Raw genomic sequence first — 72,089 nt, forward strand, 5'->3', positions numbered from 1 at the left:
CAGTAACAAGAACACAATATAAATGGATAACTCATGATGACATACACAACTAGATTAGGATTTTTGTCTAATTGTGTCTCCCACTATTTTATCAAACTTCATAGCCCTCAAGTATGAAAATCGAGAAACATACTAACGTTTCTTAGTGGAGTTGAGATCCCTATTCCTTACAAATATCTTATAGATAGCACAACAAGTATTCATGAGTCAAGAGTAAGTAACTCTTTACCAATTATACTTATACAATTCTCAATATTTTTCTCTCTTGCCTCTAGATCACATATAGTCTTGTGGATAGCACAATAAACTATAGTGTTCTAGTTAAGTTAACACTTCAATCTCATATGGTTCATACTTAAATAATGCTATCTTTGTGGATAGGATAACAAGCAATACTATTTAAATATGCCATAAGCATCAATATGCACCTGATCAACATCATATCAATTTCTATAGTAAGCCTTGTAGATAGCACAACAAGCTCACTAAGATCTTGACATACTCTGTTGATCAAGTTTGAAGGAAGGCCTTTGTAATGTCTACATTACTAATCTTAAATTGGTCAGATCAGTAGGTGGGAGGCTCCCTGTAGCTTTTCTCAGACACCAATAAAGTTGGCCAGATTAGCATACGGACCTAATTAGAAAATCACCTTTCACACTTTTCTTGACACCAATTGATCTAATGAATTTGACATTTGAATTGAAAATGAATCTCGATATTACAACTTAATATAATTTTTAAAAAGGTCTTTGAACTGGTCTCAGCATATCCTAACTACAACTACATAAAATGTGCTAAATATATTACGTAATTTGATATACATCTACAAGTCATAATTGCATTCATATAATCATGCCAAAAAATTATATAAGGATGCAAAAGAAGACATAACATATGTCAAGCATACTGAAGTAATAAAGCAAATCCTAATCATATTAGGCATACATAACACCCTTAACTATAAATCGATCTAAGCATCAAGCTACTATGATAATATAAATTTTAAATTATCATAATTTTATAATTTTAATAATAAAAATTTAAGTTCATGATTCTTATAATGTCAAAAATAATTTTTGAATTTAAACATCGATGCTAAAAGTCGAAACAATATTCTTGGCAATATAGGAACAAGAACATTTCTACACTACTAGGTTGCACTTGTTTGATCAAATCTAACAGGGTGGCTCTGATACTACTATTGAGTTTTGATCACACAATAGAAAGTAATTTTTAAAAATTTTAAAATCAAATAAGTCAATAGCTTTAACGATTAAAACTATCGAGCCAAAATTCAAACCTAGAATCACCTACCACTGTCGATCAAACAAAACAAGCATGCAAAAGGGATAAAATTTTTTGTTGGGTTCCGATGGCACAGCGGAAGGGTTAGATGTTTAAAATTTTCATTCAAAACATCCAATCACCGGAAGCCCTATGCCAGAAACTCTTGACTATAATAATCAAAGCATAATAAATATAAATTAGGATAAGAAGAATATCCTGTAGTGCTATCCTAATTTTTATAAGACATCCAAGTATCACCCTCCAATGGTGATCCACATAGAAATTAAACCAAAGACAGCGCTCCTACTTCATCTTGCTTCAAGAGTTCTAGCCCTAGAACTCGACTAGCCTCGTACCGGTCAAGTTTCTTCAAAACCTGACTCATCCTCTTAGAACTCCTCTGAACTTTTGATTCTTTTTTTAGGACCCTTACAATCCTTGTTAGGATCAGATAAGGCTTTGTCTTAAATTCCAAAGCCTTATCCTAAACTAAGATAGGTTGTAAGAAAGAAAGGAGAGCAATAGGAGAAAAATTGAAAACCCCTTTAGATTCATCGGATACCCAGTGCCCAAGCCTATTTACAGCCATCAGAGGGATACCAAAAGAGAGGGACATGTTATATCCAAAGGTATATCTGATCTGTTATCAGAGATAAGAGTTCCTTCAAGTAGAAGGACACTTATCCATGATACGTCGATCAGCACCCTGATTTGCCCACGTGCAACTAAAGAAGGGATGTTTTTACATCCCTTCTCAAATCAAAAAATCTTCAAAAATCATGTAGATTGGGGATTCAATCTAATTCTAGAAAATCAAAAATAGTGATAAAACTCTCATGGAAGATGCTATCCTCACCTCTTCAGGAGTGCTGATCACCAACGTGCAGGCATCAGGACGATTATGGCATCCGTGTGGCATCTAGATAAGTTTGGAAAATTCCAAAAAAATTATCAAAATACTTTCAAATGTAGAATGTTATCACTAAAAATCATTTCAATCTAAAAGTATTTGATAGGGAGAAAGACTCTCCAAATCACGGAGAGATACGACGCTTCTGCGCCGTGCGTCAGAATCCTTCTTTTTTTAATTTTTTCTCTCCTCAAAAATTCTAGAAAAAATATATCTCATACTTTAAGATGTGTATCAAGGATGGAGGGTGATGTGAGCTACCACATATAATTTAATCCTACAAAAAAAAATATTTTTTCTTCTGCCCATGCCAACACTTGTACGCAGAACCTGTTTTGCACCAAGAGTCCACCACAACTTGGACTCTTCATAATTGGTGTTAACATGGGATGTGGTGCCCCAATTTGAGCTGCTTCCAGTGTATGACCTGACCCAAATATTACCAAATTGGGCTAGCTAATTAGCAAGGGATGGGACCAAATTGGTCTCCAAAGGAGCAAGGGTTTCTACACGTGCTAGCATGCTTATCGGAACCCTGATTGAATCCAAAATTTAATCAACCTTTTTCAAAAGGGTCCTTGACCAATTTTTATATGTGTGTGTCCCATTAGGTTTCACATCTAACTGGTAGTAGGTCCAGATATAAGTTGACTAAATTTGATTAGATTTCAATCTAATCAATTTTGGTCCAATCGAGCTAATCCGAGTTCAATAATTAGAATCATTTCTAATTGGCAAGCGAATTAAACTCTTTATTCGGTCAAAAATTTATAAGTCAAGATTGATGTCAGCAACGTATCATGACTATCCAGAAGATGTGAAATTTGATAGAAATACCAAATCTACCCTTTCGTAGCAAATTACGTGTAATTCAATCCTTCGATCATCCTTGTACCCTGGATATGTTCATGAGTATGGAATCATGTCAAACTCAAACACATATTTATATCGATTCTCAATTAACCAATAATGACTCCAATGAAGAAGCATTAGAAACTCTTTCTAATCTTCTTCCTACTTTTGGCCAAAAATTTTTTTGAGTCATCTAGGATTGAGAATACACAGGATGCGATCTCCTCTTACTAGGAGTGATCAATTCCATATTAACCTACTCACAACTTTCATACACACTCCACCATATCCAGAACACCCCGTACATGTCTTAATCCATGTCTGGGTATGAACCAAAATATGGGTTCATGTGCATAAGATTTCATGATGGTTTCAGGTCTAAGGATCACTTGCATAACTCCACTTAGAGAACCATCTTTGAGATACAAATAAAGCTTCCATTAGATGTTCTCTTTCATCGAGTCAATTCAGTGGACTCATTTCTCAAATGAGCACCCACATCCTTATATTAGTGTCTCACATAAGTGGCTAGTAAGATCTACCACCCTCTTCATTTAGCATACATAGGATGTACCAATCTATCCAGAATATTGATCTCCGACTCAATGCTCCTACGATCAGAAATATTTAATATTAGAATTTTAGGATTTTAGGTCTCACTAGCATGACCAATTCATGTCTCCTAAAATCATTATCCTAATCTTTGGGGTTTATCATAATCTTAGACATAATAAGATGCAGCTATGATAAATCAATGCCTCAAATAATAATAAATATTATTTCATGAGTTGAAAAATTATAAAGAAAGTCCCATCGCAACATAGTTGCGATTGACTTATAGGATACTTTTTTTTCAATCTTCCACTTGCACTAAAGCCAATCGCCTTTGTATCTCATACAATCAAGATGGTGATCATATAGCTGCTGTGGTATGACCTTAGTGAATGGGTCTGCTATATTGTTCTTTCTGTCTACTCGTTCAAAGATAACATCTTATCTTTAACAAGATAGAAACATCTAAGGATGTGCTTGGATTATAATGAGACCTTGATTCCTTATCTTGAATAACGGCCCTAGTGTTATGAAAATAGAGTGACACCGGTCTTTCAATCTTAGGAATGACTCTTAAATCCATGATGAGTTTCTTCATCCAGACAGCTTCCTTAATGGCTTCACTAGCAGCAATATACTCTGGCTCAGTAGTTGAGTCAGCTACTATCTGCTATTTGAAACTCTTCCAACTCACTATCCCATCATTTAAGATAAACACATACCCTGATATTGACTTACTATCATCTGCTTTCCAATGATCCTTCTTTGGATCAATCTGAAATCTACTAGCTATGCCCAAAGCATAAGCTACATCAGGCTTGGTACATAGCATGGCATACATAATTGATCCCACAGCTGGAGCATAAGAGATTTCATTCATCTTTTTCTCTCTTCTAGTGTCTTAGGACACATTCTCTTAGAGAGACGTATACTATGACTTGCAGGTAGGTGACCTCTTACTTGCCTCCATATTAAATCTCTTTAATATGAGGTCTATGTACCATGACTGGGATAAGCCTAACATCCTTTTAGATTTATCTCTATAGATCTTTATATCTAGTATATAGGATGCTTCACCCAAGTTTTTCATTATAAACTTATTCGATAGCTAAGTCTTGACTGATTGCATCATTGAGATATCATTCTCAATGAGCAGTATGTCACCAACATACAGAACAAAGAAGATAATAACACTCCCACTTGTCTTCTTGTATACACATGGTTCATCCGTATTTTTGATAAAGTCAAACTCTTTAACTGTCATATCAAATTGGATGTTCCAGCTCCTCGAAATCTGCTTCGATCTATAGATGGATCTCATTAGCTTGCATACTTGATTTGCTCTCCCACTTGAGATAAATCTCTCTGGCTGAGTTATATAGACCTCTTCCTCTAGATTACTATTAAAAATTGATCTTGACATCCATCTGCTAGATTTCATAATCGTAGTATGCTGCTATAGCAAGCAAAATCCGAACGGACTTGAGCATAGCCACTGGTGAGAAGGTTTCATCATAGTCAATTCTTTGTCTTTGACGAAAACCCTTCATCACTAACCTCGCTTTGTAGGTTTTTACTTGTCCATCTACTCTGATCTTCTTTTTGAAGACCCACTTGCACCCTATATTGGGGTCACACCCTCAGGTGCATCAACCAAGATCTACACTTAGTTGGTATTCATCAAGTCCATCTCAGATTTCATAGCTTTCAGCTATCTGTCTGAGTCCCTACTCATGACAGCTTTCGAATAGGTCAGTGGATCAACATCTTGAATGATATTGATAGAATTATTATTCTCAATGACAAAATTATATCTCAGAGATACTTGACATACTCTATCTGATTTTTGGAGAGAAAGTGTGTATAGTGGATGTACCTCATCCTTGGGTACTTTTGATTGAGGATCCTCTTGTGGTCCAACCACTGGTATTTCTGGATCGATTTGTAGATCATGAACTTTCATAAATTCAATATTCCTCCCACTGCCTCCTTCTTGGATAAATTCATATTTCAAGAAAGTGGCGTGCCTACTAATAAACACCTTTTGTTTAGTAGAATGGTTGAAATAATATCCATTAAGTTCATTAAGATACTCTACAAACCTATACTTATCTGATCTAGCATTAAGCTTATGTCTAAAAATATTTTTGACATAAGTAGGACAGCCCAAAGTCTTAAGATGTTTAAGATTAGGCTTCCTTCCATTTCATATCTCATATGGAGTGCTTGTAACAGACTTTGAAGTTATTCTATTTAATATATATGTGGCAGTCTCTAAGGCATTATCCCTAGAAAGATATTAGAAGATCGGTGAAGCATATCATAGATCACACCATATCCATTAAAGTGCAATTCCTTTTTTCTACTACGCCATTTAACTGAGGTATATAAGGAGGAGTCCGTTCAGAGAGAATACCTTTACTTTTAAGATGATCAAGAAATTTACTGGATAAGTACTCTCCTCTTCAATCAAATCAAAGAACTTTGATACTTTTTTCAGTTTGTTTCTCGACCATACCTTGGTACTCTTTGAACTTATCAAAAGCTTTGAATTTATGTTTCATAAGATACACATATCCGAACCTTAATAAATCATCTGTAAAGATCGGAGTATCTTCTTCTGGCCTGAGTTGTTATCGATCCAGATACATCTATATGTACTAGAGCTAACAACTCACTTGTCCTCTCTCCATATCCAGAAAATAGAGTCTTGATCATCTTACCCATGAGATAAGATTTATAAGTTCCTAATGATTCATAATCATTTGGGTCAAAGAATTCTTCTTTGTATAACTTATTTATCCTTGACTCACTAATATAACCAAGACGACAATGCCAGAGATATGTGATATTCATATTTTTTCTTTTTTTTATATTTTTTTTAATATATAAAAAATTTTTATTGAGTGTAAGAATTAAAAGATTGTTATCAATATAACCACTACCATAAAATTTATTAGAAAAAAATGGAGTATCCATTTTTCATTAGCTTTATTTCATAACCTTATTTTAATAACAAAGGTATATAAATAATATTTCTAATGACTTTTGGCATGAATAACAGTCTTTTAATTCTAAAATTTTGCTCGAAGATAAATCAAGCATATAGGTTCCCACAGCCTCTAGGCTAATAGACTCTCCACTTATGCTATAAAGCTCGAGGTCACCTCTTTTCAGACCTTTGATATTCTATAGTCGCTGTAAAAAATTACAAATATGCGATCCACAGATGGTATCCAATATCCAAATATCAGAGTCTGAATCACTCAATAAAAAATCGATCTGTATCATATACATATCTTTTGGTATTACACTTGCACCCTGCTTCAATCTTGCAAGATAATTCTTGCAATTATACTCTCAATATCTAAATTTTTTATAAATAATATCCATACGGACATCATTACTTTCTCATTATTACTGACCAATCTAGGGTCAGAAATATTCAGAATATTAGAGTTCTTTTTCGATATAAACCTAATTTGCAAGTTCCTCAACCAATCCATATAGTTGTATCGGTCAATATAGTTTTATTTATGGTATCATGGGGTGAAAAAAAAGAAGCCACAATGTAGATTTAAATCTACATAAAAATAATAGTATAAGCAGACCACTCATGTTTGACATGCATAACTAGATGAGGACTTTTAAACTAGTTATGTCTCTCACTATTTTATCAGATACCATAGCCCTCTCCTATGGTAAACGAGATATATTTTATATTTATCTTAGTGGGATTGAGACCCTAATTCTTCATAATAATCTTGTGTTAACATAATAAATCCTTATGAGTTCATAGGTAGGAAATTCTTTCCAATTATATCTCATGCAATTCTCAATATTTTATCTTAATCTCTAAAACATTATTAGCTTTGTGTTAACACAACAAGCTATAATATTTTAGTTAAGTAAGACCCTTCATTTTAATACAGTCAAAATCGAATATAACTGCCCTTATATTAGCACAACAAAGCAGTATATCCAAAATTACCGTAAGCATCTTTTATGCACTAGGATTATGTTATATCAATCCTTATGACAAGCCTTATGGTAACACAATAAACTAGCCATAATTCATGATGTAACATTAACCTAGCATGAAGGAAGAAGGCCCTTAGTAGTGTTTAAAATACCAAGCTACCTTCATTCAAGATTTGAACTAATCCAATTGGCCAGAAAAATATTAAGATTGGTGGGGGTTCCCTCATTACTTTTCTTAAACACCAATAAAATTAGCCAGATCAGCAACAGAACCAATTAAATAACCACCGCATTTGAAACACTCCTTAGACACCAATTGATTAATCGATTCAAAAAAATAGGTCAGCTTCTGTTTCACAACACTATGACTTAATATGATTTTTATGAGGGTTTTAATGGTCTTAAATACATCCTAATTCAATCAGTCACAATAATGCACTATAATAGTTGTATCTTAATAATCATAACAACTAATTATGGCATCTTATCATATCTCTAAGATATAAAAGCAGAATCATATAATATGATTATAACTAAATATCTTAAGCATATCATATATGTATGAAGTTCTAATAACATGCATGAATATAAAATATTCTTTTCACGGTTCTTCTTTTTGGAACATCACAGTAGCACCCCTACACGCTATAAGAGTATCCTATTGAATAGGAAGAGAGGATCTCTGAACCCTACTTGCTCTTATGACCGGATGGCCTGGTGACGAACTTCAATTAAAGTACTAAGCTACTAAGAAAATTTTACACATACATTATGCATTTTATATTTAAAACATATCTCTAAGACATGATAGGGTTTGGATGTTCAATGGGGTTCAACCCTTGACCCGACTTGAACCAAATCAAAAACTCATGCTTGATCACAATCAAGATAATAATTTAATCTTTGATTACATAATTCAAGATAGGCTCTAATACAACTGTTGGGTTTCGGTGGCACAGTGGAAGGGTTAGGTGTTTAAAATTTTCATTCAAAATACCTAATGCACCAGAAGCCCTAATGCCCAGTAACTCTTGACTATAATAATCAAAGCATAATAAATATAAATTAGGATAAGAAGAATACATGTAGCGCTAATCTTAATTTTCGTAAGGCATCCAAGTGTCCATCCTCCAATGGTGATCTACATGAAAATTGAACCAAAGACAGTGCTCCTTCTTCACCTTGCTTCAAGAGTTCTAGCCCCTAGAACTCGACTAGCCTCGTACCGATCAAGTTTCTTCAAGAACCTAGCCTCACCCTCTTAGAACCTCCTCTGAACTTTTGATTCTTCTTCTTTAGGATCTTTACAACCCTTGTTAGGACCAGATAAGGCTTTGTCTTAAATCCTAAAGCCTTATCCTAAAACGAAGATAGGTTATAAGAAAGAAAGGAGAGCAACAGAAGAGAAATTGAAAATCTCTCTTAGATTCATCAGATACCCAGTGCCCTGACCTATTTATAGCCACCAGAGAGATGCCAAAAGAGAGAGACATGCCTTATCCCAAAAGGCTTATCTGATCTGATTATCAGAGATAAGAGTTCCTTCAAGCAGAAGGACTCTTATCCATGATACTTTGATCAGCACCCTGGTCTGCGCGCGTGCAACCAAAGAAGGGATATTTTCACATCCCTTCTCAAATCAAAAAAATTTTCAAAAATTCACATGGATTGATGATTCAATTTAGATTCCAAAAAATCAAAAATAATGATAAAATTCTCATGGAAGGATGCTATATTCGCACCTCTTCATGCAAGTGCTGATCACCACACATGCAAGCATTAGGACTGACTTATGACATCCATGTGGCATGCAGATAAGTATGAAAAAATTTCAAAAAAATTATCAAAAATAGCTTATCAAATGTAGAATGTTATTACCAAAAATTGTTCTAATATGAAAGCATTTGATAGGGAGAAAGACTCTCCAAATCATAAAGAGATGCGATGCTTCTGCGCACGCGTGTGAGACATCCTTCTTTTTCCAATTTTTTCTCTTCCTCAAAAATTCTAAAAAAAATATATCTCATACTTTGAGATGTATACCAAAGGATGGAGGGTGATGTAAGCTACACACATAATTTTAATCCCATAAAAAATAATATTTTTTCTTCTGCCCACGCCAACACTTGTACGCAGAACCTGTTTTGCACCAAGAGTTTACTACAACTTGGACTCTTCATAATTGGTGTTAACATGGGATGTGGTGCCCCAATTTAGACTGCTTCCAAGTGATATGACCTAACCCAAATATCTATCAAATTGGACTAGCTAATTAGCAAGGGATGGGACCAAATTGGTCTCCAAAGGAGCAAGGGTTTCCACACATACTAGCATGCTTACCGGAACCCTGATTGAATCCAAAATTTCAATCAACCTTTTTCAAAAGGGTCCTTGGCCAATTTTTATATACATGTGACCCATTGGGTTCCACATCTAGTCGGTAGTAGGTTCGAATATAAGTTGATCAAATTTGATTAGATTTCAATCTAATCGATTTTGGTCCAATCGAGCTAACCCAAGTTCAATAATTAGAATCATTTCTAATTGGCAATCGAATTAAACTCTTTAATTTAGTCAAAAATTTACAAGTCAAGATTGATGTCTAGCAATATATCATGACTATCTAGAAGATGTAAAATTTGATAAAAATACCAAATCTATCCTTCAGTAGTAAATTACCATGCAATTCAATCCTTCGATCATCCTTGCACCCTGAATATATTCATGAGTATGGAATCATGTCAAACTCAAACACATATTTATATCAATTCTTAATTAACCAATAATGACTCCAATAAAGAAGCATTAGAAACTCTTTCTAATCTCCTTCCTACTTTTTGCCAAAATACTTTTCTGAGTCATCTAGGATTGAGAATACACAGGATGCGATCTTCTCTTACTAGAATTGATCGATTCCATATTAACCTACTCACAACCTTCATACACACTCCACCATATCCAGAACACCCTATACATATCTTAATGCCATGCCTAGGTATGAACCAAAATATGGGTTCATGTGCACAAGATTCCATGATGGTTTCAGGTCTAAAGATCACTTACACAACTCCCACTTAGAGAACCATATTTGACATGCAAATAAAGCTTCCATTAGATGTTCTCTTTCATCGAGTCAATTTAGTGGACTCATTTCTCAAATGAGCACTCACATCCTTGTATTAGTGTCTCACACAAATGGCTAGTGAGATCTGTCACCCTTTTCATTTAGCATACATAGGATGTACCAGTCTATCCAGAATATTGATCTCCAACTCAATATTCCTACGATCAGAAATATTTAATATTAAGATTTTAGGATTTTAGGTCTCACTAGCATGATCAATTCATGTCTCCTAAAATTATTATCCTAATCTTTGGGGTTCATTATAATCTTAGACATAATAAGATGCAGCTATGATGAATCAATACCTCAAATAATAATAAATGTCATTTCATGAGTTAGAAAATTGTAAAGAAAGTTCCATCGCAACACACTTGCGATTGGCTTATAGGGCACTTTTCTTTCATGTGGGACGTCCAAGGGAGAAGGAGAAGGGAGAGGAAGAGAGGGCGTGGGGGGTCTCCAAAGGTGGGTGTGGGCTACTGGTTGGATGCTCTAGGGATCTTAGAGAAGGTTTCTTTAAATAAGCATGAGGATTGAATCCTATTCAATCTCATAATAAAAATTCTACTTGCATTAGGTTTCCTAATAACTTAAGTTATTCAACTTACATTAGGAATCCTATTAGGTGCCAACTCTTAAAGCCCTTGCATCCATTATTTCACACCCTCTTTTACACCCAAAAGACATCCCACATGAAATTAAAAGGCCCTCTAATCATAGGACATGCCCAACTTGATCCAATCAAGGTGGCACCCTATAATAACTATTAAGAAAATTAATAAGGGACTTCACCCTTAATTCATATGATCCAAAACCTTACACACCCAATAATTAGAGTCTAATGAATTTTATTCATTTAGGTTATTAATAGGTAATTAAATTTAAATTATCTTATCAAATAAAAAATTCAAACGAAAAGAGAAATTGGGTTCAACCATGTGCTGCAAGGTTACCTTGAACCCAATCGGATTTCTCTAAACTCAACTGACACTTCATAAGCTCAATTGCTTATTCCAGATCTAATCCCTTTGTTGTGTGACTCCATAGATTTAATTCTATCTGGTAGTGAGATATACAATGATCTCCATCAAAGTATCATTGAAACTTTTTTTAATGGGTCGGAATAATTTCACTCTAACTCATCAAGGATTGTCGATCCAGAATAATCCTAGTGAGCTCTTACAAACCATCAGTGACACTAAGCAGTATGTAGTGGCAACTCAGTAGAACTGAAATGAACCTCTAGGTATAGTTAACATGTGATTCAGTCCCTCTATCGTGAGTCTCGACTAGATGGCAGGTCATAGATAAATCGTCAAATCTTAATCATTAGCCATATGATAGATTCGATTAGCTCAAGTTCAGTTGTGATTTTTATGAAAATTTTTTTCCATCAATCACACTACTGTGACCACAAATTCTCAAACTTAGCCTCTCAAATTTCATAAGACAACTCTTTTTCTATCAAGATCAATAGATTCCATCTTGACGCATATCCTACTCCTACAATGGACCAACTGTCGTCAATATCCATTACAAGGGCTCATTGAGATCTTTATTTATGTGTCAATCAAATTTCAGCAGCCTCACTGCAAGCAGCAGTGCAATCTCATATCAAAGTACCAGTCACACCACTATAGCATCGAGATGATCACTGACGATCGAGTAGAAATCTAAGTGATCTCTCGTATGGTTACGTTTAGTACTAATTATTCTCTAACAACTACCCACAGTCGTTGCCCAGTGTCCCTACACTGTAGATCAGAGACCATCTATCTCGAAAGATGTGATCTATGTGTCGGTCTATCTGGATCAATCACCATCCTCATGATGACACTATGTTCGAAAGTATTTTAGAAATTAAATACATATCTCTAATTCTCAACTCTTTGAGAATATGTATCGAAAATTAATTTCATAGATGATTCAATGACACATCACACTTGAACGAAATATAAACTTATCCTTTTATTGATCATATCAATATATTAAGTATAAAATTATGTCCTAGATTTATTACAATGTGTCAGCCATATTAGCTTCTAAGACCTACATCTAACAATCTTTCACTTGGACTATAGTCAATTAGCCATAAATCTAAGTCCCATCTTCTCAAGGTAGACTTTTATTTTCAATTGGCTTAATTGCTTTGTCAGCAGATCTGCCATGTTATCCACAGAGTCTATTCTTCGTACCTCGATATGAGGTAGTCGCGTACTCCAGTGCTCTATGTATTTAGACTTCTGGTGAGACCTTGACTCCTTAGCAAGAGATATGGTGCCATTGTCTTTACAGTACTGTGTCATGGCATCTAATGGCATAACATCTAGTTCCACAACTAACATTACAACTACAATTCATCCTACACATCTACAGCATACTCAGCTTTCATTGATCGATTACTCAAAATTCTTCTAATATATCGAACAAAAATACTTCCTGATGTAGATATTCTATCATCAGCATCGAACATGAAGTCTGAATTAATATACCCCTCTACTTGCAAATCAGAATTTTCTCCAAAAATTAGAAATAAATCTTTAGTCCTTCTTAAGTACTTAAGGATGTTCTTCACAGCTATCTAGTGCTTCTCATCTGGATTCGACTGATACCTGCTCGTGACACTCACAGCAAAGACAATATCAGGTCGAGTACATAGCATAGCATACATAAGGCTTCTTATGGCCGAGGTATAAGGAATCTTACTCATGCACTGCACTTCCTCAGATGTGGTCGGACACATCATCTTGGAAAGATTAATACCATGCTTAAGAGGTAAAAATCTTCTTTTGAAGTTTTCCATACTGAACCTTTTCAGTACCTTTTCTATGTACAGCTTTTGTGACAGGCCTAGTATCCGTTTAGGTCTATCCCTATAGATTTTTATTCTGAGAATATAGGATGCTTCCCCTAGATCTTTCATGGAGAATTTTTTGGACAACCATCTTTTGATCGTGGTCAACATGGAAATATCATTTTCAATAAGAAGGATATCATCCATGTATAATATAAAGAATGTTATCGCACTCCCACTGACCTTTTTATATACACAGTTCTTCTTTATTTTTGATGAAATCAAACGATTTGATTGCCTCATCAAAATGATGATTCCAAATTCGAGAAGCTTGCTTTAATCCGTATATGGACCATTGTAGCTTGCAGACTTCGTGATCACCATCACAAGATGTAAAACCCATAGGTTACTCTATATAGATATCTTCTCCAAGATATTTATTTAAGAAGGCAGTTTTTACATCCATCTATCAGATTTTATAATCATAGTAAGCTACAACAGCAAGCAGAGTACGGATGGATTTCAGCATAGCTACAGGCAAAAAGATTTTCTAATAGTCCTCGCACTGACTATAATCTTTAGCCACAAGCCTAGCTTTATAGGTCTCTACCTTAGTATTAGCACCTTTTTTTTTTGTACATCCATTTACACCCAATGGGTACAATACCCTCAGGTGGATCTACTAAGGTTCATACTTGGTTCGAGTGCATCGAGTCAATTTTTTGTTGGGTTCTGGTGATACAGTGAAATATAAATTTCAAAATTTTTGAACATGCATACAATATTGAAAATAAAGTTTAATATTTAAACACAACCACTAGAACTCAAAAACCCAAAGAACCCCTTGATGATAACAATTAAATCACAAAATCAAGCATATGAGGAGAAGACCAGAAGTCATATACCACAATGAAGACTATGAATCGATGATTTTGAGATCTCCACGAGACTTCAAAGTAGAAGCCCTCCAACAGTGATCCACACAGGATTGATCAGGACCCTTCCCAACTCGTCATGGTTCTGCAGCTTTCTTTCTAAGTGGGCTGTCGAAAGTCCTTCGCAAGAACTTGATACAGCATTGCTTGTATGCCTTCATAACCTCCACTAGGACCACTCTAGAAATCCTTTCTCAAAGTATCAAACCACACTCTAACCAGATTTTATGTTCAACACATGAACAATCTGATTTTAGGACAACTATCTCATACTTTTCTTTTTTCTTCCTCTCTTCCTTTCTATTTTTTCTTCCATTTTTATTTTTATTTTCACTTCAGTTTTTTTCTATCACTTCTTCATCTAATCCCATGTCCAAAATAAATTTTGGATTGATTTCATGCTATATGGGGCACCCCTCATATAAGGGATGAAGGGGCACCACACATGACACCAAGGGGCACCAACTCTTGGCGTCCCAACTATATTACACATATATATTGATTTTTAACATGTAAACCCAATGAATATGGTATAGAATAAGAAGAGTTTCATCTGCAAAAGAACTCCACCTCTACCAGAAAAAATCTGAACACCATAAAATGGCATGTGGAATAAAGGGAGAAATTAATTGGCGCAAACACATCCCATGTGCCTTCCCTTTGTTTTCATAAAGAATAAATTCTTTATATAAAAACTCTAGGTGTGGAATAGCCTTCAAGTAGAAGGACTCCTCCAGTTCTGTGCCAACAATATCCCAAGAGCCATCATATGGCTGGTGGAGGGAAGAAAACACATGGATTATAAGAGAAATTAAGAGTCCCAAGTGAAGTGGACTCTTCCACTTCAATGCCCAAAATAAAGGAGGCATCCAAAATAAATTGGCATGGAGTTCCTTCCTAATGAAGGACTCCCTCTCCTCTTCCATGTCTCACATCCCAAGGCACCATCTGATGGCACACAAAAAATAAGAGATGTGTGGAAGATGTAATAATTTTAAGAGGAGTAAGAAAGAAGGACTCTCCTTCTCAATTCTCAAAATAAATATGACACCACCAATATTTATACATGTGGTTTGATGTGGAGGAAGATGATTTCACATGGAACACTTCCACAAAATCAAATAAAACCAACTAATAAATTAGATGGTTCAAACCTAATCACATTAGGTCAAGGGAACAAGACTAGGTTAGCACAAACACCTTTGCGCTGAACCCAAATGGAAACTTGGGCTAATTCATGTGCTAGCAATTTAATTAACCCATTGAATTTATAATAAATTTAAATTGATTGGATCAAGATCAAATTTTTATTATGTGTGACCCATTGAATTTCAAATCTAACCAACAGTGGATCCAAACTCTCGACGTAACCTTAATCCGATTGGATTACATCAACTCGAGAGTCCCAATCAACTAGGACTCTTCTTAATTGATTCTAGAATTAAACTCTTTCAATTCTATCAAATTTATAAGTCAAGATTGATGTCTAGTAACGTGTCATGACTATCCAGAAGATTTAAAATTTGATAGAAATACCAAAATTATTTTTTGGTGGCGAGTTACCATGCAATTCAATCTTTTGATCACACATCTCGAAAGGCTATGGGTATGAAAATATGTCAAACCCAAATACCTAACCATATGTATCTTTATCCAATGATGATGATCCGATTGATAAACTAGTAGAAATTATTTTTACTGTTCATCCTTGTTTTGACCAGAGATTCTCAGTCACCATCCTATGAGATCACATGAGATGTTCTCTCCTCCTACAAGGAGTGACCGATTCCTTATTAACTACTTACAACCTTCATGCACACTTCACCATACCCAGAATATCCCACACAGCTCAAAGTAGTGTGTTAGAAAATAAATCAAAGTAAGGATCTATGCACATAAGGTACCATGGTGATCTCAGGTCAAAGGATTACGTGCACCACTCCCACTGAAGAACCATCTGTCGACATGCTATAAGGCTCCATCAGATGTTCTTTTATGGATCAGTTTAGTGAACTTATTCTCTAATGAGCACCAACATCCTTGTATTAGTGTCATGACACAAATAGTTGTGAGATCAACCACCCTCTCTATCGAGCATACATGGGATGTACCAATCTTATCGGAGTCATCGATCTCCGACTCGATGATCCAATGACTAAAAATATTTTGATTAAGACTATCAAAATTTTAGGTCTCACTAGTATGATCTCATCATGGTCCTAAAATTATTGTCCTAACCTATGGGTTTATCATAATCATATAAAAATGATGCAGCAAATGATAAAACATAATACCTTATATAAATATAAATAACTAATGTCATGCAAATAAGCAGAAAGATAATAAAGAAAAATCTTATCGCATCCGCATGTGATAGGCTTGTAGGACACTATTCTTTCAATCTCCCATTTGCACTAAAGCCAATTGCCCCAATACCTAATGTCAATACAATCAGGGTGGCAATTACACTGCTATTGTGTAAGGCTTAGTGAACTGGTCCTATTATGCTTTTCTTTAATATTAACTCATTTATGATCATATCATGAATGAGGAGAAAGTGCCTAGGATGTGCGTGGGTACTCGGTGAGACAACACCCAACTTAATGATGAACCCTTCATCAGGTAACTTTCATTAGCAATCTTCACTAATAGTAATTAACTGAGTCAAACACAGTTTACTGCTTGAAACTTTTCTAATTCACTGCTCCCCTCATACCTCTCTAGTATTTAGAGAATACTTTTCATAATTTTCAAAAAATCCTAATCACAGATCTGTTGAAATCAATGATTATGTATAGAACATAATTCACATCAAGCTTTGTACATTGAATATACAGATAAGTAAACACCTTTACACCTATTCATGTTGAACCCTTTCAATATTAAATTCTATGTACCTAGACTGGGACAAATCTTGCATCCACTTACATCTATCCCTATAGATGTCAAATATATTGGATACTTAATCCAAGTCCTTTTTCCATGAAAACTTTTGTGATAAGTAAGTTATTGATCGAGTGCAATATCGGAACTACCTTCCCAATATGCTGTATGTCCCCCACATACAAAATTAAAAAGTTAGTGAAACTTTCACTTGTCTTTTTGCACACACATATGGTTCATCTATATTTGATGAAGTTAAATATTTTGACTATCCCATCAAAAATAGAAGTACCATCTCCTCAATTCCTGCCTAAATTCACAAATACATTTGTCCTTCCACTAGAGACTACTTCTCTAGATTCTGTGTGGCAATAGCAAAAATCTGAATATGCATCCCTGATAGCAACCTATTGGGTCATACCCATAGGTGCTTCATTCATAGTCCAGACTTGGTTGATGTTCAGGGAGTTAATTTTGGATGACATGATTTCAGGCCAATTATCAAAGTCACTACTCATGGCTAACGCCAAATAGGTCAAAAAAAATATCATTCATAATGATGTATGGTGTACTGCCATTCATTATGATAAACCCATATTTGGGTGGTACATTACACACTCGAATTGACCTTTCGGTGAAGAGGTGTGTATCATGATCGTTCTTCATCACTGGATATATCAAGTTGAGGATTAACTTAAGGACACTCCACAGGTTAAGATAGGATAGTTTATAGGTCTTAAACTTCTCAAGTTTAATTATCCTCCCACTATCCCCTTTTAGAAATAAAGTTTTTTCCTAAAAGATGGCATACCTACTGACAAAACACCTTTTGTCAAGTAAGGTGGTAGAAAAAGTATCACATACTATCCTTTTAGGATAACCTATAAACTAATAAAAATCTGTTCTAGCACAAACTTATGTACATCAACTCTTTTCTCATAAGTTGGGTAACCTATCTTTTACTCTTTTCATATCTCATATGGAGTGCTCGTAATTGATTTTTATAGTATCTAATTCATACATCAATTTCTAAGATATTTTTCAGAAGAAAATAATAATATTTGTGAAGTATTTTAGAAAACACATCATATCGCGTATGAAGTGTAATATCTGGATCGAGATATTATTAGTCTTCGAACATCCATATGTTCAAAACCTAATACCTTGCTTGTCTTGAGATATGTGACCATCACATATTTATTTCTAGTTCTCATGAACATGAAGAACATCATCATCGAATGACTGAAACATAAGACCATAAAACTATAGCCACAACGTTTACCAGATGCAGAGTAACTTTTACTCTTAACATTAATTTCAAAAATATGCTACAATAGAAAAAGATTTGACATAATATTTCTGATAAATTTAGGCTCATATCAATAATCTATTAGTGTCTAAACCTTGCTAGAAGGTTATATAGGTTCCTACAGCCTCAATATGAATGGGCTATCCATTAGTGCCAAAAGATAAGTAGTCACCTGACTTCAGCTTTATAGGTCCTGCAACACTTTGCATAAGTGAAACCTATATATGGTATTACATACCTAAAAATTTTAAAGCTGAAATACTCGATAATAATTAATTTGTATCATATATAAATTATTAACAAATATAACTTTTGCATCTTGCTATTGCTTCATGCTTGCAAGATAATTCTTACAATTTATCTTATCATTGCTGTAATGATATTAGATACTCATAGTGAAGATATTTTTCATCTTCTATTCCTCAACCATTCTATGACATTTGGTCAATTTAAAAAATATCCTAAGCAGTGAATATAAAGATGCAAATATATATATAAGAACATAAACAGGACTACTCATGATGACATGCATAAGTTAGATGAAGATTTTTATCTAATTGTGTCTCTCACTATTTTAATGAATTTTATAGTCCTCAAGTATCAAGTTAGATGAAGATTTTTATCTAATTGTGTCTCTCACTTTTTTAATGAATTTTATAGTCGTCAAGTATGAAATCGAAAAATCTTATCATGAAGTTTCTTAGTGAGGTTGAGATTCCAATTCCTTATAAAAAGCTTTGTGGATAGTACACCAAGCTCCTATGAGTTCAAAGGTAAGTAATTCTTTACTAATTACATGTCATGCAGCTCTCAACATAACTTTTGTCTCTAAAATACTTACAGCCTTATGGATAGCACAACAAACTATAGTATTTTAGTTAAGTCATATCCTTCAATCCTATATGATCATATCTGAATAATACTATCTTTGTGGATAGCACAACAAAGTACCACTACCAGAACATACCATAAGCATCACTAGGTCAACATCATACCAATCACTATAGCAAGCCTTATGGATAGCACAACAAACTCACTACAGTTCTTGATATACTCTATTGACTTAGTATGAGCTAAATGCAATTAGCTTCATTATGCACCAAGACAGTATTAAGCCAATCACCACAGGAAGCCTTGTGGATAGTACAACAAGCCTACTATAGTTCTTGACATAATAGTGACTTAGCATGAAGGAAGGCATGGGTAGTATTCTCAACACTTCGCCATTAAGATTTAATATAATTTAACTGAGGGACTTAAGTCTCATGCACATCCTAAATATTTAATCTTGCATCATATGCAATATTAATTCAAATACTAACTACCAACATGTAAGAACATATTAAGAAAAATAAATAGTTATGAACTTTGAAAAAATCATCCGAGCCACAGGATGATCTTTGGGTCTAACCCTAGGTGCATCATAGATTGAACTATCTCATTGTCAATCTTAATGCATCTCAGCTCTCTAAAAAGTTTGATAGTACAGTTTTCATCACCATGAAGACAACCATGAATCTGACTTATGTTTCATCAGATAGACATATCCATATCTGGATAGATCATCCATGAAAGTGATGAAGTAAAAATATCGACCTCTAGCACTTGTGCTCATGGGCCCGCATATATCAGTATGTACTAAGCCCAAGAGCTCAGTAGCTCTCTTATCTTTTCCAGTAAAAGGTGACTTGGTCATTTTACCAAGAAGACAGGACTCACAGGTTGGAAGTGATTCACAATCACTGACTTCGAGGATTTCCTCTTGAGTCAATCTGTTTATTCTGTTCTTGTTTATATGACCTAGCCTATAGTGCCATAAGTAGATATCTGATACACTATCTAATCTAGGATGCTTGCTAGTAGAATAGACTACGTTAACAGATTGTGATAACATGTACACACCATTCTTCAAATGTCCACAAAAAATAGTAACACCATTCACAATGATATTACAAATTTATTTCTTTATTAAAATTTCATAATCATTTTTGGTCAGAAGGCCTACAGAAATAATATTTAAAAAGAAACTAGAACAGAAATGACAATCATTAAGAACAACGGTATGGGACTCAAATACAAGTTTCAAGATTTCTAATATTAGAACTGAAACTGATCTTTCATCTCCAACATTCAGGAACCTCTCGCCTTGCTCGAATCTCTTGCTGACCTGTAGCCCTTGCAATGAATTGCAAATATAGTAAGGGCTACCGATATCCAATACCCAGTTAGTTATATCACAAATAAAAAAATTACAAGGAGTTATCATATAAATACCTTACCCAGCATCTACTTGCTTCTTTCTCTGCCTGTTCGGGTTCAGGGAGACAATGTACTGAGGATAGTTCCTCTTCCAGTGTCCCCGCTTCTTGCAAAAGAAGCATTCAGTTTGACTCTTATTGGGCTTGATCTTTCTAGTCTGGCCCTGCACTGATGTCCCAGCCTGAACTTGTACCTTCTTCACTTTCTTCTTCTTGTTCTTCTTCCCTTTCTTAAAGGGTCGAGAACCAGAAGATGAACCTCCCATCAAATTCACCGACTCGAGTTGGTGATCTTTCTCAAAGTTCTGAAGCAACCCCAGTAACCCGTGGTAGTTTACTTCAGACTTTGTCATTCTATAATAAGTGAGGAATGGGAGATAAGACTTGGACAGCGAGTTCAATATTGCATCTTTCCGAAGCTGCTCTTGCAAGGAAAAGCCGAGCTTGCTCAAATGCTCCATCAGCTCGATCATGTACAATACATGATCAGTGATAGAGGTACCATCCCACATTTTGGCATTGAAGATAGCACAACTAGTCTTGTGCCTCTCCACGTCATCGGGTGTGCCAAAGGCATCCTCCAGCACTTGAAGCATATCCTTTGACTGAGCCATCTCAAATCTGTGATTGAACTTGTTGCTCATGGCAGCCAGTATGATGCAGTGCATCGTGATCCGATCACTGAGCCACTTCTGGTAAGTGTCTCTAACTATTCCACGTACATTGGCAGCTGGCTTCTCAGGTGCAAGATCTGTTATCACATATAGGATCTGTTCATGCTCCAGGACTATCTTCAACTTTCGGTACCAGCTATCGAAGTTGGATCCCACCAACTTATCATTGTCCAACAATGATCGAAGTGATAGGGAAGTGGCCATATCTGCACAAAGAAAAATCATAATCTAATTAGTAATTGATTCATTAAACCTAAAGATTTGGACTTTAATCAAAAAATTTCTCCTACTATTTTATTTGAATTGGTAGCCTCTACCTCCAATTCGAAAAATTATCCTAATTTCTTAGTGGGTACTAGAATCCACTTAGACTGCACACAAGCCCAACTTTGGTTGGCCAACCCATGTACATCTAAGGGTAGGTTCATAACCAATTATTTTTCTAAATAATTTCTAATAATTTTAATTTTGCTCCAGTCCCTAATCAGTAGGCTTTGGCCTCTACTAAAAAGATCTGGTTCGATCCAACCATTAACATGACCATACTTGGCCCATCTAACCAATGAATGATTAGGCCTAACTTTGGTTGGCTAACCTAACCACCATTTAGAAAGATGCAGTCAAAAAATTATATTATAAATGACAATTCTATCAGCCGATAAGCACCAGGCCTTTAGGCCTCCAATGATTATCCAACTGATGGATCCATTATCATCCACTTAATGGGAGGCTATGATCTAGTTATCATCATAACTGTTGGTGCAAAAATCCGCTTGCGCCGGAGAAGCTGGAGTCGGGGAAGCCGCGATCGCCGTCGGGACCTGCAAGGGAAGTCTAAACCGGAGGTGGGGTTGCTCCGGCAAGACCCTCCGACGCTCAAGTCAGTTCTCTGCCTCAACAAGAATGGAGTGCTCGAACGGAGAATTTAGCAGAGTTTTGAGATAAGGAAGATGAGCTTAAGGAATAACGTATCTGGGTCCCCCTTTTATAGGCAGAGGAGGCAACGGATTGATGGCGACGTTTGTAACCGTCTGGTAGTGGGCCGTCCATAGTCAGGAAAATTGATTGCGAAAGATAGTGGGGTAGACCCGTGGCTATCGTCATAGCCCGCCACGTAGGGCCTGTTGCAGGTAGTGGAGTGGCGTCCGTTGTCGCTAGTTGTCAGCGAGTAGTGGGATCGTGCAGCACCTGCCGCAGGGAGCGGAGCAGAATCGTGGCCGTTGACACAGCCTGTCAGAAAGTAATGGGTCCACCACAGGGGGTGATGGAGCCGTGCGGAATCCGCTACGGGAAGTGGAACAGGATCATGGTGGTTATTGCGATCTGCCAGGGGGCGCGGATCTGTTAATCGAGGCTCGGCAGTGGTCGGAGTCCGGGAGGGGTCCTCCTGCAATTTAAAATTAAAGGCGAAGTCCGGCTCTCGTAGGAGTCCGGATGGAGCTTGCCAGCAGTTGATACTGAGAGCGGAGCCCGGCTCCCGTAGGAGTCTGGGCGGAGCTGCGCTGCTGTCGGTGGTGGAGCCCGGCTCCCGTAGGAGTCCGGGCGGAGCTGCGTTGCTGTCGGCGGTGGAGCCCGGCTCCAGTAGGAGTCCGGGCGGAGCTGTGTTGCTGTCGGCGGTGGAGCCCGGCTCCCGTAGGAGTCCGGGCGAAGCTGCGCTACTGTCGGCGGTGGAGCCCGGCTCTGTAGGAGTCCGGGCGAAGCTGCGCTGCTGTCGGCGGTGGAGCCCGGCTCCCGTAGGAGCCCGGGCGTAGCTGCGCTGCTGTCGGCGGTGGAGCCCGGCTCCCGTAGGAGTCCGGGTGGAGCTGCGTTGCTATCGGCGGTGGAGCCCGGCTCCCGTAGGAGTCCGGGCGAAGCTGCGCTGCTGTCGGCGGTGGAGCCCGGCTCCCGTAGGAGGCCGGGCGTAGCTGCGCTGCTGTCGGCGGTGGAGCCCGGCTCCCGTAGGAGCCCGGGCGTAGCTGCGCTGCTGTCGGCGGTGGAGCCCGGCTCCCGTAGGAGTCCGGGCGGAGCTGCGTTGCTGTCGGTGGTGGAGCCCGGCTCCCGTAGGAGTCCGGGCGGAGCTGTGTTGCTGTCGGCGGTGGAGCCCGGCTCCCGTAGGAGTCCGGGCGAAGCTGCGCTGCTGAGGATTTCGGCTGTGGGTATTTTATACCCAACACCAGTCCCCCTACTTTCGAGTTTGAATTTCAGGCGAAGGAAGTACACACACAGAGAGAGATGTGCACAGCCGGAATCGCCCCTTCGAATCCTGCGCACTGCCGCCCCCAGATATTTTGACACTTAATGCGCGCACGTCAGAATCCGCTTTTCGGTGAAGGTGACCTGAAAAGTCTTTTCGGAACCCCCATTGAAATGCGATCCCAAGCGTCGCGCTGCGGAAATTTGTGAGCGGTCAACCCTCGATGGCGATGAAGGGGATAAGCGTGACACATGGCACACACCAGCTGGCCCAGGAATACCCGCCGCCATAACTGCGCCAGGATCCGTCGGCTATTTAAACCCCTCAGTCCCTTCGTGGCTTCATTCTGGCACTTTTCTTTCGTCTGAGAGTCTTGCTTCTCTCGCCCCAGTCCTTGTCTCCTTCCCTCGCATTATGTCCTCTACTCGGGAGGCCGTTCTTGAGGGAATTTTTAGGGCTTGGAGGAAGGTGAGGAGGAAAATGGCGGTCGGTGAGGATCTCCGTCGTTTTAAAGGGGGCCCAAAGAAGAATTCCTTCAACAACAGAGGTTTAATAACGGGGGCTGTCGGTGAAGTTATTCTGCCCATGAATTTCGGAGTAGCAAGGCGGGGTGATACCGGTCAAGAGGGCAGAGCAGTCGTCATAAGCCATGACGGGATCCTTGACGCTGTCGGGGCCGAGAGACCAGAGGCGGTCGGCATCGACGGTGGGGCAGTAGAGCTTGTTGCGGGGACGGTGGAAGTAACGCATGCCGACCTTGCCGGAGCGTCTTGGGTGGAGGCCGTCGTGGTGCATTCGAAGATGAGGCACGTTTCTGGCATCGCCACCGCTCTTGAAGTGGCTACGGTTCTTCTTGAAACAGGTCTTCGCTACTGCCACCGTTGTCCTTACTGCCTCTGGAGATCTATCCCACCCCTTTCCCGCTAAGGTTGGGACTTCGGAAACAGAATGAGGCGAGATGGGGAGAGAGCTGTTACACGCACTGGAGAGCGTGACTGAGAAGGATAGAGACGGAGAGAGGAGTTCGTAGCTCGGAGCGGCCTCCGGTTCATCCTGCCCGAACCGTGCTTGCGAGACTTGAGATGACGTGTATCTTCTTTTTCTTCTTCTTTTTTCCCTGACCCACCGGGTCCTGTAACGTATACTTCTGTTAAATGAAAAAATGATTTTGGTACCTCGTCTGCATCTTGTGTTAAATAGTTGTCTGTCGAATTTCTTCATTTTCCTTCTCTTTGTCTGTGTTACGTCGTCCCAAGGTCGTCGGCGACCTCTTCAGTTCGTGTGGGGTCGTCATTCGCCGAGCTCCTTTTCGGCTTTTATGCCGTTCGAAGATACCCACGTGTCAGGTTTGCTTGGATTTTTCTCCGTTGAAGCCGGGGCTAAGTTCGGCCCCCTCGATAGTCCGAACGAAGAAGCCCTCCTGAAGTTGGAGTAGCCAGGCTCTCGTAAGAGTCAGGGCAAAGTTTTCCTGCAATCAAAGTCATAGGCAAAGTCCGGCTTCCGTAGAAGTCCGGGCGGGGTTGTCCTGTAGCTGATGTCGGCGATGGAGCCCGGCTCCCGTAGGAGTCCGGGTGAAGTCTTTTTTTTGTTGTTGGAACCCGGCTCCCGTAGGAGTCCGAGTAAAGTCTTCTCTGCCGTTAGAACCCGACTCCCGTAGGAGTCCGGGCCTTTCATTTTGCTCAAGCCGGTGGGAGGTTCTCCTCGTGTTCCTGACACGGCCGTGGGGGTACATTGGGGCGTTGTAAGGCCTCTCCCCCTATCCGGTCTAAAAGAACCGGGTTTTTGACTTTGCTCAAGTTAGGGCGAAGTTTTTCTTCTGTCCCTAACAGGGCTGTGGGGGCACATATGGGCGTTGCGAGGCCTCTCCCCCCATCCGGTCTAAAAGAACCGGGCCTTCGACTTTGCTCAAGTTAGGGCGAGGTTCTCCTCCTGTCCCTAACAGGGCTGTGGGGGCACATATGGGCGTTGCGAGGCTTCTCCCCCCATCCGGTCTAAAAGAATCGGGCCTTCGACTTTGCTCAAGTTAGGGCGAGGTTCTCCTCCTGTCCCTAACAGGGCTGTGGGGGCACATATGGGCGTTGCGAGGCCTCTCCCCCCATCCGGTCTAAAAGAACCGGGCCTTCGACTTTGCTCAAGTTAGGGCGAGGTTCTCCTCCTGTCCCTAACAGGGCTGTGGGGGCACATATGGGCGTTGCGAGGCCTCTCCCCCCATCCGGTCTAAAAGAACCGGGCCTTCGACTTTGCTCAAGTTAGGGCGAGGTTCTTCTCCTGTCCCTAACAGGGCTGTGGGGGCACATATGGGCGTTGCGAGGCCTCTCCCCCCATCCGGTCTAAAAGAACCGGGCCTTCGACTTTTATAAGGTTGCCCTCTTGTTTTTGATACAGTTTGCTTGAATTGTCCCGAGACAAATGGGCACGTATTTTTTGATTAGGACGAAATTACTGGTAGTACATCCGTAAGTTTTCTGAGCTCCATGGTCGCGGGAGGTCGGCTCCTTCGAGCTCCTTAAGATAATAAGCTCCAGATCGGACTACTTCTTTGACCTCATAAGGTCCCTCCCAGTTTGGGGCAAGTTTCCCCTGGCCCTGTGGTTGTGAGACGGCAGCTCGTCGGAGCACCAGGTCCCCTGCTTTAAATGCCTTGTTCTTGACTCAAGCGTTGTAATATCGGGCAACTTTCTGTCTGTAGGCTGCCATTCAAACCTGAGCAATCTCCCGCCTTTCTTCCAGCAGGTCGAGGTTAGCTCTGAGACTTTGTGCGTTTTGGGGTTCGTCGAATGCCGCGACCCACGCCGACGGGAGTTTAAGCTCGATCGGGATGACGGCTTCCGTACCAAAGGCTAAAGCAAAGGGAGTCTCCCCTGTAGGCAACCTCTGGGTGGTTCGATACGCCCATAGCACATGATAAAGTTCGTCCGCCCAGGTTCCTTTTGCTTTTTCGAGCCTGGTCTTAATCCCCTGCAAAAGGGTTCTGTTAGTTACCTCAGCTTCGCCGTTCGCCTGAGGATGGGCCACTGATGCGAAGTTGTGGGAGATGTGTAGATCTTCACAGAATTCAGCAAATCTGGCTCCCGCGAATTGCCGTCCATTATCAGTGATTAGGGTTCTAGGCAAACTGAACCTGCACACGATCGATTTCCATACGAAATCCTGCACTTTCGCTTCTGTGATTTTGGCTAGTGGCTCGGCCTCGACCCATTTGGTGAAGTAGTCGATTGCTACAAGGAGGAATTTCCTTTGACCGGACGCCATGGGAAAGGGGCCAAGAATATCCATCCCCCATTGTGCAAAAGGCCATGGGGCACTCAAGGGTGTGAGCTCGGTAGCAGGTTGTCTCTGAACGTTGGCGTATCTCTGGCATCGATCACACTTTTTGACATATTCGATTGAATCATGATGCATTGTTGGCCAGTAATACCCTTGGCGGAGTAGCTTGTGGGATAGAGACCTGGCACCCAAATGGCTTCCGCAAGCTCCCTCGTGTACTTCCTATAGAGCGTAGTCAGCTTCTGAGGGTCGGAGGCACCTCAAGAGGGGCAAGGAGTACGATCTTTTGTACAATTTGCCCTCATAAAGGATGTACCGGGAGGCTTGATTTTGGAGTTTCCGGGCCTCTTTCGCGTCCTGGGGGAGAATCCCATCTCTAAGATAGGTTATCAGCGGGTCGACCCAGCTGGGCTCGTGGTCGATCTCCATTACGAGTCACGGTTCTTTCGTACTCGGATGTTTTAAAACTTCAAAGAGGATGCCTTTGGGCAATTCGGCCGGAGCCGATGTCGCCAGTTTGGAGAGAAGATCGGCTCTAGTATTCTCCGACCTTGGAATTTGCTTGATGTCAAAATTGCCAAAGGCAGGGGTGAACTCCTTCACCTTCTCAAGATATTTGGCTATGCTGTCCTCCCGTGCTTCAAAGCTCCCGCTGACTTGCCCCACCACAAGTTGGGAATCGCTGTGCACCCGGAGTTGACCTATTCCAAGCTCCCTGGCGATCCTCAATCCTGCGATCAGAGCTTCATATTTCGCTCCATTGTTTGTTGCGGGGAATTCGAAACGCAGAGCGTACTCCACGATGACTCCCTCCGGGCTGGTCAAGATCAGGCCTGCACCTGCGCCCGCCATGTTGGAAGATCCGTCCACATGGAGGGTCCAAAAGCGATCGGAGGAACTGGCTTCTTCGTCGGGGGAGTTCGGTTGAGTCTTCAGGTCGTCAATTTTGCTTTGCTCGGGTTCGGCCTCCTCAGGGATGGTGCATTCTACTATGAAATCCGCCAATATTTGGGCCTTTATTGCCGGTCTAGGTTTGTAGTCGATGTCGAATTCTGTGAGCTCGATTGCCCATTTCGCCATTCTCCCAGAGGTATCAGCTCGGTGCAAAACCGCCTTGATCGGTTGGTCGGTGAGTAACGTCACCGTGTGCCCCTGAAAGTAAGGCCGGAGTCTCCGAGCTGCAATCAACAAGGCGTAGGTCAGTTTTTCTAATTTAGTATACCTGGTCTCGGCGTCCCTCAACACGCGACTAATGTAGTAGACCGGTCGCTGGACTTTCATTTCCTCTTTAACAAGGACAGCTGCAAGGGCTGTGGGAGAGACTGCCAGGTACAAAAATAGTTCCTCCTTAGGCTCGGGCTTCGCCAGCAGTGGGGGCGAGCTAAGGTAGCTTTTTAATTCTTCGAATGCCTGTTGGCATTCAGAGGTCCAACAGAAGTTCCTCGGCTGCTTGAGGGTTTGAAAGAAGGGCAAACATCATTCGGCCGACCTCGCGACAAAGCGATTAAGAGCCGCAACTCTTCCCGTGAGGCACTGAACCTCCTTGATCGACCTTGGGGCGGTCATATTTTGGATGGCGTGAATTTTCTCCGGATTGGCTTCGATCCCGCACCCCGATACCATGAAGCCCAGGAACTTTCCTGAGGTTACCCCAAAGGCGCACTTGGTCGGGTTCAGCTTCATTCTATACCTCCGAAGAGCACCAAAGGTTTCCTCAAGGTCGGCGACATGATTTCTGGAAGACCTGCTTTTCACGAGCATATCGTCCACATAAACCTCCATGTTTCGGCCGATCTGCTCCTTGAAGATTTTGTTCACCAGTCGCTGATAGGTCGCGCCCGCGTTCTTGAGGCCGAAAGGCATAACCCTGTAGCAGTAAAGGCCGCGATTAGTGATAAAAGCCGTCTTTTCTTCATCTTCTGATGCCATTCTAATCTGGTTATAGCCGGAGAACGCATCCATAAAAGTGAGAAGCTCATGGCCCGAGGTAGCGTCCACCAGTTGGTCGATCCTGGGAAGGGGGTAGCTGTCCTTTGGGCAAGCCTTATTCAGCTTTTTGAAGTCGATACACATCCTCCACTTGCCGTTTGCCTTCTTGACCAAGACAACATTGGAGATCCACTCAGGATAATTGACTTTCTTGATGAATCCGGCCTTGAGAAGTTTATCCACTTCCTCGGCTATTGCCTTCTGCCTCTCCGGGGCATGACTCCGGATTTTTTCTTTTGTCGGCCGATGTTTAGGGTCGACCGCCAGATGATGTTCCATGACTTCTGTGTCAATCCCCGGCATATCCGTCGGGACCCATGCGAAAACGTCCGCATTCCTTCGAAGGAAATCCACGAGACGCGTCCGCACCTCCTCTTCCAGGTTGGAGCCAATTAACACCACATGCTCCGCATTCCCATCATTCAAGGGAATTGGTATGAGGTCCTCGATCGGACCGCCCCTCTCTTCATTGAGGTCATCGCGCGCATCCAATCCATCGACCGGACAGAGGTCCGCTTGATCATTTCTTTGCAGGGCAATGTTGTAGCAGTGCCTGGCCAGCGCTTGGTCTCCCCGGACTTCTCCGATCCCCTTGTTGGTGGGGAACTTCAATTTCAAATGGTAGGTCGAAACAACAGCTCTGAGGGCATTGAGGCCGGGTCGGCCAAGAATTGCATTGTAGGCAGATGGCGCCTTTACCACCAGGAAATTCACCAGGGCTCTGGACTGCTTTGGATGCTGATCCGCGGTCACAGTTAGAGCTACCATTCCTTCCGTCGAAACGGCGTCACCAGTAAACCCTATTAAGGGGGAGCAAATCGGCCTTAGATGACCGCCAAGAGTGGCCATTCTTGAAAAGGCACCGTAGAATAAGATGTCAGCCGAGCTTCCGTTGTCGACGAGAATGCGACGGACGTCATAATTTGCTATGTTCAGGGAAACAACGACCGCATCGTTATGAGGGAATTGGACTCTCTGGGCGTCTTCTTCAGTGAAGGCTATGGGTTCTTCAACTTTTTGCCGCTTGAGGGGTGCAGCTGATGTGCTGATTGCCTCCTGCCGGGATTCCCCCGAGATGACATTGACGGAATCCGATGGAGATTGGTCGCCCGGCCACCCTTTATCGGCGACCATAGGTGGAGGTAGTTGTGCGGAAACCTCGCGAGAGGGCAGCGGGCAGGGAAAAGAGGATTGGGTGCCGGAAAAGATGGCCGGAAGTGGGTCCGTTGAGCGCTCCTTCAAGAACAAGGGTGCTGCGAAGACACAAAGCCCTTCTTCTAGCGCCAATCCTGTTGGTGCAAAAATCTGCTTGCACCGGAGAAGCTGGAGTCGGGGAAGCCGCGGTCGCCGCCGGGACCTGCAAGGGAAGTCTAAACCGGAGGTGGGGTTGCTCCAACATGACCCTCCGACGCTCAAGTCAGTTCTCTGCCTCAACAAGAATGGAGTGCTCGAATGAAGAATTTAGCAGAGTTTTGAGATAAGGAAGATGAGCTTAAGGAATAACGTATCTGGGTCCCCCTTTTATAGGCGGAGGAGGCAACGGATTGATGGCGACGTTTGTAACCGTCTGGTAGTGGGCCGCCCATAGTCAGGGGAATTGATTGCGAAAGATAGTGGGGTAGACCCGTGGCTATCGTCATAGCCCGCCATGTAGGGCCTGTTGCAGGTAGTGGAGCGGCGTCCGTTGCCGCTAGTTGTCAGCGAGTAGTGGGATCGTGCAGCACCTGCCGCAGGGAGCGAAGCAGAATCATGGCCGTTGACACAGCCTGTCAGAGAGTAATGGGTCCGCCGCAGGGGGTGATGGAGCCGCGCGAAATCCGCTAAGAGAAGTGGAACAGGATCATGGTGGTTATTGCGATCTGCCAGGGGGCGCGGATCTGTTGATCGAGGCTCGGCAGTGGTCGGAGTCCGGGAGGGGTCCTCCTGCAATTTAAAATTAAAGGCGAAGTCCGACTCTCATAGGAGTCCGGATGGAGCTTGCCAGCAGTTGATACTGAGAGCGGAGCCCGGCTCCCGTAGGAGTCCGGGCGGAGCTGCGCTGCTGTCGGCGGTGGAGCCCGGCTCCCGTAGGAGTCCGGGCGGAGCTGCGTTGCTGTCAGTGGTGGAGCCTGGCTCCCGTAGGAGTCCGGGCGGAGCTGTGTTGCTGTCGGCGGTGGAGCCCGGCTCCCGTAGGAGTCTGGGCGAAGCTGCGCTGCTGTCGGCGGTGGAGCCCGGCTCTGTAGGAGTCCGGGCGAAGCTGCGCTGCTGTCGGCGGTGGAGCCCAGCTCCCGTAGGAGCCCAGGCGTAGCTGCGCTGCTGTCGGCGGTGGAGCCCGGCTCCCGTAGGAGCCCGGGCGTAGCTGCGCTGCTGTCGGCGGTGGAGCCCGGCTCCCGTAGGAGTCCGGGCGGAGCTGCGTTGCTGTCGGCGGTGGAGCCCGGCTCCCGTAGGAGTCCGGGCGAAGCTGCGCTGCTGTCGGCGGTGGAGCCCGGCTCCCGTAGGAGCCCGGGCGTAGCTGCGCTGCTGTCGGCGGTGGAGCCCGGCTCCCGTAGGAGCCCGGGCGTAGCTGCGCTACTGTCGGCGGTGGAGCCCGGCTCCCGTAGGAGTCCGGGCGGAGCAGCGTTGCTGTCGGCGGTGGAGCCCGGCTCCCGTAGGAGTCCGGGCGAAGCTGCGCTGCTGAGGATTTCGGCTGTGGGTATTTTATACCCAACAATAACTATTTTATTTTAAGGATCTAATAATTTTAGAAGATTTAATTGATTTAGAGGAGGAGGTCAGATGAACCAGCTTATCATGATCCTCCCACTGACTTCATCAAGTTAGCTTAAGGGAGACTATTAAAAGGGATGGTCTAGGAGCACCTAAATCAGTCACACTGATTTACCTAGCTGACATGGGTCAGCTCGAATAGTCAAGTGATCCGATCAAAATATAATTTCACCAAGAGGCCAGGTAAGTTCGATCGATGGGAGGGTCTGCCAAAACTTGCCTTAGACACCATCAGAAATGGCCAGGTAAGCGAGCTGCCAATTAAAAACCATCGGTCTGGTTTATCTTAGACACCAACTGGTTTAATTAGTTTTGATTAGATCAACCTAACAGTTCGTGCTAGACCGCTTAGCCAAGAATCAAGTCTATTTGATTTTCATTAAAGACATGGACTTGACCAACTACAACTATTGTAATTGATCTAGAGAATCCTTAACCTAATCTAAGACAACAATTGATTAGATTTAGTCAATTCTCTAATTAAGTCCATCTTTAATCTAACTTTAGGTCTAACCCAATTAATGGACCTAATTTTCACTAACCCATTAACCCAATGTGTTATGGTTTGTGTCATAGGTTCTTCAATTCACAATCCTAGAACCTAATCAAACAACTTCTTAATTCTTAATTAAGTTTTAGACTGAGGGTTGGGGTTCGGCTTTCAAAAATAATTTTTATGTTTGTAAAATATTTTTACAATATGGTTCTACCAACCAAGTTGCATGTTTGATTCATAATCAAAATGCAAGTGAAATAAGCATGAAACTACTTTAGATCTAATCTAGACAGTTTCATGCAATTGAAACAATTTCAACTTTAAACTGTATAAATTTTTCAGACAAATATATGATGGTCGAGCCGGCTCTTCATTGAAGTCGAGCTGGCTCAATGATGTTTCACCCGAGGATCAGTTCTATCTGCCTGAGAGAGCTGGCTCGAATCAGCACTGAGCCGGCTTGATAAATCCCCGAGCCAGCTCAGCTGTGTGCCCGAGCCGGCCCAGCTGGTTTTAGTAGAACTGCCAATTATTCTTTGCATGGGAATTATTAACAAAGAGATTTTATTTTAGATTTAAACACCTTTTAAATCTAATAAATTATAAATTTAATCTAGATCACATCTAACAAATTTATGAGTAAAGATATATCTATACGAACTAGGACAACCTTTGCACTGTGAGGGGTAAACCTTACAGTAGGACAACCTACAGTTCGTGAATGATCTAAAAATTTTAATTTTAGATTTAACAATCAGATTATAAATTAGATCTAATCTAAAAAATATTCTAAGCACGTATAAATAATCATGTAATAAACAACTTAGGCTCTGATACCAATTAAAGGAACAAGATCTAGGGTTTTAGGATTAGATCTTAAAACTTTTTCAAGATCAGGCAGCGGAAGACTAAAATAAATCAAAATTTATCTTATTAAAATCAGAGAATCCCTGGATCTAAGATCTTATTACATGATTATTACATGGTATTAAATTAAAAATTAAAATATAAAGAGCAAGAACTACATGTTGATCATATCAACATGTTTCTATACTACGTCTAATGTATGTAAAATATAATAGATCATATCTTTTATCTTGCAAGTTAGACGTTCTAACTTTGCTGATTTGGGCTTGAGGATGATATTGTGAGCTGCACATATGTCCGACCTCTAGGAGTCATCCACACGAGCCCATGAATCATGATTAGAAGTTCTGGTCCAGAAAATCAGCACAGTATGCTAGTACTGTGCTGATCCTTCTTCGATGGTCAATCAGATGCCTCCTTCTTCTTGATTTGGACTCTTTCAAAGATGAAAAATAGGAGAAAGAGTTTTAGATGTGAGATACTCTTAGAAAACTCACAGATGGAGGAATGAAAGAGGTGAACTCAGCAACCCTAGAAGAAGACCCTCTTCTTCTTCTCTTTGCTCTAACCCAAATACTTAGTTTTATGTCTATTATATCTCCATGCCCCAACACTCTTTCTCCCTGATTTTCACATGCCCAAAGATCTCTCAATGCTCTATAATCCATAAAAATTTCAAGAGAAAATTCATCTTAAATCAAGAGATATAAAGAATCCTTGTCTAGGTCAAATACCTAGTCAAGGAAAATCCAAATAGGGCAAGACAAGGGGTGCCCAACTCTTGGGTGCCCCCTCCTTCTTTTTCTACCATGGACCACCAGCAAAGAGTGCACCATATGTTCCATAAAACTCATAAAAATCTTAGAAAAAATCTAAGTAAAATCAGTGCCATAAGGAAAGAGTTTTAGTTTCCTAAAATTCTATCTCATAGAATTTGAAATCCAAACTAATTCCTACTTTGACTTGGTCCACAACCACATTCCATGTAAGAGAGAAAGAGTGAAAAGCTTTGGGCATGCGTGAAGGATAGGAGAGAAGATTTTGTCACACAAAATAAGAGAGAGTGGGCGTGGGGGGCTAAGGTGGTGCAAGGTGGAATCCTAGTCTTATTAGGGTTCAATCTATGACTTGTTCAAATTTAGTTTCTCAAACCAAATCAAATCAAAACCAAATTAACCCAATTAAAATAGATCTTAATCCAATTAAGAATCTAATTTAATCATATTAAATTAGATTTAAATCTGATTTAATTTTTTAATTGAATTAGAATTTAGGTTGACCCAAGTCCTAATTGAACTATGACTAATTTTTTGCACTTGGCTTATCCATTAAACCAATTGGACTTGATCCAATCAAGCCCAAATAAAATCTAATTAAATCATATACAATTAGACTTAATCTCAGTCCATTGGCTTAATCAAATTAAGCTAATTAGCAATCAAATTGCTAATCGATCTTTCTGCAACACTTGCACTAGGTTAAATATCAATCGTATTGATTATTTAACCCTATAACGATTCTCAATCGTTGATCAACCATCTGATCGGATCACAAATTGTAATGTGTATGACTTCATAGGTCTGAACCTAAGTCGGTAGCACAAGAATAAATTTTTGTACCAATCGAAGTGACCATCTAGCAATGGTACCCGACAGTCAAATAGGTCAAATGTGTAGAACAACATCCTTGAAACCCATACGAATATAGTTTCCATATAATTCATTCTCTTGACCAAAATGCTCATAGGACACCTCAGAGTTCAACTGTCAACTCTGATTAGGTTGTCCACATTGTATTTCAAAATATCAAATCTATCTGATGGATTATCCTGGCCAAGATTTTGCTAAATTGAAATACAGCGACTCATTCTTCTCTAACTCTTGGAGTGGTAAATCTCATCTTGATCACACTCTGACTTCACAAGTACTTGACTGTGCCCAAAAATCTTCCATCACTGAATTAGAAATTCAGTTAGTCCAGTATCAAAGCACAGTGAGTTGCTTGCAAGTCACTGAGGCGATCTTAGATCCAAGGGACACTTATACCTATATCCCATCAGAGATATTCTCGACAGTAGAATGCTCTGAAGTTGGTCACGTTCATTGATGATGTACCCTTATATCTCACCGTATGCCATACTAGTGTCTCCACACTTCATGGTTAAGAGGACAACCAACCCATATGGCCTACAGTGACCTATGCTCGATAGAAGCTGTCGTCCTTATTAACAGCCTATCATTTGGTCGTGAACAATTTTAAGGGCTTATCGATAAATCCTCTCTTTATCGAACCCAAATAGTCCTAAGAATTTCATCATAACAACAGAGTTCATTAGAAGATGAAAACTTATGATAAAAATATTAAAAATATATTTTATTTATTAATAAATCAATTACAATACAAGGTTGCTCAACCGTCAATAGGCTGACGATTGACTTTTGGGACATATTTCTTAACAGTTTTGATATAAATTAATATAACTTTAGATCTAATTTTTTTTATTTTATCTGATTATTTATCATATATATTAGATCTAAATTAATTTATTTTCAAATCTTATTATCATCTGTTTAGATTAGATATTCTGAGTAACAAAGTACTCGGATTGGATAATCACTAGGTCATCCGGTCATAGGAGCAAGTAGGGTTTCATGACCCTCTCCTCCCATTTAATGGAGTGCTCTTCATAGCATGTAGAGGTGGCACTGTGAGGTCCCACAAAAAAAAAATAAAAAGAAAAAACTTACTTTCTTGTAAAATCTTAGATCTTGAAACCCTAGGTGTTATTGTATGTGATGCAAGTTGTGAAGAAACTAATTACATCTAATCTTAATTAATCAAAATTACTTTGATTTAAAATCATAAAAATTTAGATTTGACTAAAAGATTTTATGATTTAATGTAAAATATTTACATAAAAAATTATTTTCAAAACTTTAACTATGTTGATGCAAAATTTAATTAAGAATTAAGTATTAAACCTAATAGATCTGGAACTGTGATTTAGATCTAATGATATTGCATAAAATATGTGGCATAGGTTAGCTCAAATTAGGTCTTTATCTTTAATTGGGTTTGACCTAAGGTTAGAATCAAAGAATTGATTGACCATGTAGAGAAATTGCTTAAGTCTAACCAAATGTTGAATTAGATTAATCAAGATTTCTCTAGTATAATAGTTGTAGATGGTCAAGTCTATTTCTTTGATTAGACCAAATAGACCTGGATTGTGGCTCAATGGTTGAACCTGAATCATTAGGTTGGTCAAATCGAAACTAGTTAACCAATTGGTGTCTAAGATAAGTTTGGCATTTCGATCGGTGATTTTTAATTGGGATCGACTTACCTGGCTATTTTGATGGTGTCTAAGGCAAGCTTAGCAGACTCTCCCATCGATCTCACTTGCCTGACCAATTTGGTGAACTAGAGTTTGGTTAGATCGCTAAGTGATTTGAGTTAACCCATACCACTAAGGTTGATCAGTGTGACTGATGTAGGTGTCAGTGTTGGAATTTGAGGTTTGGGGCATGCATGTGTGTTTCAAAATTTTATTTTCTAGACACTGTAGCAGAATATAAGATTAGAATATTTTTAATCTGAATCATGCATGTATAAAAATATAAAACCATAAAGATCTAGTTCATGTGCTAAAATTGATATATGCTGAAATTCAAATTGTGATCAACTCACATACCTATTTTACAATCTCTTTCTTCAAATCTGGATCTGAAAGAGAAGAGATTTTCTTCTAGCCGTACAAGTGTCCAACCTTTGCAGGTATCTACTCGAGATCAGTTTGGAACAGTCCTCTTCAAGTTGAATTTTTTTCTCTAAAAAAATTCAGCTTGTTGAATCTGAATGAAGTCTGGATCGCGATCAACTCTTGATCTCTTTTCTTGATCTTTTTCTTCTCTTCTTTTCTTGCCTTTCTCCCTTACTTTGTGCTGCTACCAAGTGCTGAAAACCAGCAAATAGGGGATGCCCAATAGCCTTGGGCATGGAAGAACTTAGGACGCCCAAGAGGTGGGGTGTGTGGGACACCAAGGGAGAAGAGAGGGAGAGAGGAAGAGAGGTCATGGGGAGTCTCCAAAGGTGGTGTGGGGCTACTAGTTGGATGCTCTAGGGATCTTAGGAGAGGTCCCTTTAAATAGGCATAAGGATTGAATCCTATTCAATCACGTAATACAAGTCTTTTTCTTCTCTAAAAAAATTCAGCTTGCTGAATCTGATGAAGCCTAGATCGTGATCAACTCTTGATCTCTTTCTTTGATCTTCTTCTTCTCTTTTTTTTTTGCCTTTCTCCCTTACTTTGTGCTACTACTAAGCACTGAAAACCAACAAATAGGGGATGCCCAATAGCCTTGGGCATGGAAGAACTTAGGATGCCCAAGAAGTGAGGTGTGTGGGACGCCAAGGGAGAAGAGAGGGAGAGAGGAAGAGAGGGTGTGGGGAGTCTCCAAAGGTGGCATGGGGCTGCTGGTTGAATACTCTAGGGATCTTAGGGGAGGTCCCTTTAAATAGGCATAAGGATTGAATTCTATTCAATCACATAATACAAATCCTACTTGCATTAGGTTTCCTAATAACTTAAGTTATTTAACTTCCATTAGGAATCCTTTTAGATGCCAACTCTTAGAGCCCTAGCACTCACTTAATCACACTCTCTTTTGCACCCAAGGGATACCCCATATAAGATCAAAAAGCCCTCTAATCATGGGACACGCCTAACTTGATCAAATCAAGGTGGTGCCCAAAAATAACTATCAAGAAAATTAATTACAAACTTGCACTCATAATTCAATTGATCCAAAATCTTAGACACCCAACAATTTGAGTCCAATAAATCTAATTCATGTAGGTTATTAGCAGGTAATTAAGTTTGAATTATCTTATCAAATAAAAAATCCAAACGTAAAGAAAAAATTAGATCCAACCATGTGCTATCAAGGTTATCTTGAATCCAATCGAATTTTTCTAAACCCAATTGATACTTCATAAGTCTAATTGCTAATTCTAGACCTAATCTCTTTGTTGTGTGACTCCATAGTTTTAATTCTATCTGGTAGTGAGATATACAATGATCTCTATGAAGGGAAGGAAAATAGTTTCTCTTCGGAAGGCCCAGATTGCATCTAAAAATTTTTCTATTCATCTACATGAATAAAGATCAAATCCTTATCTGATAAGCAGTGGAACTAGAGATCAAATCTCAAACAATCTGATATAAAGCTTTACGAAGGCCTAGATGTGCAGACCCTCTACTTCGCATGCACGTTAGACGTCGCAGAAAAGTAGGATGAACTCCAATCTAATCACCTTCGCAACCCAATCAAATAAGGAAGAAGATGTGCTGGTGTGATACCTTACACTAGCAGATGGGATGCCCAAAAAGGATCCACACCCAAGGGAAGAGGAGCGGCACCAAAAGGGAAGAGACTAAGGGAAGAAGAAGGCTCTTCTCTTCTCACACCTCTCTCTCTCTCTCTCTTCCTCTCTTCTCTCAATCTGATTTGTTTGCTATACATCCATAGATAGAGACCTCTATTTATAGATGAATTTCATGCCCTAATAAGTATAGAAGTCCTAACTCAAATCTGATTGGAATTAGTCTAATACTTATGAAAGAAGGATTCCTACATGAGATAGAATTGCCATCACATATGACAACCAATTTCCATCTGCTCCCTTACCCACATAGGACACCCCAAACTAGCACCATTTCAGGTGTTCATTGGCCCACATGAGAGAAAAATCCTAGTGCAAGTAGAAATTCTCATATCTCATCAAAATGGGTCTAATTCGAATCTAATTCATAGCTGGTTCGAAATAATTTCAAAAGGCTATCAATCCCAAACTCTTTAGGACTTTTGTACTAAGTCTAACTTAGATTTTGGATCCAATTAAGTCTAATTAATTCAGATCTAATTTAAAATTAATTAATATTTAAATTTAATCTTTCATATGCTCCATGGATTATAGATCAGAAACTGTTCATCTTCGAGATCGAACTTGAACCTCATGTGTTGTGCTAGATAGACATAATCAACTCTTCAATCTTGTTTGATCCATAACTTAATTCTCAATCAAGTTAGCTTATATGTTCAATCAAGTTAAGTACTTTTAAATTAGATATATAAACATAGGTCAATTCCTTCCTATTTTGTCTGACTTGTGTGCGTGACTTCATAGATTCAAACACTAAGCTGGTAGCACATGAACCAATTCTTGTACTAATCGAGATACTATCTAGCAATGGATCTCAACATCCACATAGATCGAATTATCACAAAAGAATATTTCATAACCCATACACATGATTACCGCATAATTCATCCTTTTAACCTCGGATGCTCTAGGATAGTCTCAAGTTAACTGTCAACTGAGATTACTTCATCTATATTATATTTTAACCTTTCAAATCCATCTCATGGATTATCCTGGTCAAGGCTTTGCTAAATTAAAATACAGCGATACATCAACTCCAATAATCCAGAGAAATCAATCCAATCTTGATCCACACATAGACTTCACAAATAGTTGACTGTATCCAGTAGCTTTTCATCACTGCATTAAAAATTCAGATAGTGGAGCACCAAAGTACAGTGAGTTGCTTGCAAGTCATTATGATGATCTCAGATCTGAAGGATACTTATACCCATATGTTTCAGGAGCAGCTCTTGACAGCAGTATCGAAATTTGAGGTTTGGGATATGTATGTGTATTTCAAAATTTTATTTTTTAAATACTGAGTAGAATATAAGATTAAAATACTTTTAATTTGAATCATGCATACATAAAATATAAAACCACAAGGATCTAGTTCATATACTGAAATTGACATATGCTAAAATTCAGATTGTAATCAAATTGCATACCTATTTTGTAATCTCTTTCTTCAAATCTGGATCTGAAAGAGAAGAGATTTTTTTCTAGCTGCACAAGTATCCGACCTCTATGGGTATCTACTCGGGATCAGCCTGGAATAGCCCTCTTTAAGTTGAATTTTTTTCTCTAAGAAATTCACCCTGCTGAATCTGAACGAAGTCGGATGGTGATCAACACTTGATCTCTTTCCTTAATCTTCTTCTTTTCTTCTTCTCTTGCCTTTCTCCCTTTGAATTACACCGCTACCAAGAAGTGGAAACTAGCACAAGGTGGATGCCCAAGTGCCCTTGGGCATGGAAGAGAGAGGATGCCCAAGGAGAGGCATGTGAGACGTGTTGGGAATAGTGTCCTAAAGCCAATCGTCAGTCTGTTGACGGTTGTGCTCTTTTCTGTATTAGTATATGAATTATAAATAAATAAAAATTATTTTGGGATATTTCATCTCAAATTGTTTCATCTTCTAATGAACTCCTGTGTTGTGGTGAAGTTCTTAGGACTATTTAGACTCGATAAAGGAGGATTTATCGTTTAGTCCTTAAATCTGTTCGCGACCAAATGATACGTTATTACCAAGGACAACAACATTTATCAAGCATAGGTCGTTGTGTGTCATATGGGTTGGTTGTCCTCTTAACCAAGGAGTATGAAGACACTGGTATTGCATACAGGTGAGATATAAGGGTACATCTGCACTGAACGTGACTGACCCAGAGCTTTTTCTGCTATCAAGATTTGCTCCGATGGGATATGGGTATAACTGTCCCTCTGACCTGAGACCACCACGGTGACCTGCAAAAAACTCACTGCACTTAGGCACTGGACTACCTGAATTTCTAATTCAGTGATGGAAGGCTGCTAGGTGTAGTCAAGTACTTGACTTGTCGGTGCGTGTGTCAAGATAGGATTGACCACTCCAGTTTAGGAGCTGTGTACAGTCATGTTTCAATTTAACAAAATCTTGGCCAGGATAGTCCTAGTGAGGAGTCACAGGACTGATTGAGTTGAGCATGATTCGGATGATCTGATCAGGGTTGACAGTTTAACCCTGAGTCGTCCTATACACAGGGGTCAAAAGGGATGAATTATACAGTAACCATATTCGCATAGGTTCTGAATATTGCGATTGTGACTATTCGACCTATCTGGATGTCGGGTACCATTGCTAGATGATCATTTTGATTATTACAGGAATTGATTCCTGTGCTACCAGCTTAGGTTCGAACCTGCGGGGTCACACACATTAGAGGTTCCTATCTGATCTGATAGCTGGTGAAGAGTCCCACTGGACTGGGACTCTTCGACCAAAAGTCCTAATGCTTGAAGACTCTGAGTCCTACATATCTGAGACTCTGTGATCGAGAATCAGAATTCTCTGATCATGAGTTCCACACATTTTGGGTACCAGGATCAAGAGTCCTACTAGTTTGGGACTCTTCGATCAAAGTTTCATATCGATGGACTTTGATGATCGATTGCCCATCGGATTTGGACTCAGTATTTATGAGAGGTTTAATTAGTGATTTGATCGTTAATTAATTCAATTTGATTGAGTAATTATTTTTGAATCAAGTCCAATTAAATTGGATTCAGTTGGGTTTGACCCAATTAGGTTAAGAGTTGACCTAATCGCCAAGGTGGTTTGATCCCTGATCTGATCAAGAGTTGGGCTTAGTCAATTTCTGATTTGATTAGGATTTTATTGAACCTAATTAAGCCTAATTGTGTTGGGTTTAACTTAGTCTAATTGTGCCTAACCTATTTTGATAAAGTTGGTTCAATTAGATTGGTTTAAAATTTGAAACCACCTTGACTTATCTCCCTGCGCCACCTTACCTCACCTGTGCCTATTTGAATTCACGAGAAACAAGTTCTCATGAATTTTCTCCCACGTAGAAGCCTTCCCACATCCCTCCTTTGTGCACCATTTTGAGTGGATAAAGATGGTTGGTTGGCCATTCAAATTCAAATGAAGTTTGAATTTGAATGGGCAACTAATCTCATGCGCCACCTTATCCACTTGTGCGCCACTTATTCTACACGAAAAAAAAGTTTCTCATATATATTCTCCACGCACAAAGAACCCACACCCCCTTCTTCTCACACCAAGAGTGGATAAAGATTGGTTGGTTGGCATTTGAATTCAAATTCGATTTGAATTCAAGTGAGCAACCACCTAGCTTTATCCTCTCACACGGTGAAGATGCGGTAAAGACACGGTCTTGCACTGTTTTAAAAAGAGAAGAGAAGGTGGGGCATGCACATGACTTTCTTAGAGAGAGAGGTTGTGTGAGAAGGCCTTGTGCGTGAGATTGGGAGTTCAAAAATTTTGAGAGAAAAGAAAAGAAAGATTTTGGGCGTAGGGTTTTCTGTGTGTACCCTAGGGTTACTGCCTAGGGTTCGGGAAGTGAGAAGGTGAGCTACGAGTGTCGTGAGCCCACCAAACTTCAAGGAGAGCTTCATCAACCTCTCAAGCACCTTTTCTGATGATCCAGAGTATTCGAGGAGTCGACAGACATCGATCAAAGGAGTTCGATCAGCATCGATCGTCGAAAGGGTTCTGCAACGAACTAGCATTCGTGAGGAGCCGATCAGACCGAGAACTTCATGTGGACGATCCGTAGAGGCCAGACATATTGTGTGGCTATATTGCGATGATCAGACCATTCTGACGGTGATCAGACTGCGGTGATCGACTACCTGCATGAAGGTAATGTGTTCTGAACACATAACAGTAAAATATTTACTATAGAATTCAAAATTTTAAATTTAAATGCATGCTATATATATCATATTTAGATTCTTATGTAGGATTAATATATATTAATTAATTAAATTAATTAATAATTTTCACTGTAAAATTATAATTTTGAAAAAATTTTAAAATTATCGTTTTACCCCTGCACTGAAATTCCCACAGCATGCCCAAAGGAGAGGAGAGAAAGGGAGAGGAAGAGAGGGAGTTGGGGGACCTATGAGGTATGGAGGGCTGGTAGTTTGGATGTTCTAGGGGTTTTAGGAGAGGTCCCTTTAAATAGGCATGAGAATTGAATCCTATTCAATCTCATAATATAAGTCTTACTTGCATTAGGTTTTCTAATAACTTAAGTTATTCAACTTACATTAGAAATCCTATTAGGTGCCAACTCTTGGAGCCCTTGCACCCAATTAAACACACCCTCTTTTGCACCCAAGAGATGCTCATAAAAAAATAAAAGGCCCTCTAATCATAGGATATGCCCAACTTGATCCAATAAAGGTGGCACCCTATAATAACTATCAAGGAAATTAATAAGAAACTTGCACCATTAATTCAATTGATCCAAAATCTTAGACATCCAACAATTAGAGTTTAATAAATCTAATTCATTTAGATTATTAGTAAGTAATTAAGTTTAAATTATCTTATCAAATAAAAAATTTAAATATAAAGAAGAATTGGGTCCAACCATATGCTAGTAAGGTTACCTTGAACCCAATCAAGTTTCTCTAAACCCAATTAACACTTCATAAGCTCAATTGCTAATCCTAGGCCTATTTTCTTTGTTGTGTGACTCCATAGGTTCAATTCTATCTGGTAGTAAGATATACAATGATCTCTATCAAAGTAACATTTAAATTTTTTTCATTGGGTCGGAACAATTCTACTCTAACTCATCAAGAATTGTCAATCCATAACAATCCTAGTGAGCTCTCACAATCCACCAGTGACATGTAATAGTATATTGTGATAATCTAGTAGAACTAAAATGAACCTCTAGGTATAGTTAACGGATGATTCAGTCCCTCTATCGTGAGTCCCGATAAGATAGCAGGTCATAGATAAATCGTCAAACCTCAACATCAGTCATATGATAGATTCGATCAGCTCAAGTCTAAATATGATTTCTATAAAAAAAATTTTCATCAATCACACTACTATGGCCATAGATTTTTGAACTTAGTCTCTTAAATCTCATAGGACTACTACTTTCTATCGAGGTCGATAGATCCCATCTTGATGCACACTCTACTCCTATAGTGGATCAACTGTTGAAAAATGTATTCTAAAATCAATCATCAGCCTATTGACGGTTATACTATTTGATGTAATTGTATATAAATTAATTAATAAAATATTTATTTAATATTTTTTATTATAAGCTTGCACATCTTCTACATCGAACTTCTGTGTTATGATGAAAGTCTTTAGGACTATTTTAAATCGATAAAGGAGGATTTATCATTTAGTCCTTAAATGAGTTCGCAACCAAATGATATGCTATTACTAGGACGATAGACATATCAAGTGTAGGTCGTTGTGTGCCATATAGGTTGATTGATCGCTTAACCAAAGAGTGTGAAGATGCTGGTATGGCATACAGGTGAAATGTAGGAGTACATTTCACCAAATGTGACCAACTTCGAAGTACTCTACTGTCAAGAGTCACTCCGAAAGGATATAGATATAAGTGTCCCTCTGACCTGAGATCACCACGGTGACTTGCAAGCAACTCACTGTGCTTTGATGCCGGACTATCAGAATTTTTAATTCAGGATCAGAAGGTTTTTGGGCACAATCAAGTACTTGTGAAGTCGGTATATGAGTCAAAATAGAATTGATTACTCCAAGAGATTGGAGAGAACACTTTGTGTTTTAATTTAGTATGACCTTGACCAGGGCAATCCTTGTGAGGAGTCACAAGATTTATCAGATTGAGACACATAATGGATGTACTATTAAGAGTAGATAGTTTAAACTCTAAGTCATCCTAGCATCAAATGTCAAAGGGATGAATTATATGGTAACTATATCCAAATAAGTTCTTGAGTGTTGCTTTGTATATATTCGATCTATCCGGACGTCGGATACCATTGCTAGATGGTTATTCTGATTGGTACAAGAATCAATTTTTGTGCTACCGACTTAGATTCAAACCTATGGGGTCACACACATTAGAAGTTTCTCTCTAATCACATCGCTAATCTGAAGAGTCTCAGTGGACAGAGACTCTGGTGAAGAGTCCCACTAGACGGAGACTCTAGAGAAGAGTCCCACTAGACTTAGACTCTATCTTAATAAAGAATTAATTAATGATTAGATCACTAATTAGCTCAATTTGATTGAGTATTAAAGTCTTGATCAAATTTGATTGAATTAGATTCAATCAGGTCAAGTCTAATTAGGTTATGAGATGACCTAATCGGTAAGAGAGAAATGATCCTGATTTGATCGGATCTATGGCTCAATTAATTTGTTGAGTTGATCAAATTTAATTAAGATTGTATGAGCCTAATTAAATTAGGTTCATCATATTTTATTTGGGTCTAATTGGATTGGATTTGAAAGAAATCCAATTGGTTAAACCCTAGAGTCCCAAATGAGTGGGATTCTCTCCCTTGCACCACCCAAATTGTCTCACACCTTTTCTCACCGCACAAAATCAGTTTGTGCATGAGAAAATCAGAAAATAATTCTTCTTTTGTCATCTATTAAGGATAAAAATTGATTGATTTTGATTTGAATTCAAATTAATTTGAATTTTAATTTAAAATATTATCCATATCCTTCTACATGTTGGCAGATTCTGAAGGTGCCCATTGTGTATGAGAAAAAGAAGTCTTCCCAATTGATTTTTATACCTAATTTTCTTTGGTAAATCCCTCTTCAAGTTAGATAAGGGAGAAATAAAGTCAAAGTTAAATTAAAATTTAAAATTATTTAAATTATAACAAACTTCAGTCCTTATCCTGTCTTATCTGGTTTATGCGACAATCATAAAAAAGTCATATTTTTATGCACCAAAAAAAAGAGCTTTTCACCATGAGATACCAAAGAGAAAATGGGGCAAAAATTTTTCTTTGGAATGTGAGCTTTGGATGGTGTTGGTGCAGAATTCCGTCGAAGTCGGAGAAGTTGGAGCTGGGATGACCGCGGCCGCCATCGGGACCTGCAAAGAAAGTCTAAACCAGAGTTGGGGGTGCTCTGTCAAAACCCTCCGACACTCAAGTCAGTACTCTGCTTCAACAAAAATAGAGTGCTTCGAACAAAAATTTTGGCAGAGTTTCGAGATAAAGTTTAGAGCTTAGAAAAGAACGTATCTGGGGGTCCTTATTTATAGACGGAGAGCGTAACTGACTGACAGCGATGTCTGTAATCGTCTGGAAGTGGGCCATTCAGAGACGTGCGGAGTTTGTTACGGAGAGTAGTGGCATCAGAGGTCACCCAGGGCCACGTGGAGCTTGCTGTGGAGAGTGGAGTGGTGTCTGTTGTCGTGACTTACCAGAGAGTGGTGGAGCTGCATGGAATCCATTGTAGAGAGTGGAGCAGGATGACGACTCTTGTCGTGGCTTGTTAGAGAGTTCGGATCCATCGGTTGAAGCTCGGTTGGGATGCCTGATGGAGCAGAATGGCTCTTCACATCATCGTTCTAGGAGAGGCTCGGATGTTCTGAGGTCGCTGACGTTTCAGATGGGAGTCACCTACCGCAGGAGCTCGGATGGAGATTTTCTGTTGGTGGAGTCCGGGGAAGTCCGATCGCTAGGAAAGTCCATCTGGGATTTATCTGATATGAAGGCTCATCCGAAGATCTTCCATTGGGGAAGCCCGATTTTACGGAGAGCCTAATAGGAGGTCGATCGAAGATGGACTTCGGATAGCGCTGGGGAGGCTCGACAGACATCGGGGGTGATCAGCCATCGCAGGGACCCAGCTGCTGGAGCTCGTCCGTCATAGAAGCTCGTCCAGAATCCATCCACTGGAGAAGTTCGAATGGGATCCGGTTCTCACGAGAGGTCGAAAGGGGGCCATTTGTTGTAGGAGCTCGAGCGAGGACCAGTTGTCGTAGAAAATTAGAGTAGTGTCCCGTTGTAGAAGTTCATCTAGAATTCCCTCACTACGGAGTAGCTCGGCTGAGATCTACCTGTAACAGAAGTTCAAAAAAATTTTGTTCATAGTAGAGGCTCGAATGGAATTTGCTTATAGTAGACGTTTGGGGTAGACAGCCCGCTGTAGGTGTTCAGAGTAGACCGTTCGTAGTAGAAGTTCAGCTCTCGTGAGAGCCCGATTAGGATCCGAGGGGTGGTCGACCGTCATAGAAACTCGGGTGGAGTCTGGTTACCGTAGAACTCTCGTTGTCGGGGAAGCTCGGATGCTGACGAAGTCTGAAAGAAGTGCAGAGGGTAGTTGGTTGCTGTAAAAGGTCGGCTGACAGTAAGCCCCAGAGGACCTTCGGGGTGGCCCGATGGACGAATGCAGAAGTTCATTGTCGGAGAAGTCCGGACGATCGAGGAGGTTCAGAGAGGCACCACGCACAAGGTCGGGAGCCAGAAGAGCGCAGGAAGGATCGGTTCTTTACAAACTTTGGCCGGGGGGTATTTTATACCCAACACCAGTCCCCCTACTTTTGAGTTCGGGCTACGAATGAAGGAAGTGCAGAGAAATTCTCACGGCCAAAGCTGTCCTCCTCGATTTTTGTGCTTGGCAGTTGCCAGATATTTGACGTTCGGCATGCTGGTACTGGAGCCTTTTCGAAAGAGATTTTTTCTTTTTGGAATTCCCACCAGGGCGTGGCTTTAGGTACGGCGTAATAATGACTTTGTCAGCTGCCTGCCGTTTTCAACAGTCTGTCAAGGTGGGTGGGACACGCGGCGAATGTAGGCCGGCCAGCAGAGATTCGCAATCATAATTGCATCGGATCCCGGGGTCTATTTAAACACGTTCTCCTCCTTCATGGATTTCACTTTGCTTGAGAGAATCTCTCGATTCCCCTCCTCTTCCCCGAGAGCTCCAGTTTCCTCTAGCATCCTTCCCGGCCTTAGGCATTCTCCGAGTCAACCTCTGTCATCCTTGCCGTCCCCCTGTGCTCCTGGGGTCGATCTAGGTTAGTTTCAGAACTTCCTGTTGTTTTTCCATCCTTTCTTCTTCGTATTCTGTTTATTTAACTTTCTCGGGGGCCTGTCTATTATTTTTATCCAATTTTTTGGGATTTTTGTGGCTTTCGTTTGGTCCAAAATATCCTCTGATATCTTCTCTTCTAGCAATTCTAGGAGTTCGTCAGCCCCAGTTCCCCATAGTACTGGTATCGTAGACGAACCCGTAGCTAGGATCGAACCTTGTTCGGCCTTTGCACCGCATACCATCCCCGGCTCCTTGATCCAGATGAGCTCTCACTGATAAGGATTCAATATGGAGTTCCTTCGAAGTACGAGCTGGAGCTTCCCGGGCCATTTGATCGAGCTTGCGCCCCTCCTTCTAACCGCTTCTGTCTGTACCAGAAGGCCTTCCATGTCGGACTTCGGCTCCCACTGCCGCCCTTTGTTGTTGCTCTCTTTTATTTTCTGAACATTTCTCTAGTTTCTGTCGTGCCGAACTCCTTTAGGTTTTTGATAGGGTTTCTTTCCCTTTATAGTTTAGCCAAAGTTCGACCGACTCTTTCTTTGTTTAGGAACTTCTACACCTTCAAGCGCCATCCCTCGGTAAAGGATTGGTGGTACTTCTCCCCTCAGTTCGGTAGAAAGGGGTTGCTGAAAGGTGCCCCCTCTTCTGTCCAAAACTGGAAGGAGAGGTTCTTCTACGTCTGATGCCCGACCTTAGAGCTAGGGTTACCCCCTTGGGGTTCTCTGAGGGATTCCGCCCGTCGGGCCTCTAGCCTGGAAAGGGACGTCCTCGATGCCTCAAAAAAACTCGAGGCCTATCGAGCCCCCCTCCTCTCCGAACTTCTGAGGGAACAACTTTTGTTCAACGTCGGCCTGAGCCCCCTTAACCCTGTCGGTACCTCTCCCCTTTTTATTTTTTTTTCTCTTCTTCTTCTTCTTCTTCTTCTTCTTCTTCTTTGTACTTTCCCCTCTTCTTATTCCATCTCGAAGCCATGCTGATCTTCTTTTATCGCAGACATGGATGCAAGCGTGGCTCGGAGGTTAGCCCAGGGTCTCAAGACCCACAAGAGAAAGGACGCCTTAACTTCGGGGTCGGTGAAGAAAGTCAGGACAGACGGGACAAGCTCAGCCGCGCCTGCTCCGATGCCCACCACCGTCGAAGCCCCTTCCGACGTCGAACCCAAAGTCCCCCGAACCCTTTCACAGAGCCCCCCGACCGAGGGTCCCATTTCAGAGGTTCATCCCGAGGGGGCGCCCGGGGCCGAAGGGAGGAAGAGAAAGAAGATCCTAGCCCGGAGAAGCCGCAATCGCAGGGCTGCCGCCGAGGGGGTCGGCGGCTCTGAGGAAGACCTGGGGGAAAATCCCTTCAACAACAGGGACTTAATAAAGAGGCTGGTCGAAGGGTGCATCATGCCCGAGGTCGTCGAGAGGATCATCCTTGCTGATCCCGAGCTGCGGGTCTAGGACTCTCTGGGATCTTTCCTTGAAGTAGGCTAACTCACCTTTTTCCTCCCTCCTGCTTCTTCAACTTATTCTCCAGCCCTCATATCGACTCCCCAACCTTTCTTGCAGATTGGGCATCAGCTCGTCGCCAACATCGAGGCAGCGAAGATCACCAAGAGGGAGGCAGCTCGGGCAGAAGAAGGTCGCTTAGTCGGGGCTGCCCGCCTTGAGGAGAAGATCGCCGAGGTCCTGAGCCTCCAAGAGGCGCTAGAAAAAGAGGGACAAACCTCGTCCGATTTGAGGACCGCCTTGGAGGAGGAGAGAGGGAAGGCTGAGGCCGAGGTCTTCGCATTGAGGGTGCAAGTTTTTGAGCTGAAGGAGCAGGTTTCCGAGCTGAAGGCACGGATTCCATCTCTAGTCTCGGAGGCAAGGGCTCGAGCGGTGGAGGAGTTTAAAGCCTCCTCCAACATGGAGGATTTAAAGGTCCAGTTCGGCCAGGACACCTTCATCAAGGGCTTTGAACTCTGCCAAGAGAAGGTGGCTGGGAGGTTTCCCGAATTGGATCTCGGCTTCCTGAACGAGGCATCCGATGATGAAGCCAGACCATCCAGAGTCACCGTCGATCCTCTTCCAGTCGGGACCTCGTCGACTGCCGTGGCCATCGCTGACGATCTTCTAGGGATGCCGACCCCCTCTACTTCTACCCCAGAGGTCTGGAACCTCTAGTTTTGTATTTTTTCATTGTGGTGATTTTTTCCTCATTCTCTTGTACTTGAAATTTATTTGATCAATGAAGTCGGATTTGTCTTTACGGAGGGTCCCCCCTCTCCTTTTTTGTATCCTTTTCCTTCTTTTTATCTTCTGGCATTAATTTGAGTCGTGGCACTCTTGTCCTCCAACGATAGTGTTCTACCGAAGCTCTTCCCCTGCCGGAGGGTATTCCCTTGAAGTCGATGATACGAGACCTCCAAAGGGAAGTTCGTCAGTTGACAAAGAAATCCAAGAAGCTGGAAGACAAACTTCGCCGGCTGAGGGAGAGCCATTCAGAGGCCACCGTGGAGGCTACTCGCTTTCGGGACCTCCACAAGAAAAATTTCATGGAATACACCAAAAGGAAAGCTGACTTCATCATGGACCTTGAGGGACTCCGTAAACATGCCAGCGATCGGTCTTGGGCTCAGGCCTCCAAGATCAGCTCCCTTGAAGTCGAGCTGGCGGCCACACGGGAGAAGATCGGCCGGCTGGAAGGGAGCTCGTCCCGGCTCACAGTCCAGACTGATCGTGACCAAGACTGGTCGAAGAGGTTCTCCGACCTTCAGAAACAGCTGCGGGATGTCGAGGTGACTTACGACACCTACCAAGTCGGCTGGAGCAAACAAGTAGAGGACTACCGAAGGAGGCTCCAGATGATGACTGACGAAGTTGCCCGCCTTCAAAGGCGGCTGTCCGAGAGAGTCCAGCTTGTCCCTGTACAAGGTTCTGATGAGCTTTGCTCCTTGAGGGGGACTATGGCGGAACTGTCTGTATCCCTTGGGCAGGAGGAAGCTAAATTACGGTGGCTGAAAGTTCAGCTGGTCCACGTGTAGCAGGCAGTCAAGGATGTCAAGGCGGAGTCTGAGGTATTGAGGAGGAGGCTTCGAGAGTCAGAGGATGAGCACCGGCGGTTCCACCGGATGTTCCAGGATATGTTGCTGAAAAAGATGGAACTAGAAGAGGAAGTCAAAAATTTAAGACAATCCATAGCAGGGGCCAGAACCAAGAGCTTGAAGTCGGAAGAAACTGGGCTTCCTTAGAGCCTCTTTTTCTTTTCTTTATCTTTATCTTTTTATTTTTGGCCTTTAAGGCTTTGTAATGTGTACTTCACCAATGAAATGGAAATGTAATTGTCTATTACCTTGTCCATTCTAGTATTAAATGGTTGTTTATCAAACTTCATTTGTCTTCTGTCTTGTTTGGCGTCGATGTAGTTCGTAATCCCTCATCGGTTCTTGCTTTGAGTCATCATTTGTCGAACTTCTTTTATCTTCCATCTTGTTCGATGCCGACATAGTTTGAAGGTTTCTAGTCATTGCCGTGTCGATTTGCCCTTCGGGACCAGAGATTTTCGACAAGGATTTTCTCTTTCATCGAGACAAGGTCCCTTGTACCTTTAATGTAGTTCATTTTTCACCTATCACTGGTGTAGTTCGTCGCTTTTTCTTTTCACCTCCTCTTTTCTTCTGTGTTTGAGTGAGGGTCTTCCCTCTGCTCTTGATGGGGTCGTGAGAGTGTAGAGGAGTCATTGAGGAAGCTTTCCTCCTTGTCGATCAACCGAGTCTTTGCTTGCATCGAGACGAGGTCCTTCCCTTGTTTTCGACAATCGATTTCAGCTCGTGTTAGGATGAGGTTCTCCTCCTGTTCCTAACAAGGCTGTGGGGGCACACAAGGGCCATTGTAAGAGCCTCTCCCCCTATCCGGTCTTTGAGAAATCGAGCCTTCGATTTTGCTCATGTTAGGACGAGGTTCTCCTCCTGTTCCTAACAAGGCTGTGGGGGCACATAAGGGCCGTTGTAAGGGCCTCTCCCCCATCCGATCTTTAAGAAACTGGGCCTTCGACTTTGCTCATGTTAGGATGAGGTTCTCCTCCTATTCCTAACAAGGCTGTGGGGGCACATAAGGGCCATTGTAAGGGCCTCTCCCCCCATCCGGTATTTAAGAAATCGGGCCTTCGACTTTGCTCATGTTAGGACGTGGTTCTCCTCCTGTTCCTAACAAGACTGTGGGGGCACATAAGGGCCGTTGTAAGGGCCTCTCCCTCCATCCGGTCTTTAAGAAATCAAACATTCGACTTTGCTCATGTTAGGATGAGGTTCTCCTCCTGTTCCTAACAAGGCTGTGGGGGCACATAAGGGCCGTTGTAAGGGCCTCTCCCTCCATCCGGTCTTTAAGAAATCGGGCCTTCGACTTTGCTCATGTTAGGATGAGGTTCTCCTCCTATTCCTAACGCACTTAATTTTGTTTGTATGGGAGAGTTATCTCCTGTCGTTATAAGCTCATACCAAAAGAAAAAATATACAAATATGAAAAGAATTTTCATTCAGGGTAAAGTTGTTGGTAATACATTCGTAGATTTTTTGAACCCTATAGCCGCAGAAGGTCTGCTCCCCATCGGGGTCCCCCCGAGACAGAGTTGATAATCTCAATTGGAGGCTGATCTCCTAGCTGCTCCTCCCTCCTTGGCGGTTCCGACTGCGGCAGGGCCCTAGGCCGATCTTCTCTTCCTTCAGGCCAACGTCGAATGAATCTGTCGAGCCAACCTCGTCTGATAAGCTCCTCGATCTCGTCTTGAAGCTGAATACATTCCTCTGTATCGTGGTCGTGGTCACGATGATAGAGGCAGAATTTGTTCGGGTTGTGCTTTTCGGGGTGCGAGTGCATCCTCTCCAGCCTTGGAAGCTGCTCCCTAACCTCCATCAGCACTTGAGTTTTCGATGCGTTGAGAGGAGCGTAGCTGTGGAATCTTCCAGGAGGAGAGCCTCGCCGAACTCGATGGTCTGGGCTTCTCTATTTGCGGGCTTGGGGAGGAGTCCGAACGTGCCTATGTCCAGGAGGAGTTCGAGAACGTGGCCGAGCTTCACTCGGCCCTTTTTCGACTGCGGGCTTGCTCGAGTCTCCTGCCTGCTGCTCCCTCGCGGTCTCCTCATCCTTCATCTTGAAGGCTTCTTCTGCTCAGGCATATCCTTCGGCCTGAGCCAGCAAATCGGCAAAATCCTTGGGGTACTTCTTTTCCAGGAAGAATAGGAGGTCATTCTTTTGAAGGCCGCCTTTCAGAGCAGCCATCACGATCGATTGATCCAAGTTTCGGGCCTCCAATGCGGCGACATTGAAATGATTGACGTAAGCCCGGATGGACTCCCCCTCCCTCTGCTTGATGTTGATGAGGGACTCCGAACCTCTTCGGGGATGCCGGCTGCTGACAAAATAAGCCGCAAACTGATGGCTCATCTGATCAAAGAAAAACATGATACTCGGCTTCAACGTCGAGTACCAGTTCCTTGCTACTCCCTTCAAGGTGGATGGAAAAGCTCGGCACAGGATGGCATCTGGCACGCCATGGAGCAGCATCATTGTCCGAAAGGCCTCCAGGTGGTCGACTGGGTCCGAGGTCCCGTCGTAGCTTTCAAATTGAGGGAGCTTGATGTTTGGCGGGATTAGTTCCTGCATGATCATTTGAGAGAAGGGAGGATCAGTACAGATGTCCTCACCATAAGCAGGGGGAGCGTGGCGGAGTTCTTCGATCCGTCGATTCATCTCCTGGAGCCTTCGATCCAGGAAGTCCTCTCGATTGTGGGTCTCGAGGGTCTTCGGGAAGAATGGAGATAGAGATCTTCCAGGAGTAGAATCGTGATCGGACTGATGGCTCTCCACCCTCGGATTCATCTTTCTGGGAAAGATGGGGTGACTGGCCCAAGTGGCCCGCCCTACCACCGAATTTTGGAATTCCAGCGATGTTCTCTCCAATCGCACCGATGCCTGCGACTGTTGTTGCTGTTGCATGGCCTGCACCGCTTCAGCAAGGCCTCTGACCTGCTGAACCAGCAGGTCGAATTGCTCCGCGCCGACCACCATCGTCGGAGGAGGAGGAGCCTAAGAAACTGGAGGTGAGGTCGGAGCCTGAGATCTGGCCGCGAAGGCCGTGGATTGTCTGGTGGATGCTTTGCGGGGAGGCATCGGGTGAAGATCTAGTAGAGGAAGGAGAAGAGGATGTCGGAGAAGATGATCGGGATCAATCCTGTTGAGCACTCCTTTAAGAACAAGGGGACTGCGAAGACACACCCCCTTCCTCTAGCATCAATTCTGTTGGTGCAGAATTCTGTCGAAGTCGGAGAAGCTGGAGCTGGAATGACCGCGGCCGCCATCGAGACCTGCAAAGAAAGTCTAAATCGGAGTTGGGGGTGCTCCGGCAAGACCCTCCGACGCTCAAGTCAGTACTCTACTTCAATAGAAATGGAGTGCTTCGAATGAAAATTTTGACAGAGTTTCGAGATAGAGTTTAGAGCTTAGAAAAGAATGTATCTAGGGGTCCTTATTTATAGACGAAGAGCGTAACTGACTGACAGCAACGTTTGTAACCATCTGAAAGTGGACCATTCAGAGACTTGCGGAGTTTGTTACAGAGAGTAGTGGCATCAGAGGTTGCCCAGGGCCACGTGGAGCTTGCTGTGGAGAGTGGAATGGTGTCCGTTGTCGTGACTTGCCAGAGAGTGGTGGAGCTGCATGGAATCCATTGCAGAGAGTGGAGCAGGGTGATGGCTCTTGTCGTGGCTTGTCAGAGAGTTTGGATCCGTCGGTTGAAGCTCGGTTGGGATGCCTGATGGAGCAGAATGGCTCTTCACATCGTCGTTCTGGGAGAGGCTCGGATGTTTCAAGGTCGCTGACGTTTCAGGCGGGAGTCACCTGCCATAGGAGCTCGGATGGAGATTTTCTGTTGGTGGAGTCTGGGGAAGTCCAATCGCTAGGGAAGTCTGTCTGGGATTTATCTGATGTGGAGGCTCATCTGAAGATCGTCCACTGGGGAAGCCCAATTTTATGGGGAGCCTGATAGGAGGTCGGTCGGCGATGGACTACGGATAGCGCTGGGGAGGCTCGGCAGACATCGGGGGCGATCGACCATCGCAGGGACCCAGTTGCTAGAGCTCGTCCGTCATAGAAGCTCGTCCGGAATCCATTTGCTGGAGAAGTTCGGACGGGATCCGGTTCTCGCGAGAGGTCGAAAGGGGGCCGTTTGTTGTAGGAGCTCGGGCGAGGACCAGTTGTCGTGAAAAATTGAAGTAGTGTCCCATTGTAGAAGTTCGTTCGGAATCCCCTCGCTACGAAGTAGCTCGACTGAGGTCTACCTGTAACAGAAGTTCAGAAAAATTTTGTTCATAGTAGAGGCTCGAATGGAATTTGCTTACAGTAGACATTTAGGATAGACAGCCTGCTGTAGGTGTTCGGAGTAGACCGTTCGTAGTAGAAGTTCGGCTCTCACGGGAGCCCAATTAGGATCCGAGGGGTGGTCGACCGTCGTAGAAACTCGGGTGGAGTCTGGTTACTATAGAACTCTCATTGTCGGGGAAGCTCGGACGCTGACGAAGTCTGAAAGAAGTACAGAGGGTAGTTGGTTGCTGTAGAAGGTTGGCTGACAGTGAGCCCCAGAGGACCTTCGGGGTGGCCCGATGGACGAATGCAGAAGTTCATTGTCGGAGAAGTTCGGATGATCGAGGAGGTTCGGAGAGGCGCCACGCACAAGGTCGGGAGCCGAAAGAGCGCAGGAAGGATCGGTCCTTTACAAGCTTCGGTCGGGGGGTATTTTATACCCAACAGGTGGGTTTCTATCTTCCTTGGTGTGAACAAAAGAGGAGACCGTTCTCCTCTCGGGTGAGAGACCTCGAGCTGTTCTAGATTTTTGGGTGAGAGAAAAATCAAAAAGAAGAGAGTCTTGATCTGATTTTTCTCTACCATCCAGCATCCTCCTCTAATCAATCTTTGATATTAGAAAAGTTTGAGATGATCGAAGAAGGAGATCAAATCAGATCTGTCATCAGAAGCCGACTGCGTGAGCTAGCACTCCCGTAGAGGGCTGATCAGTTCGAGGGGCTTCGTGTGGACCATCCGTAGAGGTTGGATGCTTATGCGACTATGAGCGATCATAGAAGATTTTCAGATCTATATTCTCGATCATGGAGTTCAAATTCCCATGCTCAAGTATTGGGTTCGAAACCTTAGAAGTGGTAGATTAGATCTATTACTAAATACTATTTTTGGTTCACATGCTTGTCATTTTAGATTCAAATTTTTATGCATATAAATTTATATCATTGATCTATTTGTAGGAGTTTTAAGATCAGATCTTATGCATATATTTATAGATTAAATAGTTTAATCTAATGTTCTTTCATTGAAAAATTTTTGAAATGCATGCATGAAATCCCTACGCATCCCAACAGTGGTATCAGAACCATGGTTCGATATAATATGATATTATATGTATTTAGATCTATAATTTTATTTTGATTAGATCTGATATATAATATTTAGATCTAAAATTAGTTATAGATCTGATCGCACAAACTGATATATGATTGTCTTGCTGTAAGATTTACCCCTTGCAGTGCAAAGGTTGTCTTAGTTTGTACTGATCTTTATAAAATCTGATTTTAATTTGAAGTATATAAAATTTATTTATGATAATTATTATCTAATTTTTGTATGATCAAAATATAATAATCAGATCTGAAATGATTTAGATTAGATCTAAATTATTTAGATGAGATGATCTGAGTAGCGAAGTAATCAGATCGGGTTTGTCATCAGGCCATCCAATCATAGGAGGTAATAGAGATTAGATCTCTCTTTTTTTCATTCAATTGAGTCCTCTTATGATGTGTAGGGGTGCGATTGTGACTATATCCCATGAAGATGAATGCGAAAAGAAAACTTTACTTTTCTCAAAATCTTAAGATTGTGTATATAATATATTGTATGGAAAGTAGCTACATCTAATCTTTGCAAATAAAATCTAGAATCATGAATATATTTAGAATAATTTTAAAATAATTTATGATTGATTTTACTATTATTTATATAGAATTATTTTGATCTAAAATTAATATAATTATTGTAGTTCGCCTGTTGAGTCGACTCAATATCATTTAGGTTGACTCAGAATCTTGGTTCCTCAGCTCAATTTCTATTGAGATGACTCATTGTTACAAGCTAAAAATTATGATTAATAAGTCATTGTCAATGAGTCAACTAAGTTTTAAAATTTGTCGACCCATTGTGATGAGTAGGCTCAATTTAAAGGTGAGCTGATTCAAGTTTCAGATCTAAATGATCGTATATAAAATTAATTATAAAAATATTTTATAAAATTTAAAATTATTTTTAAATATCGAATCCCTGCCCACAGTAAATTGAGAATTAAGTTGAACCTATTAGATCTAGAATTGTGAATCAAAGATCTAATGTCATTCGCATAAAACGTGGATGACGAATTTATGGGTTAACTTGATCAGGTCTTCCTAATTGGGTTAGACCTAGGGTTAGAATCAAATATCAAATAGACTAAAAAGAGAAATTAGATTAAATCAAAATTTTTCTATAGCCAATATAATAGTTATAGTTGGTCGAGTCTATGTCTTTGATTAGCCCCAAATGGATTTTGATCTTGAGCTTAGCGGTCGAATCCAAATCCATAAGTAGATCCAATTAAAATTGATTAACCAGTTGGTGTCTAAGATAAATTTTACAGTATTGATTGGTGGTCATTAATTGGGAGCTACTCACATAGATTGAGTCTATGACGAGTTAATGGCATATCCCTCCCATCAATCTAACTTACCTAACCATTGTGATGAATCAAATTTTGATCAGATCACTTAATGATTAGGGTTGACCCATGCTTACTAGAAAATTAGTTCGACTGATTTAGGTGCCCTTAGTTTGACTTATCTTTATCCTCGACATGATTGATGAAGTCAGTGGGAGGATTGATGACTTGTCCGTTGGACTGGCTAGTTTCTAGTCCACCCCGATTTGACCTAGTGAAGTCAATGGGAGGATTGAGATGAGTTGATCTATGTATTTAATTCTGATAAATTATGTTAACCAAATCTTCTAAATTATTTGATCCATAAAATGAGCTAGTTATGATGATAACTAGATCATAACCTCCCATTAAGATGAATGATAATGGGTCCATTATTTCTGATTGACATTGTAGATGCCATCCATCTGGTGTTTCTCTGAATGATGAAATTATTATTCATCATATGATGACCCTATTATACTATTCGATGAATGGTTGGATTGACCGAGCCATACTCGGATTTGATTATTTATTAGTTAGAATCACTGAGCAGATTTATGTTAACGGTTGGACCTAACCAGGACTTTCAGTGGAGGCCTATCACCTACTGAAATAAAATTTAAGGTAAAACTAATTACTAAAAATTATTTAAAAAAATAATTGATGAGAATCTACATATAGATGCATATGGATTGATCGAGCCATACTCGGATCTGTATGCAGTCTGTGTGGATTCTAGTACCCACTAAGAAATTAAAGTAAGTCCTCGAATTTGAGGTAGAGGCTACCAATTCATATAAAATAGTGGAAAAACTTCTAGACTAAAGTTCATATCTTTAGGCTTGATTAATTCATATACTAATTAGGTCTGTATTTTTCTTTCTTTTCAAAAATGGCTAGTAATATGTCACTCCACTCACTGTTTGACAGTGATGAGCTTATTGGACCCAATTTTGATAGTCAGTATCGAAAGTTGAATATTGGTCTTGAGCCCAATCTAGCTAAAAAGTTTAGGGCTGAATTAAGTCAAGCAAATTATGATCCAAATAAGCTAAAAAGAAATGAGCAATTAGTTGCTGATCAAGATGCTTATATGATAACACCTTGTAATTTCTCTATATGTGACACTATAATCTGGGTATTAGATATCGAATGTCCAGTTTATATATGCAATTCATTTCAAGAACTTCAAGTTAGTAGAAAATTTAAGAATAACGAGAGATTCCTAAACATGGGAGATGGAAGTCATATTTCAATCCGGGCTTTAGGAGTCGTCGAGCTTGTTTTCAAGTCTAATAGTATCATTTTAAGTGATTATCCCTATTGTCCATCTTTCTTGATGAATATAATCTCTATTGATCTTTTGACCACAGATGGTTATAATTATCAATAAAGAATGATTATTGTGATATCATTATGAACGATGTTACAATAATACGAGGATCACTAAGAAAAGGCATCTATGTATTGTCACAGTCTATGAGTGTAATGTACACTCCAAATAAACATCTAAAGTTAGATAACGTCACTGATGCCTCCCTTTAGCATTGCAGGCTCAGTCATATTAACAAAAGTAAGATAAATAGGTGAGCACAAGAGGATATTCTCAATATCAATGATTGTGAATCATTGCTGATCTATGAGTCTTGTCTTCTTGAAAAGATGACTAAGTCACCTTTTACTGAAAAAGGTGAACGAGCTAGTGAAGTTCTAGGTCTAATACATAGTGATGTTTGTGGACCTATGAACATTAGTGCCAGAGGAAGGTATAGTTATTTCATTACATTCACAGATGACCTATCTAGGTATGGGTATGTCTACTTGATGAAACATAAGTCTGAATCGTTTGAAATATTCAAACGATTTCATAATGAAGTAGAGAAACAAACTGAAAAATATATTAAGACTCTTCGGTCTGATCGAGGGGGTGAATACTTTTTCAGTGAATTTCTGACATATCTTGGAGAGAATTAGATTCTCTCATAATGGACTCCTTCAGGGACACCACAGCATAATGGTGTCTCAGAAAGAAGGAATCGAACCTTGTTGGACATGGTTCGGTCCATGATGAGGCTTGCAAGTCTGTCGATCTCCTTTTGGGGATATACACTTGAGACAGCCTATTTTGTGCTCAATAATATTTTAAGCAAGTCAGTTAGTAAAACACCAATGAGATATGATCAGGACGTAGGCCGAACCTCACTTACCTTAAGGTTTGAGGGTGTCCGGCTTATGTCAAATGATTACAAACCAACAAGCTCGGACCTAGGTCCGATAAGTGTAATTTTGTAGGATACCTCAAGGAAATGAAGAGATACTACTTTTACCTCCCTATTGAACAAAAGATATTTGTCAGCAGTAAGTCACGCTTTTTGAAAAAAAAGTTTCTTAGTGATGGAACAAGTGCCTCTAAAGTCGAGCTTGACAAAGTTCGACAGGTAGAAGAGCCGACACTAGTAGCTGAATCTGAACTAGATTTGATAAGATCAAATTTGGAGCCCAATATACAAACATCCTTAAGATGATCCGATAGGGTACCGCATCAACTGGATAGATATCTAGATTTTTTGGTTTGGGATGGAGATCGTATTGAGCTCGATGAGAACAATGAGGATCCAGTCACCTATATGGATGCAATATAGAAGTCTGACTCTGAGAAATAGCTTGAAGCCATAAAATCTTAAATGAAGTCCATGAACATCAATAATGTATGGACATTGGTTGATCTACCTGAAGAGGTAAAATCTATAGGGTGTAATTGGGTCTTCAAAAGGAAAAAGGGCATAGATGGGAAGGTTGAGACCTATAAAGCCCGTCTGGTTGCCAAGAGGTATCATCAACATTATGGTATTGACTATGATGAGATGTTCTCTCTTGTGGTAATGTTCAAATCCATTCGGATCATACTTGCAATAGCGGCATACCTAGACTATGAAGTCTGGCAAATGAATGTGAAGACAGCTTTTCTAAATGGAGAGCTGAATGAAGAGGTGTATATGATGCAACCTGAAGGGTTCACATCTTCAGACGAGTCCAAGGTGTGCAAACTTCAAAGATTCATTTATGGATTAAAGCAAGCATCTCAGAGTTGGAACATACATTTTGATAAGATGATCAGAACGTATGGCTTCGTTAAGAATGGAGAGGAATCCTGTATATATAAGGGGGCTAATGATTCAGTAATTATATTTTTTATTTTATATGTGGATGATATTCTCTTAATCGAAAATGATGTCCCTATATTACAGGGAATAAAAGTGTGGCTGTCGTCATAATTCTTCATGAAGGATCTGGGAGAAGTAGCCTACATCCTAGGAATGAAATCTATAGAGGTAGATCTAAGAGGCTGCTTGGACACTCCCAATCAACGTACATAGATACCATACTGAAATGGTTCAGCATGGAGAATTTCAAAAAAGGCTGTCTTCCGATAGGCCATGAAATTTCTCTCTCGAAGAAAGATTATTCGATAATCCCTCAAGAGAGAGAGCGTATAAGTAGAATTCCATATGAATAGATAGTGGGTTCTATAATGTATGCCATGACATGCACAATATCGGATGTGGCATACCTATAATGGTGGAGCTGTCTGCTGGAAAAATTTCAAACAGCATTCCATAGCTGATTCTGTTTGCAAGATAGAGTACATCACGGCATCCGATGCTGCAAAGAAAGCTGTATAGCTGAGGAAGTTCATCATCGAGCTTGGAGTGGCACCCTCCATCGATGGTCCAATTCTGCTTTATTGTGATAATACTGGAGCCATAGCTCAGGCAAAGGAACCGAAAGCATATCAGCGGACAAAGCATATTCTATATCGCTACCACCTTATCTGAGAGATCGTGGATCAAGATCATATCGATCTTTAGAAGATTGATGGAAAGAATAACCTGACCGACCCATTAACTAAAGCCCTTATGATAAAGGAGTTTGAAGATTACAAAATGAAGATGGATATACGATACTATACCGATTGGCTTTAGTACAAGTGGGAGTTGTTGGAAAATGTGTCCCAAAGTCAATTGTCAGCCTATTGACGGTTGTGCTATTTGATATAATTATATATGAATTAATTAATAAAATATTTATTTGATAATTTTTATCATAAGCTTGTACATCTTCTACATTGAACTTCTATGTTATGATGAAAAAAATTCTTAGGACTATTTTAATTGGAGAATTTATCATTTAGTTCATAAATGAGTTTGTGACCAAATGATATGCTATTTCTAAGATGATAGACATATTAAATGTAGATCATTGTGTGCCATATAGGTTGGTAAGCCTCTTAATCAAGGAGCATAGAGATGCAGATATGGCATGCAAGTAAAATATAAGAGTATATTTCATTGAATATGACCAACTCTGGAGCACTCTGCTATCAAGAGTCACTCTGAAAGGATATGGGTATAAGTGTCTCTCCGACCTGAGATCACCACAGTGACTTGCAAACAACTCACAGTGCTTTAATATCAGACTACTTGAATTTTTAATTCAGGATCGAAAGTTTTGGGTACAGTCAAGTACTTGTAAAGTTGGCACATGAGTCAAGATGGAATTGACCACTCCAAGAGATTGGAGAGAATGCTTTGTGTTTCAATTTAGTAAGACCTTAGCCAGGGCAATCCTTATGAGAAGTCACAGGATTTATTAGATTGAGACACATAATGGATGTACTATTAATAGTTGACAGTTTAAACTCTAAGTCATCCTAGCATCAAAGGTCAAAGGAATGAATTATATGGTAACTATATCCAAATAGATTCTTGAGTGTTGCTTTGCATACATTCGACCTATCCAAACGTCGAGTACCATTGCTAGATGGTTAATCTAATTGGTACAGAAATTAGTTTCTGTGCTACTGACTTAGGTTCGAACCTATAGGGTCACACATAATAGAAATTTCTCTCTGATCATATGGCTAATCTGAAGAGTTTTAGTGGACGGAGACTCTGGTGAAGAGTCTCACTGGACGGAGACTCTAGAGAAGAGTCTCACTAGACTTGGACTCTATCATCAATGGAGGATTAATTAGTGATTATATCACTAATTAGCTCAAATTGATTAAGCATTAAAGTCTGGATCAAGTTTGATTGAATTGGATTCAATCAGGTCAAGTCTAATTAGGTTATGAGATGACCTAATCGGTAAGGGAGAAATGATCCTGATTTGATCAGATTTATGGCTCAATTAATTTATTAATTTGATTAAATTTAATTAAAATTATAGAAGTCTAATTAGATTAGGTTCATCATTTTTTATTGGGGTCTAATTGGATTGGATTTGAAAGAAATCCAATTGGTTAAACCCTAAAATCCCAAATGAGTGGGATTCTCTCCCTTGCACCACCCAAATTATCTCACACCTTTTCTCACCGTATAAAATTAATTTATATATGAGAAAATTAAAAAATATTCCTTCTTTTGTCACCCATTAAGAATAAGAGTTGGTTGATTTTGATTGAATTCAAATTGGTTTGAATTTCTACTTAAAACCTTATCCATATCCTTTTACACGGTAGTTTTTAAAAGTGCCCATTGTGTATGAGAAAAAGAAGTCTTTCTAATTGATTTTTATTCTCAATTTTCTCTAGTAAGTTTTTATTTAAGTTAGATATGGGTGAGAAAAAGATAGAGTTAAATTGAAATTCAAATTGATTTGAATTTCAACAAACTCTAGCCTTTATCCTGTCTTATTTTGGTTTGTGCGACAATCATAAAAAGGCCATATGTGCATAAAAAAAAAAGATCTTTTTACTGTGAGATACCAGAGAGAAAGTGGTGCAAAAATTCTTCTTTGGGATGTGAGCTTTGGGTGGGTTTTCATCTTCCTTGGCATGAACAAAAGAAGAGACCGTTCTCCTCTCGGGTGAGAGACCTAAAACTATTCTAGATTTTTTAGTGAGGAAAAAATTCAAGAGAATAGAGTCTTCATCTGATTTTTCTCCACCATCCAGCATCCTCTACTAATCTATCTTTGATATAAAAAAGGTTTGAGATAATCGAAGAAGGAGATCAAATCAGATCTGCCATCAGAAGCCGATGCGTGAGCTAGCACTCCCATAGATGGCTGATCGGTTCGAGAGACTTCGTGTGGACCATTCGTAGAGGTCGGATGCTTGTGCAGCTATGAGCAATCAGAGAAAACTTTTAGATCTACATTCTTGATCATGGAGTTTGACTATCCATGCTCAGGTATTGGGTTCGAAACCCTAAAAGTGGTAGATTAGATCTATTACTAAATATTATTTTTGGTTCACATGCTTGTCATTTTAGATTCAGATTTTTATGCATATAAATTCATATCATCGATCTATTTATAGAAGTTTTAAGATTAAATCTTATGCATATATTTATAGATTAAATAGTTTAATCTAATATTCTTCTACTGAAAAATTTTTGAAATACATGTATGAAACCCCTGCGCATCCTAACAGTGGTATCAGAGTCATGATTCGATATGATATAATATTATATAAATTTAGATCTATGATTTAATTTAGATTAGATCTAATATATAATATTTAGATCTAAAATTAGTTATAGATCTGATCACATAAACTGATATAAGGTTGTCCTGCTGTAAGGTTTACCCCTTGCAGTGCAAAGGTTGTCCTAATTTGTGCTGATCTTTATAAAATTTGATTTTAATTTGAAGTATGTAAAATTTATTTATGATAATTATTATCTAATTTTGATATAATCAAAATATAATAATCAGATCTAAAATAATTTAGATTAGATCAAAATTATTTAGATGAGATGATCTGAGTAGCGAAGTAATCAGATTAGATTTATCACCAGGCCGTCTGGTTATAGAAGGTAATAGAGATTAGATCTCTCTTTTTCTCATTTAATTGGGTCCTCTTATGATGTGTAGGGTTGTGATTGTGACTATATCCCATGAAGATGAATGCAAAAAAAAAACTTTATTTTTCTCAAAATCCTCAGATTGTGTATATAATACATTGTATAAAATGTAGCTACATCTAATCTTTGCAAATAAAATCTAGAATCATGAACATATTTAGAATAATTTTAAAATAATTTATGATTAATTTTATTGCTATTTATATAAAATTATTTTGATCTGAAATTAATATAATTATTGTAGTTTGCCTGTTAAGTTGACTCAATATTATTTAGATTGACTCAGGATCCTGGTTCCTCAGCTCAATTTCTGTTGAGCTGACTCATTATTACAAGCTAAAAATTATGATTAATAATTTATTATCAATGAGTCAACTAAGTCTTGGAACTTAGTTGAACCATTGTGATAAGTAGGCTCAATCTAGAGGTGAGCCGATTCAAGTTTCAGATCTAAATGATTGTGCATAAAATTAATTATAAAAATATTTTATAAAATTTGAAACTATTTTCAAATATCTAACTCCTACCCACAGCCTCAAACTTAATTGAGAATTAAGTTGAACCTATTAGATCTAGAATTGTGAATCAAAATCTAATGTCATTCGCATAAAATATGGGTGATGGGTTTTTGGGTTAACTTGATCAGATCCTTCTAATTGGGTTAGACCTAGGGTTAGAATCAAAGATCAAATGGACTAAAAAAAAAAATTAGATTAAATCAAAATTTTTCTAGAGCCAATACAATAGTTGTAGTTGGCCGAGTCCATATCTTTGATTAGACCCAAAGAGACTTTGATCTTGAGCTCAGCGGTCGAACCCAAATCCATAAGTAGATCCAATTGAAATTGATTAACTAATTAGTGCCTAAGATAAGTTTGACAGTCTTGATTGGTGGTCATTAATTGGGAGCTACTCACGTAGATTGAGCCTATGATGAGTTAATGGCATATCTCTCCCATCGATCTCACTTACCTGACCAGCATGGTGAATCAAGTTTTGATCAGATTGTTAGAAAATATGTCCCAAAAGTCAATCATCAACCTGTTGATGGTTGAGAAACCTTGTATTGTAATTGATTTGTTAATAAATAAAATACTTTTTAGTATTTTCATCATAAGTTTTCATCTTCTAATGAACTCCGTTGTTGTGATAAAGTCCTTAAGACTATTTAGATTCGATAAAGAGAGGATTTATCGATTAGTCTTTAAAACTGTTCACGACCAAATAATAGGCTGTTAATAAGGATGACAGCTTCTGTCGAGCATAGGTCACTGTAGGCCATATGGATTGGTTGTCCTCTTAACCAAGGAGTGTGGAGACACTGATATGATATACAGGTGAGATGTAAAGGTACATCATCATTGAATGTGACCAACTCCAGAGCATTCTACTGTCGAGAATGTCTCTGATGGAATATAAGTATAAGTGTCCCTTAGACCTAAGATCGCCTCAGTGACTTGTGAGCAACTCACTGTGCTTTGATACTGAACTAACTGAATTTCTAATTCAGTGACGGAAGGCTTCTGGGCACAGTCAAGTATTTGCGAGATCGGAGTGTGATCAAGATGGGATTGACCACTCCAAGAGTTGGAAAAGAATGAGTCACTGTATTTCAATTTAGCAAAACCTTGGCCAGGGTAATCCATCAGATGGATTTGATATTTTGAAATATAATGTGGACAATCTGATCAGAGTTGACAGTTGAACTCTGAGGTGTCCCATGAGAATTTTGGTCAAGGGGATAAATTATATGGAAACTATATCCGCATGGGTTCTAAGGATGTTGGTCTACACATTCGACCTATCCGATCGTCGGGTACCATTGCTAGATGGTCACTTTGATTGATATAAAAATTTATTTCTGTGCTACTGGTTTAGGTTCAGACCTATGAGATCACACACATTAAAGTTCACGATCCGATCGGATGGTTGATCAACGATTAAGAATCGTTCTAGGGTTAAACGATCAATATGATTGACATTTAACCTAGTGCAAGTATTGTAGGAGGATCGATTAGCAATTTGATTGCTAATTAGCTTAATTTGATTAAGCCAATGGGCTGAGATTAAGTTTAATTGAATATAATTTAATTAGATTTGGTTTGGGCTTGATTGGATCAAGTCCAATTGGTTTATTGGATAAGCCAAGTGCAAGAAAAAACTAGTCCTAGTTCAATTAGGACTTGGGTCAACCTAATTTTTAATTTGATTAAAAAATTAAATTAGATTTAAATCTAATTTAATTTGATTAAATTATATTCTTAATTGGATTAAGACCTATTTTAATTGGGTTGATTTGACTTTGGTTTGATTTGGTTTGAGAAACCAAATTTGAACAAATCATAGATTGAATCCTAGTAAGACTAGGATTCCACCTTGCGCTACCTTAGCCCCCCATGCCCACTCTCTCTTATTTTGTATGACAAAACCTTCTCTCCCAGGCCTTCACGCATGTCCAAAACTTTTTACTCTTTCTCTCTTACATGGAATGTGGTTGTGGACCAAGTCAAAGTAGGAATTAGTTTGGATTTCAAATTCTATGAGATAGAATTTTAGGAAACCAAAACTCTTTCCTTATGGCACTGATTTTATTCAGATTCTTTTTAAAATTTTTGTGGCTTTTATGGCACATATTGTGTGCATTTTACTAGTGGTCCATGGTAGAAAAAGGAGGGGGCACCCAAGAGTTGGGCACCACTTGTCTTGCCTTGTTTGGATTTTTCTTGACTAGGTATTTCACCTAGAAAAGGATTCTTCATATCTCATTATTTAAGATGAATTTCTTTTTGAAATTTTGGTGGTTTATAAATAATTGAGAGACCCTTGGGGCAAATGAAAATCAGGGCAAAAGGGTGTTCGAGCATGGAGATATAATAGATACAAAACTAAGTATCTGGGTTAGAGCAAAGAGAAGAAGAAGAGGGTCTTCTTCTAGGATTGCTATGTTCACCTCTTTTCTTCCTCCATTTGTGAGTTTTCTGAGAGTGTCTCATATCTAAAACTCCTTCTCCTACTTCTCATCTTTAGAAGAGTCCAAATCAAGAAGAAGGAGATATCTGATCGACCATCGAAGAAGGATCAGCACAGTACTAGCATACTATGCTGATTTTCTGGACCAAGACTTCTGATCGTGATTCGTGGGCTCGTGTGGATGACTCTTAGAGATCGGATACATGTGCAGCTTGCAACATCATCCTCAAGCTCGGATCAGCAAAGTTAGAATATCTAACTTGCAAGGTAATAGATCGATCTATTATATTTTACATACATTAGATGTAGTATAGAAACATATTGATATGATCAACATGTAGTTCTTGCTCTTTATATTTTAATTTTTAATTTAATATCATATAATAATCATATAATAAAATTTTAGATCTAGAGATTCTCTAATTTTATAAGATAAATTTTGATTTATTTTAGTCTTCCGCTGCCTGATCTTGAAAATATTTTAATATTTAACCCTGAAACCCTAGATCTGATTCTTTCAATTGGTATCAGAGCCTAGATTATTTATTACATAATTATTTATACATGCTTAGATTATTTTTTAGATTAGATCTAATTTATAATCTGATTGTTAAATCTAAAATTAAAATTTTTAGATCAATCACGAACTGTAGGTTGTCTTGCTGTAAGATTTACCCCTTACAGTGCAAAGGTTGTCCTAGTTCGTGTATATCTATCTTTAATCATAAATTTGTTAGATGTGATCTAGAATAATTTATGATTTATTTTTATTTAAAAAGTATTTAAATCTAAAATAAAATCTCTTTGTTAATAATTTTTGCGCAAAGAACTATCATATATTTATCTAGAAAATTTGCGCAGTTTAAAGTTGAAATTGTTTCAATTACATGAACCTGTTTAGATTAGATCTAAAGTAGTTTCATGCTTATTTCACTTGCATTTTGATTATGAATCAAATATGCAACTTGGTTAGTAGAACCATGTTATAAAAATATTTTACAAATATGAAAATTATTTTTAAAAAATCGAACCCCAACCCTTAGCTCAAAACTTAATTGAGAATTAAGAAGTTGTTTGATTAGGTTCTAGGAGTGTGAATTGAAGAACCTAAGATACAAACCATAACGCATTGAGTTAATGGGTTAGTGGAAATTAGGTCCATTAATTGGGCTAGACCTAAGGTTAGATTAAAGATGGACTTAATTAGAGAATTGACTAAATCTAATCAGTTGTTATCTTAGATTAGGTCAAGGATTCTCTAGATCAATTACAATAGTTATAGTTGGTCAAGTCCATGTCTTTAACAAGAACCAAATGAACTTGATTCTTGGCTAAGCAGTGTAGCACGAACTGTTAGGTTGATCTAATCGAAACTAATTAAATCAGTTGATGTCTAAAGTAAACCAGACTGGTGGTTTTTAATTGGCAATCCGCTTACCTGGCCATTTCTGATGGTGTCTAAGGCAAGCTTTGGAAAACTCTCCCACCGATCAAACTTACCTAGCCTTTTGATGAAATTATATTTTGATCGGATCACTTGACTATTTGAGCTAACCCATGTCAGCTAGGTAAATCAGTGTGACTGATTTAGGTGCTCCTAGACTAGCCCTTTTAAATGGTCTCCCTTAAGCTGACTTGGTGAAGCCAGTGGGAGGATCATAATAAGCTGGTTCATCTGACCTCCTCCTCTAAATTAATTAAATCCTCTAAAATTATTAGGTCCTTAAAATAAAATAGTTATGGTGATAACTAGATCATAGTCTCCCATTAAGTGGATGATAATGGGTCCATCAGTTGGATAATCACTGAAGCCCAAAGGCCTGGTGCTTATCGACTGATGGAATTATCATTCATAATACGATTTTTTGACTGTATCTTTTTAAATGGTGGTTAGGTTAGCCAACCAAAGTTGGGCCTAATCATTCATTGGCTAGATGAGCCAAGTATGGTCATGTTAATGGTTGGACCTAACCAGACCTTTTCAGTGGAGCCCAAAGCCTACTGATTAGGATCTGGGATAAAATTAAAATTACTAAAAATTATTTAGAGAAATAATTGGTTATGAACCTACCCTTAGATATACATGGATGGGCTAACCAAAGTTGGGCTTGTGTGCAGTCTAAGTGGATTCTAGTACCCACTAAGAAATTAGGATAATTTCTCAAATTAGAGGTAGAGGCTACCAATTCGAATAAAATAGTGGGAGAAACTTTTTGATTAAAGTCCAAATCTTTAGGTTTAATGAATCAATTACTAATTAGGTTATGATTTTTCTTTGTACAGATATGGCCACTTCCCTATCGCTCCGATCATTGTTGGACAATGATAAGTTGGTGGGATCCAACTTCGATAGCTGGTATCGAAAGTTGAAGATAGTCCTGGAGTATGAATGGATCCTATATGTGATAACGGATCCTGCACCTGAGGAGCTAGCTGCCAATGCACGTGGAATAGTCAAAGATACTTATTAGAAGTAGCTCAGTGATCGGATCACGGTGCACTGTATCATGCTAGCTACCATGAGCAACGAGTTCAATCGCAGATTTGAGACAGCTCAGCCAAAGGACATGCTTCAAGTATTGGAGGATGCCTTTGGCACACTCGATGACGTGGAGAGGCACAAGACTAGTTGTGCCATCTTCAACGCCAAAATGCGGGATGGTGACTCTGTCACTGATCATGTATTGTACATGATCGAGCTGATGGAGCATTTGAGCAAGCTCAGCTTTCTCTTACATGAGCAGCTTGGCAATGATGCAATACTGAACTCATTGTCCAAGTCTTATTTCTCATTTCTCACTCATTATAGAATGACAAAGCCTGAAGTAAACTACCACGGGTTACTGGGGTTGCTTCAGAACTTTGAGAAGGATCACCAACTCCATAAGGAGTCGGTGAACTTAGTGGGAGGTTCGTCTTCTAGTTCTCGACCCTTTAAGAAAGGAAAGAAGAATAAGAAGAAGAAAGTGAAGAAGGTGCAAGTTCAGGCTGGGACATCAGTGCAGGGCCAGACTAGAAAGATCAAGCCCAATAAGAGTCAAGCTGAATGCTTCTTTTACAAGAATTGGGGGCACTGGAAGAGGAACTGCCCTCAATACATTGCCTCGCTGGATCCGAACAGGTAAAGAAAGAAGCAAGCTATTGTTGGGCAAGGTATTTATATGATAACTCCTTACAATTTCTCTATTTGTGATATAACTGACTGGGTATTGGATATCGGTAGCCCTTACCATATTTGCAATTTGTTGCAGGGATTGCAGGTCAGTAGGAGATTCGAGCAAGACGAGAGGTTTCTGAACGTTGGTGATGGAAGACCAGTTTCAGTTCTAACATTAGAAATCTTGAAACTTGTATTTGAGTCCCATACCATTATTCTTAATGATTGTCATTTCTGTTCCAATTTCTTTTTAGATATTATTTCTGTTGACCTTCTAGCCAAAAATGATTATGAAATTTCAATAAAGAAACAAGTTTGTAATATCATTATGAATGGTGTTACTATTTTTTATGGATATTTGAACAATGGTGTGTATATGTTATAACAACCTGTTAACGTAGTCTATTCTATTGACAAGCACCCTAGATTAGATAGTATATCAGATATCTATTTATGGCACTGTAGGCTAGGTCATATAAATAAGAACAGCATAAACAGATTGACTCAAGAGAAAATCTTCGAAGTTAGTGATTGTGAATCACTTCCAACATGTGAGTCTTGTCTTCTTGGTAAAATGATCAAGTCACCTTTTACTGAAAAAGGTGAGAGAGCTATTGAGCTCTTGGGCCTAGTACATACTGATGTATGCGGGCTCATGAGCACAAGTGCTAGAGGTGGATATTTCTACTTCATCACTTTTACGGATGATCTATCCAGATATGGATATATCTATCTGATGAAACATAAGTTAGATTCATTTGAAATATTCAAACGATTCCGAAGTGAAGTAGAAAAATAAACTGGGAAGAATATTAAAACTCTTCGATCTGATCGAGGAGGGGAATACTTTTCTGGTGAGTTTCTCGCATATTTAGGAGAGAATGGGATTCTCTTTCAATAGACTCCTCCAAGAACACCACAGCATAATGGTGTGTCTGAAAGGAGAAATCGGACTCTATTAGATTTGATCCGATCTATGATGGGTTTTGCCAGCTTGCCGATATCCTTCTGGGGATATGCACTCGAATCGACCTGTTATCTGTTAAATAGGGTGCCAAGTAAGTCTGTAATTAAGACTCCATATAAGATATGGACCGGGCGTAAGCTAGCACTTTCACACCTTAGGGTCTGGGGGTTTTCGGCCTATGTCAAATGGTTAGTTACAGATAAACTGAAACCTAGGTCTGACAAATACACATTCATAGGGTACCCCAAAGAGACCAAAAGATATTTTTTCTATCATGCTGATGAACAAAAGGTGTTCATCAACTGTAAGGCAACCTTTTTAGAAAAAGAGTTCCTTGGTGAAGGAGTCGTTGCCTCTAAGGTTGAACTTGATGAAGTTCAATAGGTAGAAGGACTGACACCAATAGCTGAACTTGAGTCGGATTTGATTAGATCAAATCTGGAGCCCAATGTACCTGCACCATTAAGGCGATCAAATAAAGTACAGCATTAGTCGGACAGATTCTATGGTTTC

The sequence above is a fragment of the Elaeis guineensis genome, chromosome 15 (assembly GCF_000442705.2).
Source record: "Elaeis guineensis isolate ETL-2024a chromosome 15, EG11, whole genome shotgun sequence".
NCBI classification, from domain to species: domain Eukaryota; kingdom Viridiplantae; phylum Streptophyta; class Magnoliopsida; order Arecales; family Arecaceae; genus Elaeis; species Elaeis guineensis.